The sequence below is a fragment of the Mesocricetus auratus genome, unplaced genomic scaffold, assembly GCF_017639785.1.
Source record: "Mesocricetus auratus isolate SY011 unplaced genomic scaffold, BCM_Maur_2.0 Super-Scaffold_100053, whole genome shotgun sequence".
NCBI lineage: Eukaryota > Metazoa > Chordata > Mammalia > Rodentia > Cricetidae > Mesocricetus > Mesocricetus auratus.
In genome coordinates this window covers 4,611,665-4,675,406 of record NW_024429230.1, presented here as the reverse complement: position 1 = coordinate 4,675,406, position 63,742 = coordinate 4,611,665, and the positions used below count along the sequence as shown (strand labels likewise).

General features: G+C 43.4%; 2 protein-coding genes and 1 long non-coding RNA gene across 5 annotated transcripts; 1 reads left to right on the top strand and 2 right to left on the bottom strand.

Annotated features, from left to right (window-relative positions):
* The first annotated feature begins 6,550 nt into the window (after positions 1 to 6,550).
* Positions 6,551 to 26,531, top strand: LOC121136179. Its single transcript, XR_005873295.1, has 3 exons — positions 6,551 to 6,651; positions 23,796 to 23,900; positions 26,275 to 26,531. It is a non-coding gene; the product is annotated as an uncharacterized LOC121136179 (long non-coding RNA).
* Positions 9,578 to 15,840, bottom strand: LOC121136178 (disks large homolog 5-like). Of its 2 annotated transcripts, XM_040735981.1 has the most exons (7): positions 15,654 to 15,840; positions 14,739 to 14,898; positions 13,366 to 13,515; positions 12,311 to 12,494; positions 11,023 to 11,135; positions 10,306 to 10,402; positions 9,578 to 9,948 (listed from the first exon to the last, which is right to left on the bottom strand). In XM_040735981.1, the coding sequence occupies exons 1-6, from the start codon at positions 15,790 to 15,792 to the stop codon at positions 10,315 to 10,317; spliced, it is 834 nt and encodes a 277-aa protein (XP_040591915.1). In that variant the 5' UTR covers positions 15,793 to 15,840; the 3' UTR covers positions 9,578 to 9,948; positions 10,306 to 10,314. The 2 variants fall into 2 exon arrangements, with proteins under 2 accessions (XP_040591915.1, XP_040591914.1); XM_040735980.1 differs by having other exon boundaries at positions 9,578 to 10,402.
* A 448-nt stretch (positions 26,532 to 26,979) lies between the features above and the next one.
* On the bottom strand, positions 26,980 to 30,809 carry LOC121136171 (disks large homolog 5-like). Of its 2 annotated transcripts, XM_040735957.1 has the most exons (5): positions 30,599 to 30,809; positions 29,545 to 29,728; positions 28,272 to 28,384; positions 27,554 to 27,650; positions 26,980 to 27,196 (listed from the first exon to the last, which is right to left on the bottom strand). In XM_040735957.1, the coding sequence occupies exons 1-4, from the start codon at positions 30,781 to 30,783 to the stop codon at positions 27,563 to 27,565; spliced, it is 570 nt and encodes a 189-aa protein (XP_040591891.1). In that variant the 5' UTR covers positions 30,784 to 30,809; the 3' UTR covers positions 26,980 to 27,196; positions 27,554 to 27,562. The 2 variants fall into 2 exon arrangements, with proteins under 2 accessions (XP_040591891.1, XP_040591890.1); XM_040735956.1 differs by having other exon boundaries at positions 26,980 to 27,650.
* Between the last annotated feature and the right edge of the window lie 32,933 nt (positions 30,810 to 63,742).

The following is a 63,742-nucleotide window of genomic DNA, read 5'->3' as shown; positions in this document are numbered from 1 at the left end:
AGCTTCAGCACACTTCTTATTTATCTCCTGCAGTCATACTAGGACGGCATGTCTAAAGTCAGCTGGTGAAATGGGGGCAGTTCTTTGCCCATGAGGGCATTACCTGAGGACATATCAGACTCCAGACAGAGTGGCATCTGTGCTTGGTGCTGTCACGATCAATAGTGTCTCATGTCAACAGAGTACTAGTATTAAACTTTTAAATATCATATTCTGCAAGTCTGTGATGAGTTTGAAGATGAAAATATTAGAAGGAAAGAGGGAGGTGTGCTCGCAAGAATTGCTACAGTTGAACAATTTATCAATGAAACATCAGTAACATAGTCATTGAGATCAACAAACAATCAATGGGTCATTGCCAGGCATCAGGTTCTGATGAACCCCTTCCTATGATGCACAATATGCTTGTTCTCATGTTACATTGCTAGTTACTGGCCCATGTTCCACATTGACCCCATTCCTGAACCAGAATGGCACATTACAGACTGGAGTGTGATGAATAATGTGAGGTTATACCTACCTAACAACTAAAGTACACATAAATACACAAACACACACACACACACACACACACACACACCTCCACATATGGAATCACTCATCTAGGTATTCTTTTATGCACCATCATTATACAGACAGATCCCCTAGCTGTCAAGACCTGTAATATAAATATGCAAAGACAAACACACACACACACAAACGTAGGTTTCCTTTTTAGTCACCCCATCTACAGACAAATGCTACATATATAACTGGCTGTCCAAAGCAAACATAAGTATACACAAGGACATACACGAACACACACACACACAAACACACCGTGGTATCATGTCTTTAGTCTTTAGGCATCCTCTCTCCTACAGACAATTGCCACATACATAACTATCTCTCAAGACCAGCTATATAAGTAAACACACACACACACACACACAGTATCCATTTAGTCACTCCTCTCCCACATACAGATGCCCACAAGATGTCAATACCTGTTATATAACTACACACACACACACACACACAAACATATAAACACACATATCTAAATATCCGTTTAGGTAACCCTCTCCTACCGAAGCTTCCCACACTCATACCAAGCTGTCAAGACCAGTAATGTAAGTATACATGCCCCCCAACACACTCACCTATGGGAAGCTTTTAGTCACCAGTTCCTCCAGACAAATCACACACACATGAGTAACTCTCAAGACCAGCTATGTAATCACACACACACACACACACACACACACACATCTAATTCTACAGACAGATCACACACACACATAACCACCTTCAAGAACAATTATATAAACACAAACACATAAACACTCACACTCACACTCACACACACACACACACACACACACACACACATTTTAGGCAGCCCCGCTCCTAAAGAAAGAACCATACTAGCTCTTAAGTTTAGGTATATAAGTATACACACATTCACAGACAGACACCTAAGTATTCTTTTAGGCACCCCCTCTCCTGCAGTCAAGTCACAAACACATAACAAGCTGTCAAGACCAGTTGTGTAAGTATACACCCACACCTAAACACCACCACACCACACTGTGAAATCTGTATAGGCAACCCTCTCTTACAGATAAATCCCCACACATGAGTAGGTGTCAAGACCACCTGTGTTAGTATACACACACACACACACACACACACACATCACACATTTTTCTAACTATTCTTTTAGACACTCCCTTCTACATAGCATTTTAGATACCCCCTCTATTCCAGACAGGTCCCACAGGCATAACTAATTGTCAAGACCAGTTACATAAGTATACACACATATACACATATAAGTATCCTTTTAGGTACACCCTCTCCTACAGACAAATAACACACACAACTAGTGGTCGAGACAAGCTATGTAAATACACACACACACACTCACACACATTTAGGTATCCTTTTAGGCACCTACTCTCCTAAAGACAGATCCCAAACACATATCTAGCTGTCTAAACTAGCTATGTAAGTACACAACGACACAAACACACACACACACACACACACACACACACAAACACACACACACACACACTCCTAAGAATCCTGATAGCCACTCCCTCTCCTAAAGACAGATCCCACATATAAAACTAGCTGTTAGGACCAACTATATAAGTATACACAGGTATCATATAAGTATCTTTTTAGGTACCCCCTTTCTTAAATACATATCCCACACACATAACACACGCATACACACACAAATCTAGGTATCTTTTATTCACCCCATCTCCTACAGACATATCCCACACATATAACTAGCTCTCCAGACCAGTATTTATTCACACACACAGGCACACACACACACACACACACACTCACACACAAACACAGATGGATTGGTGTCAGGTTCTATTTAGGTATCCTGTGTGATCTGTTTAAGAGAGCAGATGGCTAGCTGTACATGAAAAATGGACTGAGTGTGGGGCTTCAGCCATAAGGGAAGGGAAAAATAATGTAACCTAGAACTTATCCCTGTTTGTGTGTGCATTTGTGAATGTGTGCATGTGTTTGTATGTATGTGTGCATGTGTGTGTGCTTTGTGTGCTTATGTGTGTGTGGTTGCTTGTATGTATGTCAGATCCTACTATGCACCAGCTAAAGTTGCAAACTTCACTATAGCACAATCCCCAAATACACACATGTGTACTCACACACAAACACAAAACCATGTATGTACATGGCAAGATGTCAGATCATGTAAGATACTACTTCCCCTGGAAGAGAACACTAGGCATGCATGCATGCATGCATACATACATACATACATACATACATACATACATGCATTCACATACACAAAGGGAGAAGTGTAGGGTTGTATTATATATCACATCCATTATAGATGAAGCCCCATAATCAGGCCTATGTTTCAGTTCTGTTCAACTGTTAAACAGATCACGTACACAGGACTAGGTGTCAGGCCATGATAGATACCTCCTGCCCTAATCTCAAGGTTCAATACACAAACATATGTACTTGATCAGTACTGCTAGATACCCCTACCCTAGTGACAATATGCTCAGTACATACACATGAACAAGTCTAGGCCCTACAGTCAAAGTCAGGTTCTTCATGTTAATTCCTCCTGCAGGCAAAACTCCCCAGAACAGGGATGCTCGTGTGGTCTGCTAGGTACAAACTCACCCTCACCTCCTACCTCCAACCCACTGTTTGACTTGAATTTGTACTGTGCATCCTCCTCTATAACCAATGTCCCACACAGGAATCTAGTTGCAGGTCCTACTAGATGTCAACTCTCCTGTAGTCAAAGCCTCATACAAAAGCATGGCTTTGTGAGGATCTACCACATATTTACCTCCTACACATCCAAAACCAAACAGATACATAAGACTTAGGTTTCAGCTCCTGGATAGTACCCATCCCCCACAGTAAAAGTACCATTTGCACATATAGATCAAGATAACCATTCATGTTAGGAAGTTTCTCCCCTTCTGTCCCTCTTTCTTTTATACTCACATCTGAAGAATGAGAGCTAAGAACAGGAGATGTATAGAACCTGCAGCTCGTTTGCTAGTATTCATATACACTCTTCCCTATAACCAAATGCCAGGTACACAGCCACACGCTCAAACATACTCAGGTATACATGCTTGCATGAAACCATGCACATAATAATCAACAATACAATCAAAGCCCTGTTTACAAACAAACATCTATGTCCTTCTCCTACTATGTGTCCATCTCCCTACAACAAAGCATGTACATACACATACATAAAGAGAAAAAGAGAGAGGAGAGAGTCAGAGATAGAGACAATAACAAAGATAGAGACTGAAGTCAAAGACACAGAGATATGATATAGATAAATACATAGATAGATAGATAGATAGATAGATAGATATGGATAGATAGATAGATAGATAGATAGATAGATAGATAGATATGAATAGATAGATACGGATAGAGAGAAAGAGAGAGGGGGGTGTTCTGTGTCAGATCCATTGTTACTACTCCACACAGTTAAAGCCATCTACTCAGGGTTAGGAGTCAGGTTCTGCTTGACACAACTTCCTCTGTACCCAACGTTCCCATACACAGTTAGTTTCCCAGAATACACACCCTGCCCTATAATAAATGCCAGGTACATAGCCACATATCCAGAAACACATTGGGCACACATTCTCCAACAAATCCATTTACATACTCAATGAAGTTACAGCTTTCTACCGGGTCCTAAAAAGGTAGCTCCCATACAATTAATGCCCCACACGCACATCTAGTTGCCAAGTCCTCTGTGGTAAAGGCATCCGACATATAACAAAACCCCACATACAACTCTAAGTATTAGATTCAGTGAGGTATTCAAAATAACTGCCAAAGCCATATTTTACACAAAATCATACACACACCCACAAATGCCCCCCACACACGTAAACAAACATGCACATACACACATGTACACACATACATATGCACATGTACATATACACACGTACATGCATGCACACATACATGCTTGCACACATGCACATGTGAATACACACAAGCATGCACAAAACCACATGCACGCATGCTGGATAAACCCCCGGGGAGGATGACTCTACCTTAAGTGCCCAAATTTATACTAATTAAAATTGGGAATTTTAAATCTTAATTAACAAATGGAATTAATTGGCTATTCTAACTGAAACCATGGTGCCTCCCTTTTGAGATCCCCTCTTAACTGGACTGCAACAGACAGGTCTCTTACTTGAGAAACGAAGTGGGTCGATAGCCCTCAGGATTATGACCCTGAGCAACACAATCTTTAGCCCTAGTTTGCCTTTGCCACATGAAAGGCCACAAACCCAGCACCATTTTCTTACAAAGCAGATCATGCTTTACTTGTTAACAGACAAACCCTCAGTGCAGGCCTGATTGAGCCAGCAAGACAAATGAGTTATCAATGACAGGTACGTCCTGGGTGACATCTACCAGCCTAAGACAGAGAGTTTGTGAGGTCCAGGCAGACTTCTCATTGACGGGTTGCATAGATGTTAATGTTCCAGGCAACCTAAGCCATACACTTATTTTCTAATTTTATATGAAAGAGGGATTTGTTGCACCCACCCTCCATGGGGGTATGTTGACCGCTGGTTACTAGGAGCTTTTAGCAAAACACTTCTTGTCACCTCCTCCCAGTAAGGCTTGCATGGAAGTTCATGTTTATTGTCTAAAGGTTAATTCCTGGTTTTGGCCCACCCTTTTGCTGGAGGGCCCTGGGAACATAGGCTTCTGACCTTGGTGTTTTTACACCATACCTGACTTTGGTATATAAGGCTCTACCATTGTAATAATAAATGTCATTCTCTTTGTAAGAATGAACCGCTGTCTTTGTCTTTATTTTCCTCCTTAGCCCTTAGCCTCAGATCATTGTGAAGTATAGTAACACTGGAGCTGCAAACACACTGGCAGCTTGCTACAGTGGGGATTTTGGAGGGGGATGTGATGGGAGGACTTGGGAGGAGGGGAGAGAAAGGGAGAAAGACCTGGGATTGACATGTGAAGAATCCCTGTTTCAAATTTATATTTAAAAATAAAAAATGGAAAAAATGGGGTACAGAACTAAATAGACAATTCTCAATAGAGGAGTCTAAAATGGCCAAGAGGCATCCTTAGCCATTAGGGAAATGCAAATCCAAACAACTCTGAGACACCATCTCTCACCCAACAGAATGACTAAAATCAAAAACACTATTGACAGTTTATGCTGGAGTGGATGTAGAGAAAGGAGAACACCCCTCCACTGCTGGTGGGAGTGCCTACTCATACAGCCACTTTGGATATCAGTATGGCGATTGCTCAGGAAAATGAAAGTCAGTCTACCCCAAGATCCACCAATTCCACTATTAGGCATATAGCCAAAAGTTGCACCTTCATACAGTAAGGACATCTGCACAACTATGTTCATAGCAGCATGGTTTGTGATAGCCAGAACCTGGAAGCAACCTAGATGCCCATCAACTAAAGAGTGGGTGAGAAAATGTGGTGCATTTATACAATGGAGTACTACTCAGCAGAAACAAAATGGAATCTTGAAATGTGCAGGCAAATGGATGGCAGTAGAAGAAACCATCCTGAGTGAGGTAGCCCAGTCACAAAAAGGTAAAAATGGTATTTGCTCACTCATATATGGATTTTAGACAAGGAGCAGGGCAATGCCAGCCTATAATCCCACAGCAAGAGAGTCTGGGGTGCAAGGAGGACCCTAAGAGAGATATGCATGTGCTGTGATCTCCTAATTGGATTGGGGGGAGAAGGGGAAGGAAGAAGGAGATGGGAAAAAGAGAAGGGGAAAAGATGAGGGCCAAGGAGGACATGGGAGAGCAGGAAGGTTGAGCCAGGATAAGAATAGAGGAGACAAGGAGGGGAAATACCATAAAAGAGCGAGCCATAATAAGTTGGAGGAGAGGTCTGCCATTAATGAGTTCTTCACAGATCTAAAAGAATGACACCAACTAGCACTAAGCCAACCTTAAATGCGAATGAAAATGATGACTACCTTATATATCATCCTAGAACTCTCAACTCATGGCTGATGGAGGCAGTGACAGACATCCAATGCAGGGAACCGAATGGAACTCCTGGAACCCAGTTGCATGATGGCGAAACTGAGAAATGCAGGTAACTAAACTAGGGGGTACACAAGGACCCCAGACTGATGACTGAGGGGCCAGCATGGGACTGATCCAGACACACACGCCCACAGATCCTGGGTGTCAGAGAAGAGGACAAGGAAACCTGTGGGACCTCAGACAGTAGACCAGTATTTCTTCCTGGCATACAGATCGACTCTGGGAACCCATCCCACATGGAGGGATGCTCTCTCAGCATGGACACCTGGGGGAGTACGTAGGCCCTGCCGGGCTGATGTGACACACTCTGAAAATCCATCATGGAAGCCATTGCCCTCCCAGGGGAGCAAAGGGAGGATGAAAAGTGGGTGAGGGGTTGGGAGAACTGGGAGGTGAGGGGGGAGGGGAGAGAGAGGGAACTAAGAGTGGCATCTGTAAAATGTTAAACAAACAAACAAACAAAAACAACAAACTCCAACAAATACTTAAGACAAAATATCCCCGAATATGGGACAATGTGAAAAGACCAAACCGAAGAATAATGGGTAAAACTGAAGAAGGCAAAGAAGCCCAGCTCGATGTTGCAGAAAACATATCAGCAAAATCACTGAAGACAACTTTCCCAACCTGAAAAAGGATATGCCTATGAAGTACAATAAGCTTCCCGAACACTAACTAGAATGGACCAAAAAATAAAAATAAAAGTGACCTCGCCACATAATAATCAAAATACCAAAATACAGAATAAAGGAAGTAATAAAACCAGCAAAGGAAAAAGGCCAAGTAACATATAAAGGCAAGCCTATCAGAATTACACCCAAATCCTCCATGGAAACAATGTAACCCAGAAGGTCCTGGATAGATAGATGTTCTACAAACACTAAGAGACCACAGCATCTAGCCCAGACTACTTCTCCCAGCAAAACTCTCAATCACTATAGATGGAAGAAAACAAGATATTCCATGATAAAATCAGAAGATAATAAAAATATTCAGTAATTATTTTATACTAAATTCTAGTGCAGTTGTGGGGATCAACTCAAAACAGCTAGGAATGAAGCCATTATTTCCCAACAATTATGAACCAAGCACTGCTCTAAGCTTCCACAGAGCAGAAGAAAAGGCTCTAAGGTAAACACCGACTGCATGATGGCAAGGAAGCCAGGACCAACCTTTGCAAAACAAGGATTCCTCCTTCCTCCACCCCCGGAAAGTTGTAACATTGTTGCGAAAGGAAAACAACCTCAGCAAGCAAGGCAGAAGGGCAGCTACTCTTACCAAGGGATATTCTTGGCATTATATTGAAGTCTGAAAGATTATAATTCAGGAAGAAGGCAGCTGGCAGGCTCATACCAGTCTGAAAAATCATTAGGAAACATTTTAAAGATGAGAGTTCTCACATCTGAACTATTACTAAGGCTTACAAGTGAAAGATGAGATGGAATGGTGTTCTTAGCTACTGGGGCTGGGTTGATGTGTTTCTTTTTGGTTTTGGTTTTGGTTTTAACCAGACTTTCCTCTTCAAAATAAGTTTTGATTTAAATTAGAAACATGCATGCTTCACACATCAATCCCAGCTCCCTCTCCCATACCTCTTCCCTGCATCTACTAGTCCCTCAGAGGCCCTGCATAACAGCACAGGTCAAACCCTCAGGGTGGGGCAGTAGGAGAGCAGGATGGGGACAAGGCTCCTCCACTACCCGTCAAGGCCCCCATGACATTCCCAAGCATACTTCAGGCTTTGCTAACATCTCTGAGCCCAAATTCCAATAGCATCAGTGCATCTGTGTGCCTCACTGGTGTCTGGGGATGTAAGATGCACCGAGGATAGCTCCTACACTGTCTGTGGCCCCCATGACTGACTTGGACTCCTGTTGGACATCACACACAAGAGTTCTGGCCCCAGAGGATGAGGATAATGTATCACTAATGCCACGGATTGAGCAAGAAGTCTAGGTAGTTTAAGCAGAGTTAGAGGTCCTACATATCTTAGGTATGCCAGCAACATTTGGGACTCTAGACACAATGATGTACCCCTTTGGAAGTCACTAGGTGTCAATAAAGCACTGTTGGCCAATAGGGAACCAAGATAGGTGGGACTAGGAGTCAAGCAGGATTCTGGGTAGGAGAAACACAGGAAGTCAAGATGTAACTGCCATAGGAATAAGAAGCCCAGAAGGTTCTCCGGTAAGAGAAATACTTAGTTTAACAATTATGGGGTAGTTTCTTTAGTCAGAGCTAGCCAGTAAGAAACAGGCAAGGCCAACAGGTTCTTAATTAATATAGCCTCCTCTGTGTTTATTTGAGACTGATGCGGCTCTGGAACCTGGCTAGCAGGAAGGCTTCTCTTGACAACTAGGTGTCTCCACTATGCTATCTGGTGTACTTCAGGCATAGAGAGATTCTTCTCTGTATACTTATAGGCTCGACCATCACCCTCTGCCCAACTTGTGATCCAGGTGGCTGTATTAAGAAAGATTCAACTGAAATCATTGGCTTGGATTCCCCATCCTCTCCGATCCTCAAGTACCCTTACGTACCAGACTTCAGTTGGCTTGAGAATTTCAAGCCACAAAAGGGATTACAGTTTTTTCCTCCTGAATTTGTAGGTTACATGCCCAAATTAAAGAACACAATTGCTTTGGTATTCCAGTTGCGTAATTGCCCATTAAATAAAGCAAAAATGAAATTGAATCATAAACTTCACACACACAATGAAGAGTTTAAACGTTTTATTTATTTAAATATAGTCATTTCCACTGGAGAAGCCCTAGACACAGCCTTAAATGATGTGACAAACTTTGATGATCCCACATGCAAGGCCTAAAACGATGGGGTGCAGAAGGTGCATGGGGCACTGGGATGGCAGGGTATGATAGGCTGGAAGAGAGAGATAATTGGGAACCACATTAAAACTACATTGTCTCTAATTTAAATAAATCTCCAGGGAAAAAAGAAATAGTCATTGCACTCAGTAGGGAATTAACAGGGCATTTTATATATAAAATATATAGCCTTAGCCAAATATCAATATGAAACAAGAACAAAGGGCTTCAACAGGGCATGGAGTACATAAAACATATAATCTTAATAAAATGTCAAACACAAAACAAGAACAAAACTCAGATCCAAAGAATCATAAAACGTGAAACTGGAACAACAATCCCAAACCACGAACAAACAGTGAAAAGCAGTAGCTTCAGCACTGGACAGGATGAGAATTTTGAGCAGAGACATGTCCTCCCTCCATGTTGTTGAGCTCCACTTGCTGGTAGATGTGTGGGCTCTGAGTATTTCTTGGAAGGTATTTTGGATCTCAAACTTCTTTGTGATGATTTTGTTACTCCTGAAATTGAGACAAGAGACACATGAATCAGACATGGGACATACCAAATAACTTAGCATAATATTAGCATCACGGGTGAGATTACAGCTAGATTGACAGTTCTTATGGTGAGGTCTTGATTCTATTTTGGAGAATGTTGTGATTTTTGCTTTTCTGTGGCTTCCTTAGACCTCCTTAATTCTCTGAAAGTGTGCTGTGAGATAAAGAAAGGCAGTCAGTTCCAAAATCACCATTGTTCTGTTACCAATTAGACAAAACCAGGGTATATTCACACATACAAACATAGATTTGAGGAAGAAACGCCTCCCCAGGAATGCCATTGTTTGTGAAAATACAATGCAATGGTGGCTCACTTGCCTGTGTCTCTTAGTGCTCGTGGAACTGCAGTTCTGTCTGCAGGGTGCTCTCATCATGGCCTGAAGCCTTCTCTATCTCCTGTTGCAGTTTTTCTGATCTGGAAGAGGAAGGACCAGTCAGAGATCAGTCCTAGTGGGGTCCTGCTTGTCAGCTTTCAAATGTGACCTCACAAATACTCGACTATGCTGAAAACTGTAGCATTGATCACATGACAGTAGTCGTTGTTTATACCCCCAGTGAATAAGGGTCACAGAAAAGCTTGTCCTTGAATTTGTCAGGCTTCTACCAGTGTCGCAGGCTGATCTGAGTACTGTATGTATGTGCTATATAAAGAAAGAACAGAACATTCTCCAACACACCATATTAAATACACAAATAACAGCAGAGTGGAGAAACACAGAATATTCGTGGTGAGTTAAACACAGACCACATCATTTTATAGGCAGACATAAAACGACATTTCAGCTTAGAAAACTGGTAAGGCCATGGGGCACTCTCATGCCGCATATCCAGAAAAAACCTTACACAAAGGCCTACATCATCAAGCCTATTACTTCCTAGTGAAAAGTTCATGTTGCCCGGAACAGCAGAGTATTCAGACGTGTAGGTTCCCTGGTGTTGCCTGGAGTCTTGCCTATTTCTTGCACAAAAGGCAGAAATCAAAAGTAGGAGATACTGACTTGAACCTGGCTCCCAATTTCAACTCCTGGCTCATACCTCATCTGGGAGACAGTCAGGTAATTCTGCAGCTTTCCTGCTAAGGTCTTTTTCTCAATGATTAGCTCCTCCTTTTGCTGGGACTGTAGATTTGCCTCCAGTCTCTGCTGCTCCTGTTCATTAGAAGATTGTGATCTTAGTAGAGATTTGAGCATAGGTATGATTTCACTCTAAGACAAGTGCAAGCCCACACAGGGGATCTCGAGGAAGCTTCTGTGAAGGTGGATTCCTGTTTCCGGACAGACACTGACAAACCAAGTGGTCTCCTCTTAAACACCTTCCACATGCATTGGATAATAACCCCCTCAATTTCCTCCACTGCCCTCTCTAGGTGATTGCATATATACAGCTGTGCACACAAACAGAGACATGGACATATCAATAAACAGAGAGACAGAGAAGGGAAGAGAGGGAGAAAGAAAGAGAGAGAGAGAAATAGAGACTCAGACAGGGAGAGAGAGAGAGAGAGAGAGGGATAGAAAGACAGACAGACAGACAGACAGATAGCCAGACAGACAGAGACAGAGGTGAAAAGAGGGCAAGCAGATAACATAACAGCCCCTCATTTTGAAGATTTCAACATACAAAACTCTAAGCCTGTCTTCCAGGAATTCCACATCCCTGAAAACCTATCATCTCCATACTATAATCTCCAGGATGGGAGAATTTGCCAAAGAAACACACAGTAAACACTACTGGCAAAGTCCCACTGGAGGTTCTGTCAGTGTGAACCAAGTTTTGTGCATGGTAAGAGAATACCTTTGATTCCAGAGAATATGAGGAAGAAAGGCCACATGCCATCTAATGAGCAGACAAAGAGAACCACTAGATTGACATTGTCTCCTTGCCTGGCAATCTGCTTCTCCTGCCCCACTGTGATATCATACAAACTTGCAAACCAAATGAGCCACAGGAATTGGAACTAACACCCTCAAGTGTGTACAGAGCACCCCTCCCAATACAGTGTGATGTGGGACTGTGAAGTTTTATTGACCCATCACCCTGCTTGAACTGCAGCCTCTAGTACAGCAGCAGGGTGTATGTGGCAATTGGTACTCACAACAGACTGCCTTCGTAGTACTACTGATGCATGGACAATGAAATGAACAGTTGGATGTCATGAAAGCAGAGGATGAAAAGTGTGTGTGTTTGTATGTGTGTGTGTTTGTGTGCGTTTATATGTGTATAAATTATAAGTAAATCCACAATTTTGTCGATGGACAGACACCCTTATAGTCCATGTGTAAATAATGATGGACCTGACCCTGACCCAGCTGCTTTTCTCTACCTGATGCTCCTGGGTCTGGAGGTCACGGATGACTCGCTCTTCTTTCTCACAGATGACTTTCAGTTCATCCAAATAATACTGGAGCAGGATCCATTCCCCTAGCACCTTCTTGGTCTCTTGCCTCAGCTTCTCCACCACGTACTGCACCTGAGACTTCTCCATCTGGAGTTGTTGCTGCAGATTGCTAGAAACACTCTCTGGATAGTAAGACCTTGACTCTCTTCCAACCACCCCTGCATCCATAACCCATCAATTCAACGGGACCTCTGGTTACCAAAGGTGACAGAGACAAGTGGTCAATGCAGCCATGACAGCTGCTCTCAGAAGGCCAAAAGTAGAGAACTAGAAATTCCAGTAAGAATCAAACTATTTCTGAATATGTCAAAAAAAAGAAACCCAAGATTCTCTAATTCTGTGGGTAGTTCCTTCAGTGCCCTTAACTGACCATGGTAATGGGGCCACATCAGAAGACAGGGGACAAAGCCACTCAGAGGGATGACAGGACACTCAAGTGGTGTAGAAGTCCAATATGGGCAAGACGCCTATGCTTGAGAACCTTCCTGACACCAATCTCATGCTGCATAATATTCCTCTACTTAGAGAAGTCATCCTCAAACTATGGGTCATGACTCCTTTGGTGATGGCATTACTCTTACATGGTTGACCTCTCAGATTTCCTCAATAATAGATTCTTACATCGTGATTCATAACACTAGCAAAATTACAGTTAGGCAGTAGCAGGAAAATCTATTTTATGGTTGAATATCACCAAAACATGACAAATTGTATAACTTCGTGATAGTATAAGGAAGGATGACAATCAGTGAACTGTAGTCTATTTAAGGTTGATAGTCTGGGGCTGGGAGGAGCTAATTGTCTCTCTCACAATTAGCAAAACTGAGTGTCATGAAAACAAGACCAAGAACTGCTTGCTAATGATTTTTCCTAAAAGCCATAATAGCTAGAACCTATCTGTGGACTCTGCAGTACAGACACAAAATAGGCAGAGATGGACTTTTCACAATGCTCTGGTCCCCTGCAACACAGACACTTACCAATAGAAGCATGATTCCTCGGTGATCTCATGGAATCTTTCCAAGGCTTCCTTGTTCTCATTTTGCAATCTCTGTAGGTCATCCATGACCTGCTTATGCTCCATCTGGAGATTTTCATAGAAAGGTTTTGGCCGATGATAGGATATGGACCTTGAAACAAAAATTTCCGTGAACAAACCTTTCATAGGTCACATGAATTCTGGCTGTGTTCAAGGCTACTGGAGCCCATGGAATGCCACATTCAGTCTCCTTGGAATATCTGGTGCTTACTAAATATGCTGTTATAACCGTAGGGCAGCAGAAACATCATGTCAACTTGAAGAGAGGTGGGGATGCCTGAGTTCTTTCACTAACACTGAAATAGCTGGCTAACACTGTCCCTAGTTTCTAATTCATGGTCTGGGCGCACAAAAACAGGGTATAATGTTTTGCTTCTGTATAAAATAAAAATTCTTAGGCTTGGTGTCTGTAAATGTAGAGGCCAAAAATCACACCATGAGCATTTTTGTGGATAGGACTAAATGTTTTCCTTACAGAAACTTATCATAGATTTATAAACTAATCAACAGAATATCTACATATCATTAAAGTGAGCATACTGGCAGAACTGTAATGCTAAATTTGGGGATACCAATGCAAATCATGGGTATCCACTGGGAACTTAGAGACAGAAAACACCACATGACCAAAAACTGTAACCTTATGGCAAGGTCTAGGGATGTAACCTTGAAGAAATGCACAACCACCCAACCCACATATGTGTTTATTTGTGTGTGCGTGTGTGCGTGTGTGTGTGTGTGTGTGTGTGTGTGTGTGTGTGTGACAGATACAGACAGAGGGAAAAGAGAGTGAGAGAGACTGTTACCAAGAGATACTAAAGAAATGATTGCAGGTGTGGTATCTCAGAGCAGACCACAATGTGCTTGGATCTTTCTCAGGGCTTGTAACCATACAATGACATGTGTGACAGGGCTTTCCAGCTGCTCCATGTTGTGCTCATCACATATCATCTTCCCTGGCATGTAAAGAGTCACAACCAACTAACAACAGCTAACATCTCATAGAAGCTGCCACTTGACGGGATGTGTCCAAATGCATGCAGGCAACTCATACCACTTTTTCAGTCTCTGAGTTATGTGTCTCAGGCCATCGGCTCTGGTTTTCTTTTAGAGGACACATAATACTATTGTTTCCCCATCTGACTCCTGCCCAGGTTTCAGGTGCTCGTTATGGGAAGCAATGAGAAACACGGTGATGGGCAAAAGGATACCATGAAGGTGTACACACATAGGGCCACAGAAATTAGAGAAAATAAACAAAAAGTGAAATTGTGGAACCACGATGGTCAAGGTGGCTTTGGAAACAATGAATACCTGTCGTCAGGGCATCCTTCAGTGATGGAGATGAGGCAATCCCTAAGCTCCTTGGTTTCCATGGCCAATTGATCCAGCTGTTTACTCATACCCTCCATCTTCTCATTCATCCCTTTCTTAGTGACTGGGGAGGAGGTAGTTGATGGTTCTACAGCAGCCCCTGTGGGTAGAGGAACCCGAGTCAAGTTGTATTATGCCAAGCCGTGGAGGATATACAGACCACTCTATACCTGTGACTCAGCGACACACAAATGGATTTTTACCCAGGCTTGAAATGTCCCTCCAGGGCATCTCAGCTCTCCCATTTCTGAAGGCAGTTGGGATTGTCAACCATCTGATTTTCTCGGCTGCCTCAGCACATAATTCAAGTTAACTAAGACAGAAATGTCTAAGGCTCATTCACAACTGCAGGCTCTCAATTCAACCTGCCTGTAGAATTCATAAGTCTGTGGGTTTAGAAACCATAAGGTAATTAGCATTGTCCACAGGCACTCATGTCTTTTTGAGATTCAAATATCACCAAGCCAACTCACTGACAAGTCAGGAGACACAGAGAAGGTGAACATTACTTAAAGATATCCACTGTCTTGAAGTACAGTCATGACCTGCCAGTAGCTGAGCACACAACACCAGTCCCTCCCTCATGCTGGTCTCATTTGATCCTGATAATTCAACCATCTCACACTTCTTCAACATAGAATTATATGTGGTACAAGCAAAATAGCTTTTTCCTTATTAGGTCCTGGCTACTGGGAGAGACAAATTACTACCCAGGAATCCGTGCCTTCCAGGAGCCATGTCAGGCACTGATGGGCAATTTCTTCCCAGAAACCCCAGGTCCTGTTCCCCATTATCAATGTCCCAGCTAAAAGCAACCTTCTCCAGAGAGCTCCCCATTTTCTACTTAGGACTTACTGTTCTTCCTTTTGAACCATTTCTTTCTTGATCCTTTTAAGTGAGGTTGAAAGTCAGGCCTCTTCTGCCTCTCCCTTGTCTCTTTGCCCTCTCCATACTGTCTCCTAAGGAGATTCCCCAGGCTCTCCAACACGTTCATCCTCGAGGAAACTGAAGGTCTCCAAAGGCAGTTGGTGTTGCTACAACACACATGACATCACAGGATTCCATAGGCTCCAGGATACATTGGAATATTCAGGGAAGGGACCCGTGATGTCATGTGGAAATAACATGGCCTCCCTGATAATCACTTTTCCACATAACTCAGCTGAAATCAAGTTTTCCTACCAAGCATTCTCTCTTGGCTTACAACAAAAACCCTGCACCACCAACTTATTCCCAAACCAGAGATTCCTGGTTTTTTACTAGAATATATGTAGTACTTTCCAGATCAGGAACTCACTGATATCTCCTACTGAAATTATTTGGACAAGATTATCATAGTTGATAAATTTATTCATGGCAAAATTCTCCCTCTTATTGGAAATTATTGATTTGATGGTGAGAAGTAATCTTTTAAAATGACTTCTTAGTAAAGAGTCTACAGAAATTATTTTACAGTAGGTAAGTTGATTCTCATTTGCTCTTCATGAATGTTCACTGGCTTTATTGATTACTTGGTACCTAGAGGAGATCACTATTCAAAGGATGCAATTGGAAGAACTTTTATGATACACCATTAGCCATACGTAAAATGGCATCTAAAATTCCAGGAGACATTGGCATTAATGCTTTCACAGATGTTTGTGAGAAGGATAACATACATATATTTATATATCAGTTACTCATACTCCACAAAAGCTTGTTCCGTTATCGGATGAAGTTCATGGCATAGGTATATCGTAGGTTACTTTTTGGGTGGAAGAATTCACTGCCATGAAAAACCGATTAGCCAGGGTCAGCTCTAAGAACTTCCAGTCTCAGCTGTTTGCCAAGAAGCAACTGGAACCCAGAGAGCTTGCTGCTCTCTCCACAGGCCTACATCCCACACGGCCCTAAGTACCTGTGGCCATGCCCAAGTGGGTGTGGTGATCACCACCGGTACCTTCTAGTGTACCTACTAGTATTCTATTCTGATTTCAGTCTAAAGAAAAGACTGACTTTTGAATTAAAAATATGCAATCATGGCACAATTCAAGTGTGTGTTAGCAGAAGGAAACTTATGAACATTAACCCTATAGATCTACAACAAGTAAAACAATAACAGTAAATTTCAATAATGACGTGTCCATTCCTAGGGGAAAGGCATAACACATATTACTATAGAGCAGTTCTCAGCTGGAAAGTTCACGTCATGTACCTAATATTTCTATCTCAGTAGACAGAACAGTAATTGGGACAGGCTAATCTTCAAACTCATCAAAGACCTAAGAAGGAAGACAATACTCTGATAGACAGCAAGCCCAGGTGAGCAGCCTCCAAACCTCCAGCAAAGACAGAACCAGCAGGCAACCTGGACAGTCATCCAAATTCGCACAGCAGCATAAGGGCAACCAGCTTTGGAAAAGGGCTAGGATATCAGACTGACCAACACAGTAGCAGGAAGGTAGAAAGACTGTCTTACCCCCACTTGGCAAGCTTCAGCACACTTCTTATTTATCTCCTGCAGTCATACTAGGACGGCATGTCTAAAGTCAGCTGGTGAAATGGGGGCAGTTCTTTGCCCATGAGGGCATTACCTGAGGACATATCAGACTCCAGACAGAGTGACATCTGTGCTTGGTGCTGTCACGATCAATAGTGTCTCATGTCAACAGAGTACTAGTATTAAACTTTTAAATATCATATTCTGCAAGTCTGTGATGAGTTTGAAGATGAAAATATTAGAAGGAAAGAGGGAGGTGTGCTCGCAAGAATTGCTACAGTTGAACAATTTATCAATGAAACATCAGTAGCATAGTCATTGAGATCAACAAACAATCAATGGGTCATTGCCAGGCATCAGGTTCTGATGAACCCCTTCCTATGATGCACAATATGCTTGTTCTCATGTTACATTGCTAGTTACTGGCCCATGTTCCACATTGACCCCATTCCTGAACCAGAATGGCACATTACAGACTGGAGTGTGATGAATAATGTGAGGTTATACCTACCTAACAACTAAAGTACACATAAATACACAAACACACACAAACACACACACACACACACACACCTCCACATATGGAATCACTCATCTAGGTATTCTTTTATGCACCATCATTATACAGACAGATCCCCTAGCTGTCAAGACCTGTAATATAAATATGCAAAGACAAACACACACACACACAAACTTAGGTTTCCTTTTTAGTCACCCCATCTACAGACAAATGCTACATATATAACTGGCTGTCCAAAGCAAACATAAGTATACACAAGGACATACACGAACACACACACACACAAACACACCGTGGTATCATGTCTTTAGTCTTTAGGCATCCTCTCTCCTACAGACAATTGCCACATACATAACTATCTCTCAAGACCAGCTATATAAGTAAACACACACACACACACAGTATCCATTTAGTCACTCCTCTCCCACATACAGATGCCCACAAGATGTCAATACCTGTTATATAACTACACACACACACACACACACAAACATATAAACACACATATCTAAATATCCGTTTAGGTAACCCTCTCCTACCGAAGCTTCCCACACTCATACCAAGCTGTCAAGACCAGTAATGTAAGTATACATGCCCCCCAACACACTCACCTATGGGAAGCTTTTAGTCACCAGTTCCTCCAGACAAATCACACACACATGAGTAACTCTCAAGACCAGCTATGTAATCACACACACACACACACACACACACACACACACATCTAATTCTACAGACAGATCACACACACACATAACCACCTTCAAGAACAATTATATAAACACAAACACATAAACACTCACACTCACACTCACACACACACACACACACACACACACACATTTTAGGCAGCCCCGCTCCTAAAGAAAGAACCATACTAGCTCTTAAGTTTAGGTATATAAGTATACACACATTCACAGACAGACACCTAAGTATTCTTTTAGGCACCCCCTCTCCTGCAGTCAAGTCACAAACACATAACAAGCTGTCAAGACCAGTTGTGTAAGTATACACCCACACCTAAACACCACCACACCACACTGTGAAATCTGTATAGGCAACCCTCTCTTACAGATAAATCCCCACACATGAGTAGGTGTCAAGACCACCTGTGTTAGTATACACACACACACACACACACACACACACTCACACATTTTTCTAACTATTCTTTTAGACACTCCCTTCTACATAGCATTTTAGATACCCCCTCTATTCCAGACAGGTCCCACAGGCATAACTAATTGTCAAGACCAGTTACATAAGTATACACACATATACACATATAAGTATCCTTTTAGGTACACCCTCTCCTACAGACAAATAACACACACAACTAGTGGTCGAGACAAGCTATGTAAATACACACACACACACTCACACACATTTAGGTATCCTTTTAGGCACCTACTCTCCTAAAGACAGATCCCAAACACATATCTAGCTGTCTAAACTAGCTATGTAAGTACACAACGACACAAACACACACACACACACAAACACACACACACACAAACACACACACACACACACTCCTAAGAGTCCTGATAGCCACTCCCTCTCCTAAAGACAGATCCCACATATAAAACTAGCTGTTAGGACCAACTATATAAGTATACACAGGTATCATATAAGTATCTTTTTAGGTACCCCCTTTCTTAAATACATATCCCACACACATAACCCACGCATACACACACAAATCTAGGTATCTTTTATTCACCCCATCTCCTACAGACATATCCCACACATATAACTAGCTCTCCAGACCAGTATTTATTCACACACACACACACACACACACACACACACACACACACACACAGATGGATTGGTGTCAGGTTCTATTTAGGTATCCTGTGTGATCTGTTTAAGAGAGCAGATGGCTAGCTGTACATGAAAAATGGACTGAGTGTGGGGCTTCAGCCATAAGGGAAGGGAAAAATAATGTAACCTAGAACTTATCCCTGTTTGTGTGTGCATTTGTGAATGTGTGCATGTGTTTGTATGTATGTGTGCATGTGTGTGTGCTTTGTGTGCTTATGTGTGTGTGGTTGCTTGTATGTATGTCAGATCCTACTATGCACCAGCTAAAGTTGCAAACTTCACTATAGCACAATCCCCAAATACACACATTCACTCACACACAAACACAAAACCATGTATGTACATGGCAAGATGTCAGATCATGTAAGATACTACTTCCCCTGCAAGAGAACACTAGGCATGCATGCATGCATGCATACATACATACATACATACATGCATTCACATACACAAAGGGAGAAGTGTAGGGTTGTATTATATATCACATCCATTATAGATGAAGCCCCATAATCAGGCCTATGTTTCAGTTCTGTTCAACTGTTAAACAGATCACGTACACAGGACTAGGTGTCAGGCCATGATAGATACCTCCTGCCCTAATCTCAAGGTTCAATACACAAACATATGTACTTGATCAGTACTGCTAGATACCCCTACCCTAGTGACAATATGCTCAGTACATACACATGAACAAGTCTAGGCCCTACAGTCAAAGTCAGGTTCTTCATGTTAATTCCTCCTGCAGGCAAAACTCCCCAGAACAGGGATGCTCGTGTGGTCTGCTAGGTACAAACTCACCCTCACCTCCTACCTCCAACCCACTGTTTGACTTGAATTTGTACTGTGCATCCTCCTCTATAACCAATGTCCCACACAGGAATCTAGTTGCAGGTCCTACTAGATGTCAACTCTCCTGTAGTCAAAGCCTCATACAAAAGCATGGCTTTGTGAGGATCTACCACATATTTACCTCCTACACATCCAAAACTAAACAGATACATAAGACTTAGGTTTCAGCTCCTGGATAGTACCCATCCCCCACAGTAAAAGTACCATTTGCACATATAGATCAAGATAACCATTCATGTTAGGAAGTTTCTACCCTTCTGTCCCTCTTTCTTTTATACTCACATCTGAAGAATGAGAGCTAAGAACAGGAGATGTATAGAACCTGCAGCTCGTTTGCTAGTATTCATATACACTCTTCCCTATAACCAAATGCCAGGTACACAGCCACACGCTCAAACATACTCAGGTATATATGCTTGCATGAAACCATGCACATAATAATCAACAATACAATCAAAGCCCTGTTTACAAACAAACATCTATGTCCTTCTCCTACTATGTGTCCATCTCCCTACAACAAAGCATGTACATACACATACATAAAGAGAAAAAGAGAGAGGAGAGAGTCAGAGATAGAGACAATAACAAAGATAGAGACTGAAGTCAAAGACACAGAGATATGATATAGATAAATACATAGATAGATAGATAAATAGATAGATAGATATGGATAGATAGATAGATACATAGATAGATAGAGAGATAGATATGAATAGATAGATATGGATAGAAAAAAAGAGAGAAGGGGGGTGTTCTGTGTCAGATCCATTGTTACTACTCCACACAGTTAAAGCCATCTACTCAGGGTTAGGAGTCAGGTTCTGCTTGACACAACTTCCTCTGTACCCAACGTTCCCATACACAGCTAGTTTCCCAGAATACACACCCTGCCCTATAATAAATGCCAGGTACATAGCCACATATCCAGAAACACATTGGGCACACATTCTCCAACAAATCCATTTACATACTCAATGAAGTTACAGCTTGCTACCGGGTCCTAAAAAGGTAGCTCCCATACAATTAATGCACCACACGCACATCTAGTTGCCAAGTCCTCTGTGGTAAAGGCATCCGACATATAACAAAACCCCACATACAACTCTAAGTATTAGATTCAGTGAGGTATTCAAAATAACTGTCAAAGCCATATTTTACAGAAAATCATACACACACCCACAAATGCCCCCATACACGTAAACAAACATGCACATACACACATGTACACACATACATATGCACATGTACATATACACACGTACATGCATGCACATACATGCTTGCACACATGCACATGTGAATACACACAAGCATGCACAAAACCAAATGCACCCATGCTGGGTAAACCCCCGGGGAGGATGACTCTACCTTAAGTGCCCAAATTTATACTAATTAAAATTGGGAATTTTAAATCTTAATTAACAAATGGAATTAATTGGCTATTCTAACTGAAACCATGGTGCCTCCCTTTTGAGATCCCCTCTTAACTGGACTGCAACAGACAGGTCTCTTACTTGAGAAACGAAGTGGGTCGATAGCCCTCAGGATTATGACCCTGAGCAACACAATCTTTAGCCCTAGTTTGCCTTTGCCACATGAAAGGCCACAAACCCAGCACCATTTTCTTACAAAGCAGGTCATGCTTTACTTGTTAACAGACAAACCCTCAGTGCAGGCCTGATTGAGCCAGCAAGACAAATGAGTTATCAATGACAGGTACGTCCTGGGTGACATCTACCAGCCTAAGACAGAGTTTGTGAGGTCCAGGCAGACTTCTCATTGACGGTTTGCATAGATGTTAATGTTCCAGGCAACCTAAGCCATACACTTATTTTCTAATTTTATATGAAAGAGGGATTCGTTGCACTCACCCTCCATGGGGGTATGTTGACCGCTGGTTACTAGGAGCTTTTAGCAAAACACTTCTTGTCACCTCCTCCCAGTAAGGCTTGCATGGAAGTTCATGTTTATTGTCTAAAGGTTAATTCCTGGTTTTGGCCCACCCTTTTGCTGGAGGGCCCTGGGAACATAGGCTTCTGACCTTGGTGTTTTTACACCATACCTGACTTTGGTATATAAGGCTCTACCATTGTAATAATAAATGTCATTCTCTTTGTAAGAATGAACCGCTGTCTTTGTCTTTATTTTCCTCCTTAGCCCTTAGCCTCAGATCATTGTGAAGTATACTAACACTGAAGCTGCAAACACACTGGCAGCTTGCTACAGTGGGGATTTTGGAGGGGGATGTGAAGGGAGGACTTGGGAGGAGGGGAGAGAAAGGGAGAAAGACCTGGGATTGACATGTGAACAATCCCTGTTTCAAATTTATATTTAAAAATAAAAAATGGAAAAAATGGGGTACAGAACTAAATAGACAATTCTCAATAGAGGAGTCTAAAATGGCCAAGAGGCATCCTTTGCCATTAGGGAAATGCAAATCCAAACAACTCTGAGACACCATCTCTCACCCAACAGAATGACTAAAATCAAAAACACTATTGACAGTTTATGCTGGAGTGGATGTAGAGAAAGGAGAACACCCCTCCACTGCTGTTGGGAGTGCCTACTCATACAGCCACTTTGGATATCAGTATGGCGATTGCTCAGGAAAATGAAAGTCAGTCTACCCCAAGATCCACCAATTCCACTATTAGGCATATAGCCAAAAGTTGCACCTTCATACAGTAAGGACATCTGCACAACTATGTTCATAGCAGCATGGTTTGTGATAGCCAGAACCTGGAAGCAACCTAGATGCCCATCAACTAAAGAGTGGGTGGGAAAATGTGGTGCATTTATACAATGGAGTACTTACTACTCAGCAGAAACAAAATGGAATCTTGAAATGTGCAGGCAAATGGATGGCAGTAGAAGAAACCATGCTGAGTGAGGTAGCCCAGTCACAAAAAGGTAAAATAGTATTTGCTCACTCATACATGATTTTAGACAAGGAGCAGGGCAATGCCAGCCTATAATCCCACAGCAAGAGAGTCTGGGGTGCAAGGAGGACCCTAAGAGAGATATGCATGTGCTGTGATCTCCTAATTGGATTGGGGGGAGAAGGGGAAGGAAGAAGGAGATGGGAAAAAGAGAAGGGGAAAAGATGAGGGCCAAGGAGGACATGGGAGAGCAGGAAGGTTGAGCCAGGATAAGAATAGAGGAGACAAGGAGGGGAACTACCATAAAAGAGGGAGCCATAATAAGTTGGAGGAGAGGGCTGCCATTAATGAGTTCTTCACAGATCTAAAAGAATGACACCAACTAGCACTAAGCCAACCTTAAATGCAAATGAAAATGATGACTACCTTATATATCATCCTAGAACTCTCAACTCATGGCTGATGGAGGCAGTGACAGACATCCAATGCAGGGAACCGAATGGAACTCCTGGAACCCAGTTGCATGATGGCGAAACTGAGAAATGCAGGTAACTAAACTAGGGGGTACACAAGGACCCCAGACTGATGACTGAGGGGCCAGCATGGGACTGATCCAGACACACACGCCCACAGATCCTGGGTGTCAGAGAAGAGGACAAGGAAACCTGTGGGACCTCAGACAGTAGACCAGTATTTCTTCCTGGCATACAGATCGACTCTGGGAACCCATCCCACATGGAGGGATGCTCTCTCAGCATGGACACCTGGGGGAGTACGTAGGCCCTGCCGGGCTGATGTGACACACTCTGAAAATCCATCATGGAAGCCATTGCCCTCCCAGGGGAGCAAAGGGAGGATGAAAAGTGGGTGAGGGGTTGGGAGAACTGGGAGGTGAGGGGGGAGGGGAGAGAGAGGGAACTAAGAGTGGCATCTGTAAAATGTTAAACAAACAAACAAACAAAAACAACAAACTCCAACAAATACTTAAGACAAAATATCCCCGAATATGGGACAATGTGAAAAGACCAAACCGAAGAATAATGGGTAAAACTGAAGAAGGCAAAGAAGCCCAGCTCGATGTTGCAGAAAACATATCAGCAAAATCACTGAAGACAACTTTCCCAACCTGAAAAAGGATATGCCTATGAAGTACAATAAGCTTCCCGAACACTAACTAGAATGGACCAAAAAATAAAAATAAAAGTGACCTCGCCACATAATAATCAAAATACCAAAATACAGAATAAAGGAAGTAATAAAACCAGCAAAGGAAAAAGGCCAAGTAACATATAAAGGCAAGCCTATCAGAATTACACCCAAATCCTCCATGGAAACAATGTAACCCAGAAGGTCCTGGATAGATAGATGTTCTACAAACACTAAGAGACCACAGCATCTAGCCCAGACTACTTCTCCCAGCAAAACTCTCAATCACTATAGATGGAAGAAAACAAGATATTCCATGATAAAATCAGAAGATAATAAAAATATTCAGTAATTATTTTATACTAAATTCTAGTGCAGTTGTGGGGATCAACTCAAAACAGCTAGGAATGAAGCCATTATTTCCCAACAATTATGAACCAAGCACTGCTCTAAGCTTCCACAGAGCAGAAGAAAAGGCTCTAAGGTAAACACCGACTGCATGATGGCAAGGAAGCCAGTACCAACCTTTGCAAAACAAGGATTCCTCCTTCCTCCACCCCCGGAAAGTTGTAACATTGTTGCGAAAGGAAAACAACCTCAGCAAGCAAGGCAGAAGGGCAGCTACTCTTACCAAGGGATATTCTTGGCATTATATTGAAGTCTGAAAGATTATAATTCAGGAAGAAGGCAGCTGGCAGGCTCATACCAGTCTGAAAAATCATTAGGAAACATTTTAAAGATGAGAGTTCTCACATCTGAACTATTACTAAGGCTTACAAGTGAAAGATGAGATGTAATGGTGTTCTTAGCTACTGGGGCTGGGTTGATGTGTTTCTTTTTGGTTTTGGTTTTGGTTTTAACCAGACTTTCATCTTCAAAATAAGTTTTGATTTAAATTAGAAACATGCATGCTTCACACATCAATCCCAGCTCCCTCTCCCATACCTCTTCCCTGCATCTACTAGTCCCTCAGAGGCCCTGCATAACAGCACAGGTCAAACCCTCAGGGTGGGGCAGTAGGAGAGCAGGATGGGGACAAGGCTCCTCCACTACCCGTCAAGGCCCCCATGACATTCCCAAGCATACTTCAGGCTTTGCTAACATCTCTGAGCCCAAATTCCAATAGCATCAGTGCATCTGTGTGCCTCACTGGTGTCTGGGGATGTAAGATGCACCGAGGATAGCTCCTACACTGTCTGTGGCCCCCATGACTGACTTGGACTCCTGTTGGACATCACACACAAGAGTTCTGGCCCCAGAGGATGAGGATAATGTATCACTAATGCCACGGATTGAGCAAGAAGTCTAGGTAGTTTAAGCAGAGTTAGAGGTCCTACATATCTTAGGTATGCCAGCAACATTTGGGACTCTAGACACAATGATGTACCCCTTTGGAAGTCACTAGGTGTCAATAAAGCACTGTTGGCCAATAGGGAACCAAGATAGGTGGGACTAGGAGTCAAGCAGGATTCTGGGTAGGAGAAACACAGGAAGTCAAGATGTAACTGCCATAGGGATAAGAAGCCCAGAAAGTTCTCCGGTAAGAGAAATACTTAGTTTAACAATTATGGGGTAATTTCTTTAGTCAGAGCTAGCCAGTAAGAAACAGGCAAGGCCAACAGGTTCTTAATTAATATAGCCTCCTCTGTGTTTATTTGAGACTGATGCGGCTCTGGAACCTGGCTAGCAGGAAGGCTTCTCTTGACAACTAGGTGTCTCCACTATGCTATCTGGTGTACTTCAGGCATAGAGAGATTCTTCTCTGTATACTTATAGGCTCGACCATCACCCTCTGCCCAACTTGTGATCCAGGTGGCTGTATTAAGAAAGATTCAACTGAAATCATTGGCTTGGATTCCCCATCCTCTCCGATCCTCAAGTACCCTTACGTACCAGATTTCAGTTGGCTTAAGAATTTCAAGCCACAAAAGGGATTACAGTTTTTTCCTCCTGAATTTGTAGGTTACATGCCCAAATTAAAGAACACAATTGCTTTGGTATTCCAGTTGCGTAATTGCCCATTAAATAAAGCAAAAATGAAATTGAATCATAAACTTCACACACACAATGAAGAGTTTAAACTTTTTATTTATTTCAATATAGTCATTTCCACTGGAGAAGCCCTAGACACAGCCTTAAATGATGTGACAAACTTTGATGATCCCACATGCAAGGCCTAAAACGATGGGGTGCAGAAGGTGGATGGGGCACTGGGTTGGCAGGGTATGATAGGCTGGAAGGGAGAGATAATTGGGAACCACATTAAAACTACATTGTCTCTAATTTAAATAAATCTCCAGGGAAAAAAGAAACAGTCATTGCACTCAGTAGGGAATTAACAGGGCATTTTCTATATAAAATATATAGCCTTAACTAATATCAATATGAAACAAGAACAAAGGGCTTCAACAGGGCATGGAGTACATAAAACATATAATCTTAATAAAATATCAAACACAAAACAAGAACAAAGATCAGATCCAAAGAATCATAAAACGTGAAACTGGAACAACAATCCCAAACCACGAACAAACAGTGAAAAGCAGTAGCTTCAGCACTGGACAGGATGAGAATTTTGAGCAGAGACATGTCCTCCCTCCATGTTGTTGAGCTCCACTTGCTGGTAGATGTGTGGGCTCTGAGTATTTCTTGGAAGGTATTTTGGATCTCAAACTTCTTTGTGATGATTTTGTTACTCCTGAAATTGAGACAAGAGACACATGAATCAGACATTGGACATACCAAATAACTTAGCATAATATTAGCATCACGGGTGAGATTACAGCTAGATTGACAGTTCTTATGGTGAGGTCTTGATTCTATTTTGGAGAATGTTGTGATTTTTGCTTTTCTGTGGCTTCCTTAGACCTCCTTAATTCTCTGAAAGTGTGCTGTGAGATAAAGAAAGGCAGTCAGTTCCAAAATCACCATTGTTCTGTTACCAATTAGACAAAACCAGGGTCTATTCACACATACAAACATAGATTTGAGGAAGAAACGCCTCCCCAGGAATGCCATTGTTTGTGAAAATACAATGCAATGGTGGCTCACTTGCCTGTGTCTCTTAGTGCTCGTGGAACTGCAGTTCTGTCTGCAGGGTGCTCTCATCATGGCCTGAAGCCTTCTCTATCTCCTGTTGCAGTTTTTCTGATCTGGAAGAGGAAGGACCAGTCAGAGATCAGTCCTAGTGGGGTCCTGCATTGTCAGCTGTCAAATGTGACCTCACAAATACTCGACTATGCTGAAAACTGTAGCATTGATCACATGACAGTAGTCGTTGTTTATACCCCCAGTGAATAAGGGTCACAGAAAAGCTTGTCCTTGAATTTGTCAGGCTTCTACCAGTGTCGCAGGCTGATCTGAGTACTGTATGTATGTGCTATATAAAGAAAGAACAGAACATTCTCCAACACACCATATTAAATACACAAATAACAGCAGAGTGGAGAAACACAGAATATTCATGGTGAGTTAAACACAGACCACATCATTTTATAGGCAGACATAAAACGACATTTCAGCTTAGAAAACTGGTAAGGCCATGGGGCACTCTCATGCCGCATATCCAGAAAAAACCTTACACAAAGGCCTACATCATCAAGCCTATTACTTCCTAGTGAAAAGTTCATGTTGCCCGGAACAGCAGAGTATTCAGACGTGTAGGTTCCCTGGTGTTGCCTGGAGCCTTGCCTATTTCTTGCACAAAAGGCAGAAATCAAAAGTAGAAGATACTGACTTGAACCTGGCTCCCAATTTCAACTCCTGGCTCATACCTCATCTGGGAGACAGTCAGGTAATTCTGCAGCTTTCCTGCTAAGGTCTTTTTCTCAATGATTAGCTCCTCCTTTTGCTGGGACTGTAGATTTGCCTCCAGTCTCTGCTGCTCCTGTTCATTAGAAGGTTGTGATCTTAGTAGAGATTTGAGCATAGGTATGATTTCACTCTAAGACAAGTGCAAGCACACACAGAGGATCTCGAGGAAGCTTCTGTAAAGTGGAATCCTGTTTCCGGATAGAGACTGAGAAACCAAGTGGTCTCCTCTAAACAACTTCCACATGCATTGGATAATAACCCCCTCAGTTTCCTCCACTGCCCTCTCTAGGTGATTGCATATATACAGCTGTGCACACAAACAGAGACATGGACATATCAATAAACAGAGAGACAGAGAAGGGAAGAGAGGGAGAAAGAAAGAGAGAGAGAAATAGAGACTCAGACAGGGAGAGAGAGAGAGGGATAGAAAGACAGACAGACAGACACATAGCCAGACAGACAGAGACAGAGGTGAAAAGAGGGCAAGCAGATAACATAACAGCCCCTCATTTTGAAGATTTCAACATACAAAACTCTAAGCCTGTCTTCCAGGAATTCCACATCCCTGAAAACCTATCATCTCCATACTATAATCTCCAGGATGGGAGAATTTGCCAAAGAAACACACAGTAAACACTACTGGCAAAGTCCCACTGGAGGTTCTGTCAGTGTGAACCAAGTTTTGTGCATGGTAAGAGAATACCTTTGATTCCAGAGAATAGGAGGAAGAAAGGCCACATGCCATCTAATGAGCAGACAAAGAGAACCACTAGTTTGACATTGTCTCCTTGCCTGGCAATCTGCTTCTCCTGCCCCCACTGTGATATCATACACACTTGCCAACCAAATGAGCCACAGGAATTGGAACTAACTCCCTCAAGTGTGTACAGAGCACCACTCCCAATACAGTGTGATGTGGGACTGTGAAGTTTTATTGACCCATCACCCTGCTTGAACTGCAGCCTCTAGTACAGCAGCAGGGTGTATGTGGCAATTGGTACTCACAACAGACTGCCTTCGTAGTACTACTGATGCATGGACAATGAAATGAACAGTTGGATGTCATGAAAGCAGAGGATGAAAAGTGTGTGTGTTTGTATGTGTGTGTGTTTGTGTGCGTTTATATGTGTATAAATTATAAGTAAATCCACAATTTTGTCGATGGACAGACACCCTTATAGTCCATGTGTAAATAATGATGGACCTGACCCTGACCCAGCTGCTTTTCTCTACCTGATGCTCCTGGGTCTGGAGGTCACGGATGACTCGCTCTTCTTTCTCACAGATGGCTTTCAGTTCATCCAAATAATACTGGAGCAGGATCCATTCCCCTAGCACCTTCTTGGTCTCTTGCCTCAGCTTCTCCACCACGTACTGCACCTGAGACTTCTCCATCTGGAGTTGTTGCTGCAGATTGCTAGAAACACTCTCTGGATAGTAAGACCTTGACTCTCTTCCAACCACCCCTGCATCCATAACCCATCAATTCAACGGGACCTCTGGTTACCAAAGGTGACAGAGACAAGTGGTCAATGCAGCCATGACAGCTGCTCTCAGAAGGCCAAAAGTAGAGAACTAGAAATTCCAGTAAGAATCAAACTATTTCTGAATATGTCAAAAAAAGAAACCCAAGATTCTCTAATTCTGTGGGTAGTTCCTTCAGTGCCCTTAACTGACCATGGTAATGGGGCCACATCAGAAGACAGGGGACAAAGCCACTCAGAGGGATGACAGGACACTCAAGTGGTGTAGAAGTCCAATATGGGCAAGACGCCTATGCTTGAGAACCTTCCTGACACCAATCTCATGCTGCATAATATTCCTCTACTTAGAGAAGTCATCCTCAAACTATGGGTCATGACTCCTTTGGTGATGGCATTACTCTTACATGGTTGACCTCTCAGATTTCCTCAATAATAGATTCTCACATCGTGATTCATAACACTAGCAAAATTACAGTTAGGCAGTAGCAGGAAAATCTATTTAATGGTTGAATATCACCAAAACATGACAAATTGTATAACTTCGTGATAGTATAAGGAAGGATGACAATCAGTGAACTGTAGTCTATTTAAGGTTGATAGTCTGGGGCTGGGAGGAGCTAATTGTCTCTCTCACAATTAGCAAAACTGAGTGTCATGAAAACAAGACCAAGAACTGCTTGCTAATGATTTTTCCTAAAAGCCATAATAGCTAGAACCTATCTGTGGACTCTGCAGTACAGACACAAAATAGGCAGAGATGGACTTTTCACAATGCTCTGGTCCCCTGCAACACAGACACTTACCAATAGAAGCATGATTCCTCGGTGATCTCATGGAATCTTTCCAAGGCTTCCTTGTTCTCATTTTGCAATCTCTGTAGGTCATCCATGACCTGCTTATGCTCCATCTGGAGATTTTCATAGAAAGGTTTTGGCCGATGATAGGATATGGACCTTGAAACAAAAATTTCCGTGAACAAACCTTTCATAGGTCACATGAATTCTGGCTGTGTTCAAGGCTACTGGAGCCCATGGAATGCCACATTCAGTCTCCTTGGAATATCTGGTGCTTACTAAATATGCTGTTATAACCGTAGGGCAGCAGAAACATCATGTCAACTTGAAGAGAGGTGGGGATGCCTGAGTTCTTTCACTAACACTGAAATAGCTGGCTAACACTGTCCCTAGTTTCTAGTTCATGGTCTGGGCGCACAAAAACAGGGTATAATGTTTTGCTTCTGTATAAAATAAAAATTCTTAGGCTTGGTGTCTGTAAATGTAGAGGCCAAAATCACACCATGAGCATTTTTGTGGATAGGACTAAATGTTTTCCTTACAGAAACTTATCAACTGGGTCAGATCCACAGACAATGGCGCTATGGGTATCAGTCATAGTCAGAGGGAGCAGAACATTCTTTGGAAAAGGGCTGGACCATGTTGTGAGTGCTGTTTCTCTGGGATATAGAACACCACTTCATCTGCTCTGATGATGGCCTGCGAGGACACAGACAAAATGGGAGGTATCTCAGCTGGGAAGGGAAATGATGGTCCTAAGTTTGGACCCCAGGAAAGGTGTGGGGGTTAGGGCCTGCATTGAGGATCTCACTCTTCAACATTCTCTTTCATCCAGGAATTCCAGGAGGAGATGAGGTGAAGATGGGCAGATGGAAAGCAGCTGAGGAAGAGAAGTAGATACTGTTGTGTCCCTGCCTACTTGTCACCCTGTAGACCATCAGCTGGGACATTGCATCCTCACAGGTCTTTCCCATCTTCCTGCTATCCAGGCCCAGAGAAGTTTGGTGACTTTCCCTAGGCCACATACCTGCCAGAAATGCTCCCCCCTTCTGAGTGAAGATATGCTCCTCCCTACACCTCTAAATCTCCAGGGAGGAAGTAGATAAAGAAATGGGATTTTACTCAACAGAGGTAGGAGGTCTGACCCAGAAGTCCAGGCTGTAGACAGATGTCAGTAACTGTGTGGCTTGGTCATACAAATGACTTGTGGAGCAGCATGGCGACTAAAACAGTAAGCATCCCTTACCATACCCCCAGAATGCAGTGACCTCAAATGCAAGCAAAGTGCTGATCTCTCACATGCTCTGCCTCTCTGAAGTCCCTCATTCCAGGGACTAAGGGGGCATCTGCTGTCTCATTGTCCTACATCCAGCACCTGGCCTGATGGTCTTCTAGGGTTTGGGTGGTATAGGGGTCTGTGGAGTTTCCTCCACAGCCTGTTTAGAAATGCACTGACCTGGAAAGCTGTGAATAGGAGGCCCAGTAGACTCTGAGGAAGATATTTGGGTAAGAAAAGGGGACAGTGTGACAGTGGGATGAGTCTAAACCCAGACTTTGGTTAGATCCTTGCTGGACTGAGGGCTGTGGTCTCACGTAAGCTTCTTAACCTCTCTGGACCTCAATCCTTCAGTTCAGCATATGCAGGATGTTCTTTGACTCTAAAGAACATCACAACTCTTCCCGGGTGGAGCTTGATGCTGTAAGCAGCCCAAGACTCAGCCCTGCAGATCCTGTGTGGACACCATTTCACATTGGTACATAGGCTGTGAGTGGCTGGGGTTTTCCTGAGGCCTAGCCCTGGACTGTTTTTTTTTCACATACAAGCCTCAGTTACCTTACCATGAGGCTGGAACTCCATCTTATGCACAGCAAATACTCCCCTCCCCTGGATCTCTTTAGGTCCTGAGGACAGCTGCTGGGGGACTCTGTCCTCCCATGAAATCTAGCAGGATGTTGATCTGCACAGTCACCCTCTCTGGGTGGGCTTGGGTTCTGCTCTACATCTGCAGTTTCAGTGGATGTGGCTTAATGTTCCATGGGGCTCATGTCAATGGCCTGGTTTTCTTTTCTGGCCTCCATATCTATGAGGGAACTGTGGATATGATCCCTGGAGAAAACATGAGATGATTCTATATAAAGCAACCCTGGTTTCCAAATGGACACCGACAGAGTGTTTGTGTGCAGGGCCAGCCACTCACTGAAGCAAAGACTGTGATTCCTTCTGGGTCCCCTGGATTCTAGTATATTCACCCTTGTTTGCCCCTGATACTCAACAATTCCTAAGCTTTGGTGTCACGTGGTGAATTTCCTATTCTTTCCCTTTATGTTATTTCTTCCCCCTCAGGTAATGGATACGGGCTTGCCAGGGCAAGAGTCTTAGCCCTTCCCAACTGTACACTCCCAATAGAAGGAAACACAGTGTCTACTGGGGCTCAGATGAATGATTCAGGTCTTACTGTCTCACTGATTCACACACACAAACTGACAGGCTCACACACAGACTCAGATTCATACACAGATTCAGAAGCTCACTCACAGATTCACAGGCTCCCAAACAGAAACTCAAACTCACACAAAATCTCAGTGGTTCACACACAGACTCACAGGCTCTCTCTCTCTCTCTCTCTCTCTCTCTCTCTCTCTCTCTCTCTCTCTCTCTCTCTCTCTCTCTCTCACACACACACACACACACTCTCTCTCTCTCATGGAGTCACACACACAGACTCAGGCTCACACACAGATTTCAGTCTCACACATAGATTTAGAGGTTCACACAGAAACTCACAGCCTCATACACAGACTCCTAAACTCACACACACACACACACACACACACACACACACACACACACTCTCAGGCACACATACAAATAAGCACATACACAGACTCACTGAGTCATGCAGCAGACATGTCTATTTTTAGCTTCTGGCCTTCAGGCCACATATGTCAAGGCACCCCACACTTGGGATTTGGTCCAGAGCTCCCCAATAGAGAGTTTTTGTGAGCACTGCATTTGGGTAAAACCATGATGGTCACAACCACACAGGATGCATGATTAGTGGACTGGGACAGGACATGAATCTGTATCATGGGGACTTGGCATCTTTGCTCCCCTCCTTCCAGGTCAGTTGCAGGGCATCCACCTTGCAGTAGAAGATGGCAGGTTGGAATAAATGTCCATGGCTCCACAATGTCCTCCCAGAGGACACCACGCACAGGTCAGGAGTGATGCAACCTCTGATGTCATCCCAGGGTATCAGCCACAGGAACAGAATTGAGGTCCAACTGAAATCCTGGCCCAATCTGGCTCTCAGCTCATGCTTTTAAGCCACAGCTTGCAGGGGACACCTGTCCTGTCATTTTGTGGTCCTTGAGAAGGAAAAGAACCTGTGTCTTGGGCACACCCACTGAAGTTGGAGGGTACTTGTGTCTCAGAGCACTGAAGCCTGAGGACCCTAGAGGAAACAAACCAAGAGACCAAGGGTCAGGCAGCCTGAGGACACCTCAGGGTGAGATGTCTGCCCTAGGTTCGAAAAGGGGATAGAATTCACATAAGGTCCTATTTTGTTTTTCTTTTTTTTCAGACAGGGTCTCACATATTTCATGTTGGCCTTGAACTTACTATATCACCAGTTCTCTACTTGGGATTCATGCCCAAGACCATGGGAAGGCACAAGATATTTACATTCCAATGCATTACACTATCAAAATTACAGTTATGATGTAGAAGCTAAGTGTTTTCATGATTGGGGTCATGATAACATGAGGAACTATATTAAAGGTCACAGCATTAGAAGGTTGAAATCATGGTACTATGTCATAGAGTCTCTGTCTCTACCTCCTGAGTGCTGGGATTACAGGCATGCAGCATCACTCCTGGTATATGCATTGTGGGGTTCTAAGTCAGGGTTTTTGTGTGTGGTAGACAAGTGCTCTACCAACTGAGCAATATTCTCACCACTGCAGAGCCATTTCTGGAGGCAGGCCAGTGTTTGCAGGCAGGGGGATGGTCTAGGTTACACCCTTTTGACACATAGGGGCCCCAGCCTTTCACAGCTAAAGAAACCTGCTGCTCCCCAGAACAGTGGCTCACAGATGCTCCTTTTCAGGAAGAATGTGATTCTGTGGGACACCCATAGGCCTGTTTGCAGGGCCATCAATATCAAAACATGTTAGCCCACACCCAGTACTGAAGCCACTGTGGAATGCATTGTGCTGGTCATTCACATCAAGGGCATGGGGACCCATGAGGATAAAATAGAGGCAAGGCCAGGACCTGGTTTGTAGATCGACCTTTCAGATGGGGTGGGGGACAAATTTCTCTGTCTGAAGGACTATGCTGGCTGTAATCCAGACCACACTGCTGGGGTCAGTGCCACCCTGCTCACACTGGCCTTAGATGGCATTCACCACAGGCAAACAGAGACAGCCCACACATGGGTGTGGCACTTCTACCTGGTGTTGCTATGGCTTTCTGATCCCTCTGTTGGCTTCAATGGAGCCTAAGCTGGCAATGGGCCCTCTGGTCCACCTAGACCCTCAAGGGCCATGGAGGATTGAAAGGTGGAACTTGGCCCTGTACACCAGGAGGCTATCCATGAATCATGACTGGACACTCCCTTCTCAGGATGCCCTAGGCTAGGGTCCTTCTGGGGATGCTCACTACCCCCAACCAGGCAGAGCAACAGAAAAGACTGTGACCAGGGGCAAGTCACCCTACCTCTCTGTCCTTGTTTATCCTCTCTCACTTACACTGGCCAGTGAGGTCATCTTCCAGTCCTGTCTCAGATGGGGAAACTGAGGCACAGAAGGTTCATGCTGGGTTAGATCTTGGTATGTAGATGTAACACAGAATATGTTATGTGAGCCAGACTGGGTGCTGTGGGAATGGGGTGAAAGAACAGTGAGGGTGTAGAGTGGGGAACACAAGGCCAGTCCTATCTAATTTACATTTCTAGAAGTTGCCAAACACCCAACAAGTGGGAATTCCGGATTGCACCCACTTTATGGAGAAGTTAACTGAGGCCCATCCAACTAAGGCAGAGCAGCTTGCCCATGATCATCAATGGGAAGGCAAGGGAGAGATAACTTGGACAACATTAGGACCTGACATCCTCAGTACTGCATCCTAGGTACTGTCATAAATGACATCTCCCTTAGAGAGGTTGACACTGCCCTTGTTGCCCTGTTATTGCCAGGGTGGAAATGTCAGGGCACATGTCTGCTCTTCTGCTCAGTGGCATGAATAGTCCACCATGGTGGTCACCGACAGGACAGCACTGGGAGCAAACCCCATAGGGCCCCTTCATTATCACAAGGAGCAGATTTCCAACTGCCCATTGGTCTCCTCCTCACTAAGCTGAACACTGCTTGGGTATGAAAATACAATAGTTTTTTGATTGAGGATAAGATAATTTGCATATTGGCTCATATCTGATAGCATAATTGCAGCAATTCCCTTTTTCATGTTTATAAACATCAACTATGGACATGGACTCTGTGTGGGGGAATGATGCCCACTCCCTTCCATGCCCCTGTGTCTGTGAGGATGAGTACAGATATGGGATGAGACAGGTAGACAGTCTCACCCAGCATAACACAGAGAGCACTCGGATAGACCCTGAAATGGGGAGCTCATGTGTCTTTCTGAGAAGTCTGAGTCCTAAGAAATTCTGCATCTCACCTGATTCTCTCGACCCTGTTATGGTCTTAGATGGCTGACCTGCTCAATGCTTCTGTGTCTGGCTAAGAGCATCAGGAGGGCCCACCCCCTACTGGCATTGACTAGGAGCTCAGGATGTCCTGGAAGGTAAAATATAACTTAGTCACTAGGCAGTCTTACAGAGGCAACAAGTAGAGGGTCTGATGAAGAGTCAGGTGCACATTCTAGTAGATGGGGGCCAAAGATACCATAATATTCAAACACTCAAATTATCCTATTGAGATATCATTCAAACACAATAAAATACAGGCTTTTGCTGCTGCTCGGCCCTGAAAGGCATAGATATTTAATGAAAAAATAATAATCTATGGGGATGACACACAGCCCAGATAAAAAACAGGGCTCTGTGTGACATTGTATCATGAGAAGAAACACACTCTGATGACCAGGGATCATGTTGCTTCCAAAAATCTTTAAAAGGAGTCACTGACAATCTCTGATACAAGTTGTCAGTCTCCTTCTCTTGCTTGTCCCAAGAACCAGGGAATTATGCAGCTGTGATCCCACCAAGGGCATGGCCAGCCCAGTGTTCTCCACTCCTGGAAATCTTTTCCATTGCTGTTTTCAACCCTCACATAGAATCCAGCTCTGACTTAATAGAATGTCATGGGTTTCACTACCCCAAGTTTTAGACTGTTGCTGTTCTGGCTAGTCCATGTGGGAACCAGTCACCCCAGAGGTGTGTTTCAACTGGATTCACAGAGTACCAGTGACCAGAGATAGTGCCATGTCCTCTGGCCAAATCCTTGGGCTAGGAAGGTCTACTGGATCTCTGAACATTCTAACTCCAGTTATTCTTGACTATTTTATCTCTACAGTTTGCTATTAAAATGATTTAAGTGTAGGAAACTGAGGCACAGAGTAGCAAGGTCTCTCTACCAGTAGAGCAGCACCTGGTAAGGCTCCTCAGAGTCTTGCCCTCCCCAGTCCTGGTTCATAGTAAAGAGAAGCAGGGATGGCCTTGTCTAGAGGAGTTTCTGAGTAGAATTCAGATACAGGTCCATGAGGCTCTCAGGACTGAGTGCTTGCTTCTTCCATTGTTGGGCCTCAGTTTCCCTCTTTGAGCCCACATCTTCCTACCCATCTCGGACTCTGTCCTTCCCTGGTCCCTTTGTATGTTCCTGGAACCAGAGCCTGGGATCTGCCTGTTACTTCTGGCATATTCAGACTCAGGAAACCTGTTTTGTGGGTATGCTCCCCTCTCTCTCCTTAGTTGTCTGTAAATTTCGGAAGCCTTGGATGCTTTATTCTGGATCCCTGTAGACGAATGCACATTGCCTCTCAACAGCTCACTTGGGTCTCTGAGAGCCTTACTAGCACCACCCTGCAGGGGTGTTGATTCCATGGGAAGATCAGGAAACTGAGGCAGAAGGCAGTCATCCTAGCTACCACCTGGCCTTAGGCTAGCCACTTATACTGCTATTTAGGGACATATATTATGAAGAGTTGACCAGGCTGAAAGATTCAGGGACTCACATCTGACCCTATAGAGCTTTGGTGAAGAGCTGATGGAGGGTTCTGGAGGGATCAAGAAGTTACAGGCAGGTTCATCTCTGGCTGGGAGCTGATTGTGCAAAAAAGAGAGGAAATTCAGTCTTGGATGGAGTCAAGAATACAGACCCTTCTACCTCAGAGAATTCGCTCAGTCCACTGGGATATCGAGGTAGTGGGGCTTCACTGAGGAGGTGGAGAGCACTCAGGCATGCCTGCAGGAAGGCTAGGGCTGGAATGGGGCACAGAGTCCCAGCTGAGTTCCCGGGACTAAAGGAGAATGCTAAAGTATAACCTGGGTACTGGGAGCAGCACTGCCAGATGCCAAGCTTGAAGACACAGGGCCTGTCAATGGTGGGTGTGTACTGGGTCCTTGCTCCCTTAGGTTTCAACAGCTACCTCTGTGGGCTCCCTCAACAAGATCTTCCCGTGGCCTGAGCCTCGTCCCTCTGTCAGGTCAAAACTAACTTGTAATTTGGTCTGCTACCATGTCCCCTGGGTGAGGAGCCTGGGTGGGACAAAGTGGAAAGAAAGGAGGCTATGCTAGGAGGAGGGAAGTGGGTTGGAGGCCTGAGGAAGCCCAGCCAGGCTGATTGAGGTTGGAATCAGTTGGAGCCTCCTCAGGCCTGGAAGTCCATATCAAATATGGACCTGTGCTTAACATTAAGCACAGCCAAACTCAGAAACTTTATCAATGAGAAATGGTGGTGCCATCTCTAGGCCCAGACAACCCAGTCCCTACCCCCAATGGCCTGGTAGTCACTAATACATTGCACAATTTTTTTCAATCAGAAAACCCTTGGCCTATGCTTCTGAGAGAGGGGCTGTGGGGGAGAGGGCTCAGGACACCACATGGGCTGGAGCTGTGCACCCTGATGATGGTGAGTGTGAGGACCAGTGACCTAAGCCAGGCAGAGGCTGCGGAGGATACAGCTCAGAGCCTGGGACAAGAGAGGAGGAAAGAGAACTGTTGCGATGGGCGCTGAGACCTGGAGTTATTCTTTCTCTAGATGGCTGATAAGACCTGAGCAATGGGAACAGGATCCCCCAGAGAAGCCCAGCTGAATGGCATGGGTCAGAAGGATGGGGGCAGATGGCTTCTCAGGAAGAGAGGGCTTCAGTGTGAGAAGCCATCCTCTCAGCAGGCTGGGCTGTGCCCACTCCTCTCCATGCCCAACTTGAGCCCACAGTGGCTGTGGCAGTCAGGCAGGGCACAGTGTTCTGAGCACTTAGTCCAAACCCACTCTGCGTGCCCCATCCTCTTAGTGCTCTGATCACCTATGAGACCTGGGCATCCTCCCTTTCTCATCCTCACCAACACCGTCCCCTCTCCTGGGACCTCAGTAGTAGGGCACTCTCACAGGCTAGAATGTACGTGGGGTCCTGGTGGCAGATGCATGTTGGCTGAGGAGGGAAACAGGTGCCTGAGGAAGTGAAGCCTGTTGCCTCCCTCCCCAATCACCTCCTGGGTGGCCCAAATGACTTGTTTCTCAGTCCAGGAGAAAGCTCCAGGGAGGAAGCCTTTGCCCTGCCAGGAGATGCAAGAAGTTATCATTGGTGTGGTCTGGGGAGCTTTCCTGTGTGCTCACTCCTTCCTAGTGTATCCAAGTGGCCCTGCCACCAGGGGCCCACACTGCACAAGAAGCTCCTGTGGTGGGCACATGGGTGATGTAGGAGTACTGGGCCTGCCCTACTAGGGAAAGTACCCATGGGGAACCTGCAAGAAGCTTGGACACACTCAAAAACGGCACTCCAGTCCCTGAGGTCCCTGACTGATTCAGAACACCACCTCGGGTGTGGGGTGGAAGGAGAGGTTCCCATGGGCACACAAGGGCATTATTTGTCCGCATAGCTTTGTTAGGGGAAGTTGGTGGGTAAGACCTCCATATATCTGACCAAGCAGGCAGAGGTTAGATAAAAACTCCAGAGTTTGTGCAGATAAAGGGGGATGGTTAGCCAGTGCCACCCACCTGAGCTGCAGCAGTCTTCAATGCCTCACCCAGCACCAAGGCTGACCTGCAGCCAAAGCACTGTGATAGGCGTGGAGCCCCAGGAAAATTTCATTACCATGTCTTTCTCCTACAGCCTCTAGATACAAAGATGGGAGAATCAAGAGCTTTTAGAGAAGATTACAATTTCAGCCTGTTTTTACAGAGCGATCTTACCAGGATGGACTGTTTAAAACTTTGTCTAGCCCTTATCAGGGCAGCCCTATCTCTGCCTCATCTCTGAGTAGTGGGGGAGGTGCAGGCTACAAGGTGCTGGATTCTGGTGGAGCAGTGCCCCCAGCCAGTCTCCTTATGGCTTTTGGGACCCAACAACCTTGGGACCCAGAACCCCTGGGTGCCCATGGCTAGAGCCTGGGGTCCTGTCATCCGGGCAGAGATTGGATTACAGCGCTCTTGGTACTCTGTGCTAAGGGGTGGTTTGCAGCGCCAGGTGAAGGTCATGGACAGAGGGGACTGGGCAGCCACAGAGGTCGGAGCAGGGAGACTAGGCAAGAGTTAGGTTCAGGTGGACACCATCGGCAAAGTTTGACTCACACTTGCTCTGCCAGGGATTGACCTGCTTCCTCCTGGACATGTCTCCAGAGCCTTGAGCCCTCATGGTGACTGCCTCGAGCCCCTTGCAGGCTCATAGGGCTGCAGGGGGAAGGCACAGCATCTCCCCCGGTGGGCTCAATGACTGCCTAGACCCTGCCCCCAGCCCACCCCACTCAGCGTGGGGACCACCAGCACTGCCCTGGAGGTCCTGTGCTCAAGCTCATGTACTGCATGACAGGCAGCATGCTGGTGGAGGTTTCCTGCTCCAGCGCAGATGTGGCAGCTGCTAGACTTTTCTCTATTGAACCTGTGAGCTGCAAGCATGGATCCCACAGGGCCTGCCAGGGTGCCCCCCACAGCCTGGCCAGGTGGTATGGGGCTTTGGAATAGCTGGCAGCTGCCCATCTTCACTAGCCCTGGACAGTCCTCCTTGGTAGTTCCTTTGCATTGCCCTCTGGCCCCTCCTCCAGACTGTCCCTCCATCTGACCATGCCCCAAACTACTGCTTATCCCTTTTCTACATGCCTGGACTCCCAGGCTTTTCTCTGTCAATCAGAAGACCCCCTGGGGAAAGTCAGTTGGCTTAGTACCCCCATTTGGTGGGAATTTGACACAGGGGAGTGAGGGGCACTTTGGGAAGGCAGACCTGGCAGAAACTGCAGAGCTCAGGGTTAACCTGGGATATGAAGCTGCTGAGGAATCAGACAGCTGAGGCACAGAGGTGGATGGTGGCCCTGCAGTGGGCAGCTCTGTGTGCAGTGACACTGGGCTAGTACCCACCCCATTAGCACCATACCACTTCCCCTAGAAAGTGTCTCTCAGGTGGAGGATTTGGGGGACACCTGGGGGTCTGTAGTCCTTTGTAAATGAAAGAGGCCACTTCAACAAAGCCTTTGGTCAGGCTCTTGTGAAGCAGTCATGGAAGCAGCTTGGTACCAAGAGATTAGCGCCAGGCAGGGAGAGGACACACCCAGACCACAGGGAGTGCTGGCTCTCCCCCAGTGGTATGGGTTGCAGGGCAGGGATGGGTAGACAGGGCTTGTACACAGGGCCTCCTCAAACCAGGGGCTGGTGGAAGGCATACAACACTGTCCCAGGTGCGGGCTCATTTTGGACTTTTCTACAAGGAAGGAATAGGGGAAAGAGACCCCCTGGTGGCTGTAGAACTGCTGCTATCAAGGAAGGGCTTGGGCTCTGCATAGAGGAATTAGCACCTGGGGAGCTGTTTTCAGTAGCAGGAAGCCAGGGCCAGAAGCAGGCCTATATGGAGACTGGTGCCCCTCCTCTGGGGCACCCATTGGGGCAGAGGGACGGGGTGGCACTTGGTGAGGTACAGTAGGTGGAGGTAAAGCTAGAAGGGGACTCCTGAAAGCTCCTTTGGGAGCCATTCTCTTCTGGGGAGGGCAGGCCTGAGCTGTGCTTCTTGTGGAGTTTGGGAATCCTATACTCATGGTCCCACCTGCAGCCTGCAAGGAAAGGACACAAATGAGTTGCAGGTTCATGGTGGCGGATCTTGGGCTTGGGGATGGGGAGAAAGTCCATGTTGGACTTTGAAGTTTCCTATGGAGACTGTGTCTAGACAAGAAGCAGCAATCACTTGTGTGGTTGTCACAAACGCCCCTGTCTCAGAAAAGAGGTTGAATGGCTCAGACAGCAGGATCCCTGACAAATGGATGCCTGGGGTATTAGGGAGGTATGGTGAAAAGTGGAGGGGAAAGTGGGAAAGGGTAGGGGTCTGAAGTCAGAGAAGACAACTTCCCTCTGCAGAGGAGTCCCAATCGCTACTGGCTGGGCCAGAAAAGCCCAATAATTTAGGGTGGGCCTGTCCCAAATCTTCAGGGTAGGAAAAGTTCCATGTTACATCTCATCTTGCAGCTGGCCAACCAGCAGCACAGGCTGGGATGTGTGGTGGACTGTGTGGCTGTATGGTCAGAGTATCCTGGGTCAGTTCCAAGGATGATGGGCCTATGGATATCAGTCATAGTCAGAGGGAGCAGAACATTATTTGGAAATGGGCTGGACCATATTGGGAGTGATGCTTCTTTGGGGGATGGGACACCACTTCACCTGCTCTGCTGATGGCCAGTGAGGACAGGAACAGAATAGGAGGTGTTCCATATGGGAAGGGAAATGATTGTCCTGAGTTTGGACCCCAGGGCAGATGTGGGGGGTGGAGTCTGTACTGAGTGCAGTCTCACTCTTCAGGAGCCTCTTTCATCCAGGAGTTCCAGGAGGAGATGAGGTGAAGGTGGGCAAATGGAAGGCTGCTGAGGAAGAGAAGTGGATACTGTTGTGTGTGAGGAGCCGCCCTCGCTATCGCTATTGCCATTAGAAGATGGCGCTGACATCTGCTGTCAGTTGGAGTTTACCGTTTAAGCTGTGCCTCACCCGTCATCTGGGGTGATGAGCAAACCACCAATCCCGGCTCTACACGTCTCACTCGGAGCTCCTAGGCTTATATAAGGGGCTGGGTTTCTTAGCTTGGGGTCTCCCTCTCAGAAGCTGATCATCTATCTCTCAAGATGTATTAAAGCTTTACTGCAGAAGGATCCGAGTGTCCTGCGTCGTTCTTGCTGGAGAGACGGTAGCGCGGGACAGTTGTGTCCCTGCTACTTGTCTCCCTGTAGACCATCAGCTGGGACCTCACATCCTCACAGGTCTTTCCCATCTTCCTGCTATCCAGGCCCAGAGAGGTTTGGTGACTGGTTCAAGGCCATATTCCCACTAGAAAATTTCCCCCCTCTGGGTACTCTTGAAGATATGCCCCCCACACTCCTCTAAAGCTCTAGAGGAGGAAGTAGATACAGAAATGGAATTCTACTCAAGAGAGGTAGGAGGTCTGACCCAGAAGTCCAGGCGGCAGATGTGTGTTAGTATGTGGGTGTCTTGGTCACTGCTTCCAGACCACCCTGGTATTTATAAAGAGTGGGGGGGGTGTGAGGAGCCGCCCTCGCTATCGCTATTGCCGTTAGAAGATGGCGCTGACATCTGCTGTCAGTTGGAGTTAACCGTTAGAAGATGGCGCTGACATCTGCTGTCAGTTGGAGTTAACCGTTTAAGCTGTGCCTCTCCCGTGGCGTCATCTGGGGTGATGTGCAAACCACCAATCCCGGCTCTACACGTCTCACTCGGAGCTCCTAGGCTTATATAAGGGGCTGGGTTTCTTAGCTTGGGGTCTCCCTCTAAGAAGCTGATCATCTATCTCTCAAGATGCATTAAAGCTTTACTGCAGAAGGATCCGAGTGTTCTGCGTCGTTCTTGCTGGCGAGACGGTAGCGCGGGACAGGGGGGGGCATGCAGAGACACAGGGCATGTTTCCCAAGGGCTGGGTAGCAGGATGCTTCCTGACCTTCACTGCCAAGTCAGAAATGTCACACCCCATCGACATGGGAGGAAAAGAGATGCTATTAACATCTCCAAGGGCAGCTGTGTGAGTTAGCTTAATGTGCTGCCTCTTATTCCAGATGATTGACAGCTAGGAGCTCTGGGCTAAACTTAAACTTAAACAGCCAAGTAGGCCCTCAGTCTGCCATGAAGGGGTGAGATCCCATAGCTGAAGGGATGCAGGCTGCAAAGACCTGGAGGAGGGAGTCTCGTGGAGACTAGAACACTGATGAGGGCTGTAAGGTCATGACCATAGAGCCGTCTTTGGCTCTGTAATACTGGAACTTGCTGACCTTCACAAGGCCCTGAGATATTGCCACATATATGACTACTCACTGTCTCTCACCTGTATCTCCAAGACCACACATTACATTGACCCTGGGGTGTCCTGCCCCTGTTCACAATTAGTAAGACACACTCTGTTGATGCTGCCCAGATGTCCGAGACCTGACAGACTTGGCATATGGCAGAAGTAGGCTGCCATCATAATGAGAGTTGTGCTAACTTCTGAGTGTGAGTTGTAAGGCTTTCTGATCATTCATAGAGGAAGTTTAATGCTGTCTAAAGAGAGACTTGTGAGTTTTTAGAAAAGAATATCAAGTTATGAACTGAGATAAGAGATATTTTACTGTGACAAAATTGCAGCATCTTTACACATTTCCAAGCAAGCATTAGGAACATAGTAATCAGAACTCTGCATAGTCACCAGAGTTCTACACAACACCATTAAAGTATCTGAGAAAACAAGTAATTGTTGTTGCTATAAATGCTGAAGCTGAATTAGCACATGAAGAGTAAATTAGAGAGTATAAATGCAAATAGACATTGCAAATATACATTTAAAAACTGGCAAGCTTACTAAAGACAATCTTTACTTTGACGGATGCTGAGTCAAATATAACAAATATCAAACTGATGAGAGACTTAATTACTTGAGCAGTCCCTTTGCATTTCTTATAAAATACAACATGATTCAGAAATGTCCAGACCATATTCTAGGTCATGCCCACTGAGTAGACTGTGCCATACATGAACATCAGGGCACAGATGCTATGAGTATCACATTTCAATTCCACTGCCACAATTCTCTCTCTAGCGAGAGAGAGAGGGGAGAGTCTCTCTGTGTGTGATATCAATCAGAGCAAAGTGATTGAAGACCTTAACACTCACCATTCAGTGAGATAATTTTGTGTCAAAGGAAGACCACAGAGGACAGCATCCTCTGTAGACAGATCAGAGTGCACAGTGTGGCAGGGAGCAGTGAGAGCAGAAAAGAACACTGGAAGCATGCAGGGAAGGGAGATGCAGATTACAACACTGGAAAATGCCTGGAATTAATCAAATCAAATATTCATGATGTAAAACACCACTAGTTAAAGGTTGTGAAATCTTGGTGGCTACAGTGGCTACACAAATGTGTAAAATGAGGTCACATTGGGTCACACGAATAAGTCCTACTCATCATCCACCCTATTCAGATCAAAAAATGTTTATAGTCTCTTTATCATCAACTGGCAAATGAAAATTATACTTGAGGATAACATGAGGAAGAACAGTCTTTAAAAAGTTTTACTACTTGAACACAATTTAAACTGAAGACTGTGTGATCACAACACTTGGCTCGGCTTATACCTTGAGTCTTTTGTGTTAAGGACTCTGGAGTTAACCCACATTAACTATTCTTGCAACCTTGAAAATTTATCACCTACATTTTCTAAATAATGTCTTAATGTAATAATTTATCACATTAATAATCACATAATTTTACATCCATTAATCTAGCTTTGGAGAAATTGGATGAATTTATCAAAAAGGAACCTCAGAGGTATCAGGCATGGGAGGTATTGTTCAGAGAAGCTCTAGAGGTATACAAACAACACAGGCTATTGTCATGGTTCTTGGTGCCCACTTTAACCAGGTGGTGAGATGCTATGGATCTGTTCATGGCACAGAGAAATTGACCTGGAGCTGACTGGGAAAAGATCCTCCCCGCTGGTTACCTTTCATAGTGCTGGAAGGCCCTATGTAGGCTTCCAGGAAAGAAAGGACAGAGAACCCTGCATGCTGGAGTACTGAACTTCCAGGTAATATGTGCTCAGTAGTGCAACAGTGTCCTGACTGCTGCAGAATAACAATGTTTTCTGATTAGATTTGAACCCTTCTCCATAGGAGGGAATTCATATTTAGTACTGGAACATGGCCAAAACCCCCATGGTTCAGGAGGTCAAAGGCCCTAGGGGGAAACTACTATAATTCTATTTTGCTAAATGGTCATGTCAAACTGCCCTCTATGTGTTTGTAGTCACAGATTATTGCTAGACTTAACCTTGATTGGATTACGTGTTTCAGGAATTTTCTGTAACTGGGTTTCTATGCTGTTTTGTTCAAATAAAATGCCTTTATTGTTAGTGTTCCCTCCTCTGTCCTGCACTCTCATCACCACCTCTTTAATCCTTCCTGTTCCATTTCCCCTTTATTGGCAGTTGATTTTCTATTCCCCTTCCTTTGAAGATCACCTCCTCTCTCATGGCCTCTTACTGATATCTGTGTTGGATGTTCTACAGATATTCCAAATGAATACACATATTAAAACCACAGCCACATATGTGAGAAAGCAAAGTTTCTTCATCTTGATCTAGGTTACTTGCTCAGGATGAATCTTTCCAGTTCCACCCATTTCCCTGAAATTTTCCTAATTTCATTTTACTTATCAGCTGACTAATACCCCACTGTGTAATTGTCACATTTTCACATTGCACTCATCAATTGATGGACATTTAGATTGTTTTCAGTTCCTAATGATTATGAATAGAGCACTCATGAACCTGGAAGAGCAAGTATCTCTGTGGAAAGATGTACAATGATGGTTAAATCCTCAAGGCTGGTATAGCTAGATCTTATGGTAGATCTATGTTCAGGGTTTGAAGGAAGCTTCATACTGATTTCCACATTGTTTGTGCCCATTTGCATCCATTCAACAATGAAAAAGTTTTCTTCCTCCTATCATCCTCTCAGTTGGTGTCCTGGTCCTCTGTTCTTACAATCCTTTGTACTCCTTTTCTATTATGTTCCCTGAGCCTTAGGTGTGGGGAATTGAATGGTAGATGTGTTAACTGGGACTAGAGACCTAACAATATTTATTCTCTGCATTTTGAGCAGTTGTTTCTGAATGTAGTAGCCACTCTCTGCTTCAAAATGAAGCTTCTTTCACAAGGGGATAGAACTAAACTCATCTGTATGTATTGGTGGTGGCCATGTCAGAGGAACAGCAGTCGGCAAAGAAGTCTATGGAGTATGGCTCACCAGTGAGCCCAGCAGGCATGAGTGTACTCAGGCTAGACAAGGAGTGTAGTCTGATAATGCCCCTTACTTCTGCTGGCCCTTCTTCTACTTGCTGCTATCATGTACTTACTGGGTTTGGCATGGTATGATTGTCGAGTGAAAGATTCCCACTGTATCTAGTAGAGTGTGGTTGTTTTATGAGAAAATCCCACTCCTCACTGAGCAATTTACTTGCAGATCATAATTTAGATGATTTGTCTAGGATAAGGAAGTATAGAGATGTGAGACTAGTTGATGAAAACAAGGAAGTTTCATGCATTATAGAGGCATGATTTCTGCCTGTAGAAGGCAATTATGTCCCTACATTCAAGGTCAGGTCTGAGTTCCTTGGTCATGTAGCTTGCAGAATTAATCTCAGGTTTCAGTACACACTTTGAGAAAACCAAGTTGTGAAATTATATGACTCTTTTGTGTGTTAAGAAAAATGGTTAGCTAGACCACTTGATGCCTTAATCTGTAGCATAAAATAAGCATAAAAATCTGCTACACTGTAACCATACACAGATGCCTGCTGAAATGTACTGGGATTGCTTAAAACTTAGTTAATCGACAAGCAAAGAATCATTGCTTTGGGTGAAGATGTTATGGTTGGAAAATTGATACAAAGGAAAATGTTTAATTACATGTGTGCTTCTAATAAAGCATGTAACTTGTGATCATACTGTGATTTCTTCATGTGTTAGATTTTCTGTTTGGAAAGTATGTAACTTGCAGTTGTGAGGTGATTTCTTTCTTACATGGAGACTTTTGTTTTAGGTGATATCAAATTGTTAAGAGAAAAACAAAGACAGGAAAATTAATTTTTGCCCCCTCAGCTAAGTCTTCTGTCTGTGTTTAGGCCCCAACTCTACATCTCCTGTCCAGTTTCTCTGTCTTGGTGTAGCTGGATTCCTGTAGTCTATAATTATAAGTGTTTAGAATATGGTTAGAAGCTATGTTGATTTAAGAAAGTGGCTGAGGTAGGTTCTACTCTAGGTTCTATGACCTTGCCAGGTAGTTAACTAGGTTTGCAATATTGGGACTAAATTCATTGCTATTGAGCAACCTTGAGGTCAATAAGGCCTACATTAGTTTACCCAAAGATAAAAGTGCTGCTATTGCACACTTGTGAATATCTTGACATGGTGGTCATTGTTTTGGTTCATAGACTTTACACTACTTGTAGGATTATTTATAGCTTTTCTCCCTGTGAGTCTTACATGGAACCTTCATATACTATGAGAACTCCTCCTTAGGGAGGAGTCTTCAGGTCACTTCTAGATAAATTTCCCAATTCATCTGTCTGAAGTATGTTGTGTCCTCAGAAAAGAGATCTTACCTTCAAAGTCTATGAGGGAAATCAATGGCCACGACAATAGCAAATTTTTTGGAGGAGACTCAGGAAGTCCCTAACTTACAACTTGAAGGGAGGTCCCCCATGGCTCACACTGGGCTTTTTATTAGATTTGGCATCAATTCTAGGTTTGACAAGCACTCTTCTGAGTGATTTTGTTCTATGGTGTACTGTTAAAGTAGTTTTTGGAGTTTAAAAATGCTGTTTGGCATTCCATTTCGCTCCCTAACCAGTAAGACAGCATATACTACTTTGTTCTTCTTTGTGAACACAAACAGGAATCTTTGTTGATAGACACCATGGTCCTTGATTTCAGATCTTTCTTCCTTACAGAGAGATAAATATGAGTACTAGAGGATTTTACTTTAAACCAATGTTTTGTTTCCATAATTGGGATGGATCAAAACTGATGGGGGATATTCTTCTATATATGTTTCTCTTGTTGGTTGATGAGTAAAACACTGTTTGGCCAATAGAGGCAGGAAGATAAGCAGGAATAGAAGACAAGAATTATGGGAAAGGTAGGCAGGTGAGACCACGGGAGAAATGGCATGTATATGCCAAAGGAGTAAACAAGTCTGGGCATTCTCCGGTAAGCCCAGACCACGTGGAAATACATAGATTAATAGAAATGGGTTAATAATTAAGATAGAGCTAGCCCATAAGAAGCCCTAGCCATCGGCTAACACTTTAATAATTAATAGGGCTTTTCTGTGTGTTCACTTGGTGGGGCAAACAACTCCAGCAACACAAAACCCTGACTTCCTTCCCCACAATGCAGAATTATCAGAGAATCTAATCAGGTGAGTGACTATATCATATCCTAAGGATTAAATCAGAGTGCAATGGCCTATGAGAGTGGACATTGAGAGGAAGACCTTTCTGGACAGAGTCTTTCATGACCAGGCGGCTGCCACCATAGTGAGTAGGAAAGGGAGGAGCTGCATCATCATCATCATCTTGAGAGTCCCAACAGCTGTGTTTCCTGAGCAGCTTCTCTAAGCAATGCTGTTGTGGAGTGTGATGGTTTCAGTGAGAATGGCTCCATAAGCTCATCTGTTTGAATGTTTGCTTCTGAGCCAGTTGTCTGTTTAGGAAGGTTCAAGAGGTGTGGCCTTGTCAGAGGAGATGTGTCACTGGTGATGGACATTGGAATATCAAAGCCCATGCCAAGATGATCCAGTCTTCTTCTCCCTGCTTCTTTTTGGTTATCAGAGTTCTTATCCACCACTCCAGAAAATTCACAGATTCCAAGGTTTGTAGGAATTTGACCTGAGTTTTGTTGCTGTTTTTCAGAATTATACATAAAACCCACTGAGAGAAGGCACACAGCTCTCCCTCACAGGGCCCCTCCCCTCAGCCTCCTGCACCATGGTTTGTGTGCAGCTTCCCCTGCATCTCCCTCACTGTGTCACTCAGAGCACAGTAGTAGAGGGCAGAGTCTGACAGCTGCACTGAGGACTTCTGCAGGAGGAAGGAGCTGCTACTCTTATGGAGAGTGTTGTGGAACCCTTGATGCTCTGTGCTCTTGTTGTCTGTGGAGCTCTTCAGAAGTCATTGATGGGCTTTGTTGATATATTGCACGTAACAAAAAACTGTAGGAGCTCAATAAGTAGTCTGATAGGTGCAATTCAATGTCACAGGTGACCCCTCTGTGACAGTAACCAGGCCTTCTGTCTGGGTCACTGAGTCTCCATTGCTCCTCCCTGAAAATAATAAATAAATAAATAAGGAGAAATTATTTTGCTATGTGAAGAAGAATGAAAAGACTCCAACAGGTTTAAGAAGATGAAATCATCAACACTTAGGTAAATGTAACTCACCGAGCATCAAGAGGAGCAGCAGAACTGGCAGGTGTCAGGAGGCATGTTCACAGAAGACACTTGCTTCTTGAGGTCACCAAACTCACAGGACAAGTCTCCTCAGGATCTTACTGAAACTCGTCACTCATATACAAGGACCTCCTTCTGCACAGAGACAGTCTGTCATGTGAAGCCACCACCTGATGGGATATGAACCACATCTGCAGAGGCAGCACCCTCTTCTGGTTTCCCTTCAAACTGCACCACAGATATCTAAACAACACATTGTGAATAAACTTGAAATCTCACCCAAAGGAGGCAGGTCTCACATCCACAGTGGATGCCCCAAATCACCAGGGTTACTGAATTATGTGTATCCTATGGTATTTACGATGATGAGTGTACTTAAAAGAATACACACACACACACACACACCTCTGATATAATTTTTTCACTTTTTCTCATTTTATTGTTTTTTGACGTATTTTTGATTATACTCCCCTGATCCCTCCACTCCTGACAGATGATTCCACTCTTTACTACCTACCCAGTTTTGTGCCACCCCTGTTTGCAATACATCACCTCAAGTTTTGCATTACAGTTGCAGTGCCCATATACTCTTGTATGTGAAACTTTGAGTGGAGGGTGATATATGTACCCAGGGCTGCACCATTAAAGAAACCTGAATCTCCTTCCTAACATCTACCAATTACCAGTCACTCCTTAGCTAAGGGTGGAATGCCCATCTTCCCTCTGCTTGCTGGAACTGTGTCTGGCCTGATCCTTGGCAAGTCTTACATATGCCATAGACCTCTGTGAGTTCATGTGTGCAGCCACCCTGCTGTTTCCAGAAGTCACTGTCTCCTTATAATCATTCCCTACCTATGCTTCTTGAAATCTTTGCACCCCCTCTTCCTCAGTGACCTCTGACCTGTGGAGGAGGGTGTGTGATGGACGTCCCATCTGGGACTCTTCTCTGCAGCATGGTGAGTTCTGGTTCTCTGTGTCAATCACTAAGTGCTGCACCAAGATGCTTCTCTGAAGAAGACTGACTGATGCACCAATGTGTGTTCATAACAGAATTCATTAGGAGTTGATCTGATAGTATGCCCATTTAGTACAGTAATAGTCACAGGTTCTCCCCTGGTGTCTATGTCTTATCTAGTCACAAGACTTTAGTCCCCAAATTGGTACCACATATGGGTTTCAACTTGTGTGGCAGACTTTAAATCGAAGCAGAATTTAGTTGGTTACTCCCATGATATTGTTTTTTTCTGGTGAGTAATACTCCATTGTGTAAATGTACCACATTTTCTCTATCCACTGTTCAGTTGAGGGGCATCTAGGTTGCTTCAGGTTCTGGCTATTACAAATAATGCTGCTATGAACATAGTGGAGCAGATGCCCTTGTTGTATGAATTTGCCTCCTTTGGATATATGCCTAAGAGTGGAATTGCTGGGTCTTGTGGTAGATTGATTCCCATTTTCCTGAGGAATCTCCATACTGCTTTCCAAAGTGGCTGTACAAGTTGAACTCCCACCAGGAGTGGAGAAGTGTTCCCCATTCTCCACATGCTCTCCAGCATAAATTGTCTTCGGTGTTTTTGATTTTAGCCACTCTGACAGGAGTAAGATGTGTATCTCAGGGTTGTTTTGATTTGCATTTCCCTGATGGCTAAGGATGTTGAGCACTTTCTTAAGTGTCTCTTGGCCATTTTAGCCTCCTCTATTGAGAATTCTCTGCTTAGTTCTGTACCCCACCTTTTGATTGGGTCATTTGGTGTTTTGGAGACTTGCTTCTTCAGTTCTTTGTAAATTTTGGAGATTAGCCCTCTGTCAGATGTGGAGTCAGTGAATATCTGTTCCCATTCTGTGGACTGCCTTTCTGTCTTGTTGACTGTGTCCTTTGCTTTACAGAAGCTTTTTAGTTTCATGAGGTCCCATTTGTTAATTGTCGATCTCAGTGTCTGTGCCACTGCTGTTATGTTCAGGAAGTGGTCTCCTGTACCAACTCGTTGAAGAGTATCTCCCACTTTCTCTTCTAAAATTTTCAGTGTGGCTGGATTTATGTTGAGATCTTTGATCCATTTGGACTTAAGTTTTGTACAAGGCGATAAACATGGATCTATCTGCAGTCTTCTGCATATCAGTACCCAGTTATGCCAGCACCATTTGTTGAAGATGCTTTCGTTTTTCCATTGTATAATTTTAGCTTCTTTGTCAAAAATCAAGTGTTCATAGGTGTGTGGTTTAAAATCAGGGTTTTCAATTCAGTTCCATTGGTCTACCTGCCTATTTTTGTGCCAATTACCAAGCTGTTTTCAGGACTATACCTATATAATAGAGCTTGAAGTCAGGTATGGTGATGCCTCCTGAAGTTCCTTTATTGTATAGGGTTGTTTTGGCTATCCTGGGCCTTTTGTTTTTCCATATAAAGTTGATTAATGTTCTTCCAGGTCTGTGAAGAATTGTGCTGGAATTTTGATAGGGATTGCATTGAATCTGTAGACTGCTTTTGGCAAGATTGGCATTTTTATTATGTTGATCCTACCAATCCAAGAGCATGGGAGATCTTTCCATTTTCTGGTATCCTCTTTGATTTCTTTCTTTAAGGATTCAAAGTTCTTGATATACAGGTCTTTCACTTCCTTGGTTAACATTATCCCCAGATATTTGATGCTGTTTGTGGCTATTGTAAAGGGTGATGTTTCTCTGATTTCTTTCTCAGTCACTTAATCATCTGTAGGCCACTGATTTTTTTGAGTTTACCTTGTATCCTGCTACTTTGCTGAAGGTGTTTATCAGATCTAGGAGTTCTCTTGCAGAGTTTTTCGGGTCACTTATGTAAACTATCATATCATCTGCAAATAGTGAAAGTTTGACTTCTACTTTTCCTATTTGTATCCCCTTTATCTCCTTTTGTTGTCTTATTGCTGTAGCTAGGACATCAAGTACAATATTGAAGAGATATGGAGAGACTGGACAGCCTTGTCTTGTTCCTGATTTTAGAGGAATTGCCTTGAGTTTCTCTCCATTTAGCTTGATGTAAGCTGTTGGTTTACTGTACATTGCTTTTATTTTATTCAGGTAAGTTCCTGTTATCCCTGATCTCTCTAGGACCTTTATCATGAAGGGGTGCTGGATTTTGTCAAAGGCTTTTTCAGCTTCTAGTGAGATGATCATGTGGTTTTTCTTTCACAGTATGTTTATATGATGGATTACATTGATAGATTTTCTTTTTTTCCTTTTTATTAGATTTATTTTTCAGTTTAAATTTAGATCAGAAACAAGGTTGCTTCACAAGTCAGTTCCAGGTCCCTCTCCCTTTCCCTCCCCTCCTCCCGTGCCCTTCTCCCAACCCCCCCATTATCCCCTCATTTCCCCAGGGAGGGTAAGACCCTCCATGGGGGTGTCCATAGTCTCTCATTTCATACAGGGCAGGGTCTAGACCCTCCCCTCCCCCAAAAGTTCAGGGTAAGAGTGCACCTCACATTGTTGGATGGGAGTCCAAAGTCCCTGTGTATACTCAGGATGAGTACTGATATACTGCCCAAGGCTCAATAGATTACCTAGGCCTCCTCACTGACACCCACATTCAGGGAGTCTTGATCAGTCCCATGCAGGATTCCCAGGCTGATGCCTGGGATTCATGTGTTAACCTTTGTCAGGTCAGCTGTTTCTGGATTTTGTCAAAGACTTTTTCAGCATCTAGTGAAAAGATCATGTGGATTTTCTTTCACAGTATATTTATATGGTGGATTACATTGATAGATTGTCTAATCTTGAACCATCCCTGCATTCCTGGGATGAAGCCTACGTGATCATGGTGGACGATTTTTCTGATGTGTTCTTGAATCTGGTTTGCGAGTATTTTATTGAGTATTTTTGCATCTATGTTCATGAGGGAAATTGGTCTATAGTTTTCTTTCTTAGTTGTGTCTTTGTGTGGCTTGGGTATCAAGGTAATTGTAGCTTTGTACAACGAGTTTGGCAGTGAGCCTCCTGCTTCTATTGTGTGGAATATTTTGAAGAGTATTGGAGTTAACTCTTCTTTGAATTTCTGGTAGAATTCTGCACTGAAGCCATCTGGGCCTGGGCTTTTTTGTTTGGGAAATTTTGATGACTGCTTCTATTTCATTAAGGGTTATAGGTCTGTTTAGATGGTTTATCTGCTCTTGATTTAGTTTTGGCAAGTGATATCTATCCAGGAAATTGTCCATTTCCTTTAAATTTTCAAATTTTGTGGAGTATAGATTTTCAAAGTATGCCCTGATGATTCTCTGGATTTTGTGAGTCTGTTGTTATGTCCACTTTTTCATTTCTGATTTTGTTAATTAGCATGCTCTCTCTCTGTCTTTTGGTTAGTTTGGACAGAGGTTTGTCTATTTTGTTGATTTTCTCAAAGAACCAACTCTTTGTTTCATTGATTCTTCTCAATGTTCTCCTGGTTTCTACTTGATTGATTTCAGCCCTCAATTTGATTATTTCCTGGCGTCTGATCCTCCTGGGTCAGTTTGCTTCTTTTTGTTCTAGAACGTTCAGCTGTGCTATTAATTCTCTAGTATGACTGTTCTCCAGTTTCTTCATGTGGGCACTTAGTGCTATGAACTTTCCTCTTCGCACTGCTTTCAAAGTGTCCCATAGGTTTACGTATGTTGTGTCTTCATTCTCATTGAATTCCAGGAAGTCTTTAATTTCTTTTTTTTGTTTCTTCCTTTACCCAGGGATGGTGCAAATGAGCATTGCCCAATTTCCATGAGTTTGTCGGGTTTCTGCGAATTGTGTTATTGTTGAATTCTAATTTTAATGCATGGTGGTCTGAGAGGATACAGGGGGTTATTCCAATTTTTTTGTATCTGTGGAGATTTGCTATGTTTCCTATTATGTGGTCAATTTTAGAGAAGGTTCCATGTGGCGCCAAGAAGACGGTATATCCCTTTGTGTTTGGGTGGAATGTTCTATAGATGTCTGTTAAACCCAGTTGGGTCATAACTTCTATTAGTTCTTTTCTTTCTTTGTTTAGTTTCTGTCTGGAGGTCCTGTCTACCGGTGAGAGGAGAGTGTTGAAGTCTCCCTTTATTAGTGTGTGCAATTTTATATGCAATTTGAGCTTCGGTAATGTTTCTTTCACAAATGTAGGTGCCTTTGTATTTAGGGCATAGATGTTTGAAATTGAGACTTCATCTTGATGGACTTTTCCTTTGATGAATATGAAATATCCTTCATCTCTTTTGATTGATTTTAATTTGAAGTCTAGTTTGTTAGATATTAGGATTGCTACACCTGCTTGTTTCTTGGGTCCGTTTGATTGGAAAATCTTTTCCCAACCCTTAACCCTGAGATACCGTCTGTCTTTGATGTTGAGATGTATTTCTTGTATGCAGCAGAAGGATGGGTTCTGTCTTCGTATCCATTCTGCCAGTCTGTGTCTTTTTATAGGCAAGTTGAGGCCATTGACATTGAGGGATATCAGTGACCATTGATTGATGATTCTTGTTTATGCTTGATTTATTGGTAGTGAAGTTATTTTGTGTAGTTTCTCCTCCCTTTTTCTTTTGGTGTTATGTAAAGTGGGATAATACAATGCCTGTGTCTTTGTGAGTTTAGTTATCTTCCTTGGATCTAAGTTTTCCTTCTAGCACTTTTTGTAGAGCTGGATACATAGACACGTATTGTTTAAATCTGGCTTTGTCATGGAATATTTTGTTTTCTCCATCTATGGTAATTGAAAGCTTTGCTGGGTATAGTAGTCTGGGCTGGCATCCTTGTTCCCTTAGTGTTTGTAGGACATCTATCCAGGATCTTCTTGCTTTCATCATTTCCATTGAGAAGTCATGTGTAGTTCGGATAGGTCTGCCTTTGTATGTTACTTGGCCTTTTCTTTAGCTGCTCTTAATATTTTCTCTTTACTCTGTGGGTTTGATATTTTGATTATTATATGGCGAGGTGACTTCTTTTTCTGGTCCAGCCTATTTGGTGTCCTGTAAGATTCTTGTATTTTCATAGGCATAACCCTTCTTTAGGTTAGGGAAGTTTTCTTCTATGGTTTTGTAGAATATGTTTTCTGTACCTTTGAGCTGTATTTCTTCACCTTCTTCTATACCTATTATTCTCAGGTTTGGCTTCGGCACGGTGTACCATATTTCCTGGATATTTTGTGTTAGGGATTTATTGGTTTTGAGATTTTCTTTGCTTGACGACTCTATATCCTCTAATGAGTCTTCAACACCTGTGATTCTCTCTTTTATCTCTTGTATTCTATTGGTGATACTTGCATCTGTATTTCCTGATCACTTACACAACTTTTCCATTTCCAGCATCCCCTCGTTCTGTGTTTTCTTTATTGTTTCTATTTCAGCTTTCAATCCTTCAACTGTTTGAGTTGTTTCCTTCATTTGTTTGGTTGTTTTTTCTTGGTACTCTTTAGATTCTTTGAGAGATTTGTTTATTTCTTGAATTTTCCCCCATTTCATGGATTTTTGTTTGTTTTTTCCTCTATTTCTTTAAGGGATTTCCTCGTTTCTTCTTTGAGGGTCTCTATCATCTTCATAAAATGATTTTTTAAGGTCTGTCTCCTCTGCTTCATCTATGTAGTGCTTTTCAGGTCTTGCTGGCGTTGGTTCCCTAGATTCTGGTGGAGTCATGTTGGATGTTTGACTGCTGAGTGAGCTCTTATTCTGTCTTCTTCCCATTTCTTCTTCCAGTGGGTGCTGGTGGGGTCTTTCTGTCTCCACTGGTCTCCTTCCTTCCTGAAGCTGACTGGGATCGCCGGAGTTTGGGGCATTGAAGGGCTGATGTCTTTCCTAGCTAGCTGGGATCGCTCCAGTTTGGGGCCTGGAAGGGCTGATGACTTTCCTGTGTGGGTGGGTCTTCTGGATGTCAGGAGTGACCCCAGAAGATCGAGGGGATGGGGGTCAGATGGAGGATGGGGAGAGTCCCCCCCAGAGACCCAAGCTCACCTAACTGGAATCCCTGGAGTTTTTCCAGCTCATGGTTTTCTATCATACTTGAATTCCCTAGATAGCATGAATAGAACAGCAATGAACTTGAATAAGCAGATATCTGTTATAGCCTATAGATTCTTTGGATATATTCCAAAAAATATATAGCTGGACCATCTCGTAGATACATTTCTAGATTTTGAGGAGCAATTACATAAATTTCTATATTGATCCACCAGTTTGCATGGTAATCAGCAAATGGAGAAATGTTTTCCTTTCTCCAAGTTCAAATCATTATTTCTCTTCATTTGCTTTTTGGATCCTAGCCAGTCTCTCTAGAGTGACATAAAAGCTAAAGCTGTTTTAAATTTTCATTTATATAATATCTGAAGATGCTGAACATTTTAAGTCTTTCTCAGCCTTTTGTAATTTATATCTTGAGTGTTCTCTGTTTAGTTTCATGCTTCATATTTAAATTAGGTATGTTTCTTGATGCTAAGGGATTTTTAGTTACTTGTATATTCTACATACTTATCCTTTGTCTCATATGTATATATATATATATAGAGAGAGAGAGAGAGAGAGAGAGAGAGAGAGAGAGCTTAAAGGATTTTTTCCATTCTGTGGACTCTCGCTTCACTCACATCTCTGCATCTTTAGCTGTGCAGAAGGGGTTGAAATTCATAAGGTCCTATTTATTACTTGCAGGGATTAATTTATTACTTTCTGTGTCAGGGTAGAGTGGAGGAGGGAAAATAGGAATGTAAAGTCATATGAAAACTTACCTACTACTCTAGAAGCTTCTTGAGTGCTTTCATATATTAAAATATAATTACCCAATAATAGGATGATGAGGCCCTTACTAGACACCTCAGGATAACAGATAAAATCCTTGTGCCAGGAATGGATTTCCTTTCATGGAGTTATTGTACAGTGGGGTTCTATATTCTCCTGAATATTACAAGTTATTGCCAGTGCTCTTGGTTACTCTACAGAACTTAATGATTAAAACACTATACTTGAATAATAATACTTGAATAAAGCTGGTACTCATCTATAAACTTCACCACCATTGGTTAATTTTTATAGTTTGGAAAGTACTATGCACAACACTTGAGGTAATGAAACAATTGTTATTCTTGCCTAGCTATGAACACTGAAAGCTACAGTAAGACTTTACCCACTGATCTTATAGTGGTACAAACTTCATGAGAGTAATTCAACCATCTTCTGATTGGATTTATGTTCTATTCCACAAATTACATTCCTTATTTGGCATCATTGTTGATACCAAGAAACAGTGTCTAAAGGTTATAGTCCCTAGGACTGAACATACTACTTTTGTCCTGAGAAATGGCCATATTAGTTAAAACAACTCCTAATGACTTATCATTATACCCTTAGACCAATGTAGCTCTCAACCCCCATATGAGAGGCTTCTATTTGCAGTACACAGCAATTAATATGTAGACACCTTCTGGCCAAGGCATAGGGATGAGAGGATGTGGAATGTTCAGTCCCAAAGGAATGTCTACATCACCCATGATCCTCCAATGATTCAGGGATCATTGAAGGAAAGGGTTGGAAACTACAAGCTCTAATATATATATATATATATATATATATATATATATATATATTGCACATTCAAACTGTAAAACAAAGTAATCCCCTTTCCTTGAAAAGGGGGGAAGGGAGTTTTAAACTTCACTTGTGGAGTTAAATATGTATTGTGTGACTCATCACTACTCAGACTTGCTGGTTCCACAGTCCCTTTCTAGCCTTACAAGCACATCCCAGGAAGGCTTTCAGGAGTGTGGGGTAGGAAGAGTCATGTGGAGTGAGTACAGAGAATTGAAGTATCCCACGAAACCTGTGTGCTCTGGAACCACACTTAAACACCTCTGTATATACGGAGGAGAAAAGGAGACATCCCAGTTTCATGTTAGTATACAAAACCTATCTTTTTGCAAGTGTCTTCCACATTTCTCTAGCCCTATCAGGTTTTCCAAATCCTTAATATATTTTTCTTTTCTCTTTCTTTCTTGTGTTTCTTTGGTTGGTTGCTTGATTGGTTGGTTGGTTGTTGGGTTGTTGGGTGGATGGGTGTGTGGGTTGGTTTTTTGTTTGGTGGTAGTGGTGTTGAGTTTGTTTGCATGGATTTTTTAAAGGTAAGATCTGATACTGTAGCTAAGGCTAACTTGGAACTCACTTTATGTGACCCAGGCTAATCTCAGGTCTGTGGTAGTCCTGTTTTGACTTTACAGTTCTGGTACTCAACCATCATGATTGGCTGAGTAGCTTTAATATTTAACACCCATGGAAGAGGTTGACCTTGCTATATAATCCTTGACTTGTTTACTTATCATTTTCATCATGTTCTTGTCATTTCAAGTTTGTATTTTCTTTTGGAAACTTGACTATAAATAATAAATGTTATTAGCCAGGTCCCTTTGTTCTAGGGCTGCTATGTGGTATTTAGTTTGGTGCCTATTCATTTGGGGGGAATTTCAGTAAACTTTATTAAATATATTGTTGCTGGCTCAGCATTTGTGGATTATTGCTCTATTTTTGTGGAAGCTCCTGGTACCAGTGGTACAACTGAAAGTTCTTTTTACCCATTAGGTAATTCCTCAGAGTTGGTAATTAAGTGGCAGTATGCTCCAAAGGAAGGAAGAAGCAGTCATTAATTAGAATGACAAGGGATTCTTTTATAACTTTTTATTTTACTTCTTAATGGTGTTTTTCCTGAAAACATAATTGTGCATCATGTGCATGCAGTGTCTGCAAAGACCAGAAGTGGTCACTGAATCCCTTAAGACAGGACATACAGTGTGTTGTGAGCTGGCACAGGGATGCTGGGGACTGAATTGTTTTTTTTCCAATGCAGTGCATGCTCTTAACCACTGAACTGTCTCTCCAACCTGACCAGGGATTCTTCATTTGGCAAATTATCAAGATGCCTTCTGGGGAAGGAATAGCACAGATTAAAGCATTCAGACTGTGTCAGCAAGGGGAACAGAGGGATGCAGGCAAAGCTGCTCATACTACAGTGTGTTTCCTAACCTCTTTGTTGACATAGACTTAATGTGAGGAAGTACAGAGGTCAATACAAATAGTAGAGGCCTTGAGAGCCATACCAAAAGATTTATTATAAGTTTGCACAGGCAACACACACACTGAAAGGTGTCATGCATAGCACAGATCTTGTTGATGTTATGCTTCATTTGGTGGTGCATTATTCTTAGAGGTATGGCACATATTATGGAGAAGAGTCCCTCGAAGTAGGGAAGCCACCAAGTCAGCGAACCTGAAAACCAGGTGTGAGTCACTGAAAGTCTGATCTGAAGGTGGTATTCATCACACTGGGTGATGAAATTCAAGCATGGAGCTCAGAATACAGCATTCACATAAAAACATATAAAAGTAACTGTTCCTTAGAAAGTTAGCCTTTGGTAACACTCTTAAATAAGGAGGAACAGCGAGCAGCTAAAGGTTGACTGAATATTATTTATGTATATTCCGAGCATGGACTTGAGGGTGCAGGTAAGTTTTTTTTGTTTGTTTGTTTTTGTTTTTGTTTTTCAAGACAGGGTTTCTCTGTGGCTTTAGAGACTGTCCTGGAACTAGCTCTTGTAGACTAGGCTGGTCTAGTACTCACAGAGATCTGCCTGCCTCTGCCTCCCTAGTGCTGGGATTAAAGGTGTGTGCTACCACCGCCAGGCTGAGGCAAGTTATTCTTAACTGTTATTTTTTTCTTGTGTAATAGGGATATATTCCACAAGTGCATTGCCTTGTTACTTCTAACAACAGCACATCAAAACAGTGGCAAAATCAGCAACAAAATAAAATCCATTTCAGGCCTTGCTAGGGCCTAGTGGGTTTAGGTGCAGGCTGCAGGTGCCTGGAGAGCACTGTGTGCTCACTGCACATAGGTAGACAGCTGAGTCACTGGGCTGGGAGTCTCCAATATGCAGGGAAGCATGCCGGCTGGCTGTATTGAGATGAACTGTGAATCTGCCTTCTTTCTTTTCACCACTGGAGAAGATGGACACAAGCAACTCGAGGTCTTTCCCAGAATACTGTCTGTACCACCTGAAGTTATCAGAAGCACCATCACTAAAAGTGCAGTTGAGAGAGACCATGGATCCCTCTTGGACACTGAGGGATTCTGGGTTCTGCTGTACCTTCTGCTGGCTGCTCATCCCTGTGCAGAAAGACAAAGGCCAAACAAATAGGACAAGATACATATGGAGTCTAACACTCTAAAATCGCTTTTCCATGGGCCTCCCACACTTAACTAGAGAAGACAAACATCTGTGTTTCTACCACTATCCTAGAATAGACAACAATTTCACATATGACACCTTATATCCAGAAGAGATGCCCAAACTCACAATTAAGCTGAAGCCACACGACCACTAGTGAAACAATCCAAAATTTCTTCATTCTCTCTTCACTGAGGATCCAGAGTTTAAGCCCAGAAAAAATTAGTTTCACATTTCTAATGTTTCACCTTCAGGAAACTTCAAGATACTGTGCTACCAAGTAGGAAAATAGAGCTCTTTTCACCACCCTTGTTTTACCAGCAAAACCCTCCCCTCAAACTCTCTCACTCAAACCCTCTTCAGAGGTCACCCGTGTCAATGGGAAGAGACTGCCATCTTGTGGATACTGACAGTGATAAAAGATGTTCTAAAATATGCACCTGTCTTTTTATTTTAAAACAATCATATTTTATGTGTCAATCCCAATTCCCTCTCCCTGCTCCCCTCCCACTCCCTCTACCTTCCCCCCACCTCAACCCCCATCCATTATTGGAGAGCATGAAGCCTCCCATGGGGAATTAATAAGTCTACCACATCTCTTGAGACAGGACCAAGGTTCTTCCTGCTGTATCTAGGCAAAGCATGGTATCCATAGTGATGGGTTCCAAAAAGCCTGTTCATGCACTATGGATAAATACTAGTTCCACTACTAGTGGCCCCACAAACTGTACAAGCCACCCACCTGTCACCCAATTTCAGAGAGCCTAGTTTGGTCTCATGCAGGTACCCCAGCTGTTAGTCCAGAGTCAGTGAGCACCCTCTTGCTTTGGTCAGTTGTTTCTGTGAATTTCCCCATCAAGGTCTTAACCCTTTGCTCATATTATCGCTCTTCCCTCTCTACAACTGGGCTCTAGCAGTTCATCCCAGTGCTAAGTTTTGGAACTCTGCAATTGCTTGCTTCAATTATTGGATGAAAGCTCTATGATGGCACTTAAGGTAGTCATCAATCTGATTACAAGGGAAGGACAGTCAATATACCCTCTCCACTATTGCTTAGATTCTTAGCTGGGGTCATTCTTATGCATTCCTGGGAATTTTCTTAGTGCACGGTTTCTCAATAATCCCATAACGGCTCCATATATTAAGGTATTCTTGTGCCTTGCTCTCCCTCTCTGTCCTTCACCCAACTAAATCCTACTGGTACCTCATGTTCTTCTCCCCCATTCCCCTCCTCCTCTCCCCACACTCCTATCACCCTCCCCCTTCCATTATCTTCCCAATTTACTCAGGAGATCTTTCTTATTTCCCTTTCCGAGGTGGGGGGGATCCATGAATGTCTCTCTTAGGGACTTCCTTGTTCCCTGATAAATCTGAAGTTGTAGACTGAAGGGTGGCCATCCTTTATTTCATTTCTATGAGTGAGTACATACTATGTTTGTCTTTCTGTGTCTGGGTTACCTCACTCAGCATGATTTTTTTCTAGTTCCAGTCATTTGCCTGCAAATTTCAAGGTGTCACTGATTTTTATCACTGAGTAGTACTCCATTATGTAAATGTACCACATTTTCTTTATAGACGCTTCAGGTGAGGAGCACCTAGGTTGCTTCTAGGTTCTGGCTATTACAAACAATGTTGCTATGAACATAGCTGAACAAATGTCCTTGTGGTATGAGTGGTATTGCTCTATGGCACTACTTAGGAGATGTGGCCTTGTTGGAGGAAGTGTGTCACTAGGAGTGGGATTTAAGGTTTTAAGCCCAGAGACTTTTTCTTTCAGCTGCCTGCAAATCTGGATGTAGAACTCACAGCTCCTTCTCCAGCACCATGTCTGCCTGTGTGTTGCCATGCTTCCTGCCATACAGACAATAGACAAAAACTTCGAACAGTAAGTCTGTCCCACAGTTACATGCTTTCTTTGTAAGAGTTGGCATGGTTATGGTGTCACTTCAAAGGAATAGAAACCCTAATTAAGACACAGAGTCACTATTTGTAGTCCTGGATGATCCATAACTCACTGTATAGACCATGCTGGCCTAGAAACCGCAGAGATCCACAAACCTCTGATTCTTGAGTTCTGTCTTTAAAGCCACCATGCTTGGCTATGAGGAATACTTTTTATTGTCTATAATTTTATTTATTTATTTTAATTTTTTGAAATTAAAACATTATTTTAACAGGTTTAGAGTTTGGAATTCCTTATTATATTTTGCCCTAAAGACACACTTTTTTATTTTTTACTCCTCAGACCGGGTCATGTCAATTGAAATTCATTTTTCAGAACTTCTTATCTTGTGTGATAAAATAACTTGTCAAATCATTCTAGTGCA

Bases quoted from the DNA above. Each gene is read 5' to 3' on its own strand.
- LOC121136178 (XM_040735980.1), bottom strand. From the start codon at position 15,792: ATGAACGTGTTGGAGAGCCTGGGGAATCTCCTTAGGAGACAGTATGGA. The intron at 13,516-14,738 runs GTATTCATTGTT...TTTTGTTTCAAG, and splicing joins GAAGGATGCCCTGACGACAG to GTCCATATCCTATCATCGGC. The intron at 11,136-12,310 runs GTAGAGAAAAGC...TCTAATGAACAG, and splicing joins TCCAGACCCAGGAGCATCAG to GAGCAGCAGAGACTGGAGGC.
- LOC121136171 (XM_040735956.1), bottom strand. From the start codon at position 30,783: ATGAAAGGTTTGTTCACGGAAATTTTTGTTTCAAGGTCCATATCCTAT. The intron at 28,385-29,544 runs GTAGAGAAAAGC...TCTAATGAACAG, and splicing joins TCCAGACCCAGGAGCATCAG to GAGCAGCAGAGACTGGAGGC. The intron at 27,651-28,271 runs GTATGAGCCAGG...TTCCTCTTCCAG, and splicing joins CTGACTGTCTCCCAGATGAG to ATCAGAAAAACTGCAACAGG.